General features: G+C 37.0%; 8 protein-coding genes across 24 annotated transcripts in view; 4 read left to right on the forward strand and 4 right to left on the reverse strand.

The window, feature by feature from the left end:
• Positions 1-8,363: 8,363 nt before the first annotated feature.
• On the reverse strand, positions 8,364-22,125 carry LOC108728638 (probable E3 ubiquitin-protein ligase makorin-1). 5 transcript variants are annotated; one of them, XM_018457332.1, is made up of 7 exons: positions 21,976-22,125; positions 21,166-21,788; positions 20,574-20,846; positions 19,455-19,788; positions 18,601-18,923; positions 18,375-18,534; positions 8,364-8,513 (listed from the first exon to the last, which is right to left on the reverse strand). In XM_018457332.1, the coding sequence occupies exons 2-7, from the start codon at positions 21,198-21,200 to the stop codon at positions 8,370-8,372; spliced, it is 1,269 nt and encodes a 422-aa protein (XP_018312834.1). In that variant the 5' UTR covers positions 21,201-21,788; positions 21,976-22,125; the 3' UTR covers positions 8,364-8,369. The 5 variants fall into 5 exon arrangements, with proteins under 5 accessions (XP_018312834.1, XP_018312833.1, XP_018312832.1 ...); XM_018457331.1 differs by having other exon boundaries at positions 21,166-21,831; XM_018457330.1 differs by having other exon boundaries at positions 21,166-21,860.
• A 1,685-nt stretch (positions 22,126-23,810) lies between these two features.
• woc (zinc finger protein without children) lies at positions 23,811-32,665 on the forward strand. Of its 5 annotated transcripts, XM_018457341.1 has the most exons (13): positions 23,811-24,076; positions 24,396-27,212; positions 27,297-27,653; positions 27,959-28,187; positions 28,272-28,776; positions 29,663-29,880; positions 29,983-30,218; positions 30,304-30,490; positions 31,470-31,595; positions 31,674-31,795; positions 31,902-32,052; positions 32,151-32,250; positions 32,354-32,665. In XM_018457341.1, the coding sequence occupies exons 2-13, from the start codon at positions 24,426-24,428 to the stop codon at positions 32,526-32,528; spliced, it is 5,193 nt and encodes a 1,730-aa protein (XP_018312843.1). In that variant the 5' UTR covers positions 23,811-24,076; positions 24,396-24,425; the 3' UTR covers positions 32,529-32,665. The 5 variants fall into 5 exon arrangements, with proteins under 5 accessions (XP_018312843.1, XP_018312839.1, XP_018312840.1 ...); XM_018457337.1 differs by having other exon boundaries at positions 27,959-28,776; XM_018457338.1 differs by having other exon boundaries at positions 27,959-28,776; positions 32,154-32,250.
• Positions 32,666-33,598: 933 nt separating this feature from the next.
• On the reverse strand, positions 33,599-35,538 carry mRpL19 (mitochondrial ribosomal protein L19). Its single transcript, XM_018457066.1, has 4 exons — positions 35,375-35,538; positions 34,454-34,889; positions 33,924-34,202; positions 33,599-33,841 (listed from the first exon to the last, which is right to left on the reverse strand). The coding sequence occupies exons 1-4, from the start codon at positions 35,433-35,435 to the stop codon at positions 33,712-33,714; spliced, it is 906 nt and encodes a 301-aa protein (XP_018312568.1). The 5' UTR covers positions 35,436-35,538; the 3' UTR covers positions 33,599-33,711.
• Positions 35,539-37,824: 2,286 nt separating this feature from the next.
• Positions 37,825-40,385, forward strand: ncm (pre-mRNA-splicing factor nucampholin). The gene has a single exon (XM_018457257.1). The coding sequence runs from the start codon at positions 38,042-38,044 to the stop codon at positions 40,292-40,294; it is 2,253 nt and encodes a 750-aa protein (XP_018312759.1). The 5' UTR covers positions 37,825-38,041; the 3' UTR covers positions 40,295-40,385.
• Positions 40,386-45,637: 5,252 nt separating this feature from the next.
• LOC108728609 (ski oncogene) lies at positions 45,638-49,403 on the forward strand. The gene is made up of 3 exons (XM_018457258.1): positions 45,638-46,773; positions 46,913-47,136; positions 47,211-49,403. Exons 1-3 carry the CDS (start codon positions 45,661-45,663, stop codon positions 48,112-48,114), a joined length of 2,241 nt encoding a protein of 746 aa, XP_018312760.1. The 5' UTR covers positions 45,638-45,660; the 3' UTR covers positions 48,115-49,403.
• An 8,837-nt stretch (positions 49,404-58,240) lies between these two features.
• On the forward strand, positions 58,241-61,415 carry LOC108728662 (Dachs ligand with SH3s). 2 transcript variants are annotated; one of them, XM_018457380.1, is made up of 5 exons: positions 58,241-58,384; positions 58,975-59,207; positions 59,482-59,850; positions 60,372-60,666; positions 60,837-61,415. In XM_018457380.1, the coding sequence occupies exons 1-5, from the start codon at positions 58,336-58,338 to the stop codon at positions 61,097-61,099; spliced, it is 1,209 nt and encodes a 402-aa protein (XP_018312882.1). In that variant the 5' UTR covers positions 58,241-58,335; the 3' UTR covers positions 61,100-61,415. The 2 variants fall into 2 exon arrangements, with proteins under 2 accessions (XP_018312882.1, XP_018312883.1); XM_018457381.1 differs by having other exon boundaries at positions 60,399-60,666.
• A 55-nt stretch (positions 61,416-61,470) lies between these two features.
• LOC108728661 (uncharacterized) lies at positions 61,471-65,537 on the reverse strand. 8 transcript variants are annotated; one of them, XM_018457376.1, is made up of 6 exons: positions 65,084-65,537; positions 64,276-64,476; positions 63,461-63,815; positions 62,247-62,817; positions 61,760-61,985; positions 61,471-61,675 (listed from the first exon to the last, which is right to left on the reverse strand). In XM_018457376.1, exons 2-6 carry the CDS (start codon positions 64,342-64,344, stop codon positions 61,487-61,489), a joined length of 1,410 nt encoding a protein of 469 aa, XP_018312878.1. In that variant the 5' UTR covers positions 64,345-64,476; positions 65,084-65,537; the 3' UTR covers positions 61,471-61,486. The 8 variants fall into 8 exon arrangements, with proteins under 8 accessions (XP_018312878.1, XP_018312880.1, XP_018312876.1 ...); XM_018457378.1 differs by lacking the exon at positions 65,084-65,537 and adding an exon at positions 64,891-65,077 and having other exon boundaries at positions 64,276-64,442; XM_018457374.1 differs by lacking the exon at positions 65,084-65,537 and adding an exon at positions 64,891-65,077.
• A 47-nt stretch (positions 65,538-65,584) lies between these two features.
• LOC108728467 (SH3 domain-binding protein 5 homolog) overlaps positions 65,585-70,753 on the reverse strand; it is a 7,084-nt gene continuing 1,915 nt past the window's right edge. Inside the window, exons 3-7 of the mRNA XM_018457023.1 lie at positions 70,433-70,570; positions 69,598-69,759; positions 67,584-67,881; positions 67,346-67,509; positions 65,585-67,268 (exon numbers count right to left, since the gene is read on the reverse strand). Coding sequence (XP_018312525.1) covers positions 66,084-67,268; positions 67,346-67,509; positions 67,584-67,881; positions 69,598-69,759; positions 70,433-70,570 — 1,947 coding nt within the window. The 3' untranslated portion in view covers positions 65,585-66,083. The remainder of the gene's footprint in view (positions 67,269-67,345; positions 67,510-67,583; positions 67,882-69,597; positions 69,760-70,432; positions 70,571-70,753) is intronic.

Consider the following 70,753-nt stretch of genomic DNA (forward strand, 5'->3'; position numbering starts at 1 on the left):
AAAAAGCAAAGTCTATATATATATATATATATATATAATAAAGATTTCCAAATCTTATCAAGATAAAATTGGCATTGCCCCTCATTACACATTCTCTTAACTTTTGTTAAGTGGAATCTCACTCTAAAGATTGAAAATTGAGTCAGTCTTGAAAAAGCGTGACTTAATTTTCAATCTTTAAGAATGAGATTTCACTCTAAAAGTTTTAGAGAGTAAATTTTGCTTTTTAGATGGAAACAGATTTGTGAAACAGGATACATATTATGAAATAACTAACTATATATTTATATTGTTATATTTAAATTGGTACATTGTCATTTCATATCAATGCAACTCGACGCAAAATAAATAACATCACTTGGATAACGCTTTATAAATCTCGCTTTCCCGGATATTCGGATATCGTTACTAATACTAAAAATATACAGCTTCTTACGATTATCCGGCGTTGCAATGGCAATCGACATCACCGACATTATGATCGCTGTAAGTTTTTACTTTCAAATCACTTTTTACGGATAAAAAAAATTACAAAAAACTTACAAAACGATTTCGTTACAGCTTTACGACAAATAAACTTTGCTTTTTAAATGCAAACAAAATCGAAAACAAGAGATATATATTAATACTGTTACATTGTCATTTCATATCAATACAACGCGACATAAAATAAATATATAACTGAGATTGTACTCTACATTGCACGAATATTCGAATATTATTATACGATTACAAAAGATACGGCCACTTACAGAGTTATCTGGCACACCACGTTGCAATTGCAGTCGGCGTTCCCAATATTTCCGACGTTCGCTTTTGCCTGCAAGTTATTTTTTTACAGATAAAATCGTAAAAATCCTCGCGGAATGATTTTGATACAACTTTACACTAGAAATTACCGGCGTTAAATGACGACTGTTGCATGAAGTATCGCATGCGATGCATCGTCAGCTTTTGCATATCCGCGACCGCGCTCGACAACTTTTACGATTTAGAGTTCGCTGAAATAAGATATGTTCTTACAACTTATTACATTTAATACTGCATTGCTTGATATTAATGCAATGTGGCGCAGAACATCGCGTCGGAGCTCAGATTGTATTATCACGGCTGTATTCAGGGAGACGCTATTAGCGCTATTTGTGTTATTCAATCTTCATCGTCCATTAGACGTGAGAAAAGGATAGATGACACAAATAGCGCTGATAACGCACTTCTCGAATGCAGCCCACATTGCGCAGCTTGGACTGTATTACATCGCTTTGTTCGAAAATCGTTGCGAACGCTAAAAAGGCGCGGCTATACTCACGATTATCATATTACAGTTCAGCTAATCGGTGTCCCGGATACAGCCGGCATTCGTTTTTACCTGCAAGTCACTTATTTACGGGTAAAAACTTGAAAAATGCGCAGTGCGATTTCGGTGCGACTTGACGCTAGAGATTCACGGCGCGTAATGGCGGCTATCGCGCGAAGTAACGTTCGCGTGCTATGCGTCGCCAACTTCTCTCGGTACGCGCGCCCGCGTTCAAAAATCGGGGCGTTTAGAGCGCATTTTCTAGATGCGCTCGAAATGAAATATCGACTCATATACAAAACACACTTTTATCGATAAATGCGCGCATTTATATAGCTTATATTACATATGCTGCTCTCTAAATTCTTTGAAGTGAAATCTCACTCTAAAGATCGAAATCTCAAAATATTATAATAGCTTAAAAATTGAAAATTTTATCACTCTTTTTCACTATTTAGAGTGAAATTTAACTCTTGAAGATTGAAAATTTTACCACTCTTTTCCAAAAATACTTTTTAAATTTTTTAGTCCAGTCTTGAAAAAAAGTGGCTTAATTTTTAATTTTTAAGAGTAAGATTTCATTCTTTAGAGTGACAATTCACTCTAAAAATTTTGGAGAACACACTGAGAAAAAATTCTAGTTGAAAATAAACGAATCAGAAGATTCTGACATGAATCAGAATTATCTCAACTAAAATTGTAATAGATTTAACCAGAAAATTCTGATGGTCTATTTTCAACCAGAATTAATGCAACCAGGCTCTCTTTCCAGTGTATAAAATCTTAGAAATAAATGCCCGCATTTATCGATAAAAGCACGTTCTAAGTACGGGCTGTCCACGTAGTGCAACAACGCCTGCAAAGCGCTCAGAAAGCGCTTATGCAAGTGACATAAGCGCTTTGCAGACGCTCCTGTGCTACGTAGGATTTATTGTAACTCATTACATTTAATATCACTATTGCCATTATTATGCTAATATTACCACTTAACATGAACGCGCGCTGTGAAATCGGCATCGTATAGTTTAGGTCGTGCCATGTATCGCGCTGTTTGAAGAATCTTCGAATACCTTCAAGAATCCTGAAAAGACGCAGCTACTTACGTTAATCTCAGCGTACCGCGTTGCAATCTACACTTCCGATATTCGTTTTCATCCGCGATACATTTTCTTATGAATAAAATTACGGAACGACTTTCCTACGTTTTGGCGCCTAAAGACGCGCGGCGCGAAATAGTGGTTATCGCGTGAAGTATTGTACGCGTGCCTTGCAACGACGTTGCCAACTTTAATTCGTACGTCTGCGTCCGCATTCCGAAAGCTTTAGGTCGCTATTACATTTGTGCGTTTTTGTCGTACGACAAATTTTTTGAAGTCTGTTGATTAGCTATAGGATAGAGAGATCCAAAGACCTCTCTGTCTTGCACATAGTTGTCGTACAACAAAAATGCACAAATAAAATAGCACCCTTACCGTTTAGAGCTCGTTTTCTAGACACGCTCGAAATAAGATATTTATTGCAAAACTACGTTTAATACTACTATTGTTATTATTGTACTAATATTGCCACTGGATATATCACAAATGCGATGCGGCAAAATTGACATCGTATTGCGCTGTTTGAAGATTGGAATACTTTTAACCCGCAATCTGAATCTTTTTTGTCCATTCCAAATTTTTTTTATTGTTCTACATGGAAAGAACGATTTTGCTAAAGTACTTTAAAATTTACCTAGATCTAAAAATAATTCTGTTTGACATCAAAATAGTTATGTAAGAAACTCGAATGTAATAAGCAATGCTGCAAAAAGTTTGTACATTCTAGTAACCAGTTTGAGCATCTTACATAATTATTTTGACGGTCTTTCAAAATTATTTTCAGATCTGTACCTAGCGAAATTTTTAGATATTTATGTAAAATCGTTCTTTTCGTGTAGACTATCAAATGATCTGAAAAAATTCAGAGTTACTTTTCAACATCTCTGTTATCGAATAGTTTTTTTAACTGGAATGTTAAAACCTTTACTAACAGCTCTCCTTTATTTCACAGAAATCTGAGAGTGAAATTTTACTTGTGCCAAGAAAGATCCGAATTGCAGACAGAGGATTAAAAATCTTGAAAATACACTGAAAAAAATTTTGTTTATTTTTGGTCCAATGAATGATCGTTAATCAATGTCCGACTTAACGTAGTTAATTCATTGATACAATAACTGGATTCATTTATACAACTATATATTCATTCTTGCAATGAATTCTAGTAATAGTTTTATAATCTAAATCATTATGAGCATTCATTGGACTAATTTTCATTATTTTTTCATAATTAAATGAATATTTTATTGTATTTACGTACAGTTTTGGTTCAGTGTACGCAGCTACTTACGATAATCTTAACATACCGCATTGAGATCTACATTTCTAATATTGGCTTGCACTCGCGACGCATTTTCTTATAAGTAAAATTACGGAGCAACTTGGCTACGATTTGGCGCCTAAAAAATTCATGGCGCGAAATGGTGGCTGTCGCTTGAAGTATCACTTGCGCGCGTTTAATTTCCGAAACCCATCATATAAAATATCATAGGTATTCATAGTCGATTCTTATATTTAAGACCATCTTAGAAGTATCATCTTAAGATGTTATAAGCCAATCAAAGATCGGTGTTCACAGCCGGACGGTATATTTAAGATTGTCTTAAATACAGCCTTAAAATGTCATAAATAAGCCAATCACAGAGCAGTATTCATAGTCCCTTTTTATTTTAAGAATGTGTTAAGTAATATCTTAAGATGCCAATACAGCCCTCTGAATGGCTTATGACATCTTAAGACTATACTTAAGACAGTCTCAAATATAAGAATTGACTATGAATACCGGCCACAGAATCGTATTAGCGTCTTAAGACATTTAAGATCTTAAAATAAGAATGGACTATGAATATCGGCCAATATTTTTCAGACATGATGCGGTCCACTTGGCGCTTCGAATACTTCGGAGCATTTGATTGACCAATCAGAAGAAAGAATTTCACCAATCAAAAATGCTTCGAAATATTTGTTGTATCAAGTGAAGTCTGAAACAGAGTATTTGTAACTTATCACATAGATTATTACATGTATTATTAATCATCTGTTATCAATATGACGCGAAATGGACATTCGCAGCTTAGATCACATCACCGATGAGACATTATTAATAACCTGCGCATACATTTTCTTAATTAATTACAAATTAATTAATGTGACCGCTGGGAGCCTGAATGTACTAGATTATATATACATATACAGACATTGCACACTGTTTAAAACATCTGACATAAATATTTGAATAATTAACGTATAATGCAGTATTAATGATCACGCAGTAATCATGATGATTTATAATTATCCAGATGTTTCGCAGATAAGCGCAAAAATATTACATGTATCTCTGCGAAGCTACATTCGTTTTCATAGTTTTCACTCACATGGATGATCGGCCATGGATGAGAGCTATGAAACACAGCTTTAAATATAGATGTATGTACGATATTCTTGCGTCCGACGTACGTACAGATATCTATGAAACATCTAAATAACGATGAATCGTAAACTTATTCTTGTATTATAAATTAATCGTTCAAATATCGATAGTCACACATACTGTCGTGAGATCAGATCTTTAATTACTGTCTCGTCGGTGATCGTATATTCTACATCACGCTACTCAAATATAAATACTGAAAACATGCGGCTATTTATAATAATCTGACGTAATAGTCGCAATTCTCAGCCGCAAGTTATAAAAAAAATTACGAAAAGTTACGTGGAGTGATTGCGATGCGTTTCGCCCTAATTGGCCGTCGCAACGCATAATGGCAGCTATCGCATGACGTATCGTTCGATTGCGATTCGCACGTCACGGCAAACATTTATATTTACATTATCGCCGTTCGCAACTCGTTACGCAGCCACATTAATTGATCGCATATCGTTTCATCTCGGTATTCTCGAGACTCGTCATTATTCGCGAACAGTAAAATCTGCGAACGAGAGTGAGCGATTTTTGTGCAATTAAAGAACGTCCGGATTAGCGCAGCGCATCTTGGCGGCGATCGATGTTCGAGTGCACATGTTGCCTACCTTTGCCGTGAGTCGCGTATCGTTATCTGAAATTTCCAAAAATACATTATTAGCTCTTATGACACAGGTTGGCTACGTTTAGCAAAGAAAACTGATCAGTAAGCGTTCAGTGATTCTTTAATTATTAGGTACATCCAGAAGCACAACCGTTCACTGAGCGCTCAGTGAGCCTTTTCATCTGATATTCATTGGAATATTTCGTTAGATCCTATTAGGAATGTGATTTAGTTTTGAGGGTTTTGCAAGAGATGACACTAATGTTGTCGAAGACCTTCGACAATCACAGCTATTATTTCTTAATGCTTTAATATTACTCCATGATATTTAGTCGTTTACTAACAATGGACGCAGTAAACATCGTGTTTATACCATTTAAAAAATCGAGCTTCCTAAAGAGCATTTTCGACATGCGTTGCTTTTGTTTTTTAATCAGAAGAAAACGGTGGCTAAAGGTCATAGAATTCTAATAGAAATTTATGGTGATGTTGCTCCATCAATTAAGACATGTGAATATTGATTCTGTCGATTCAAATGTGATGATTTCAACGTTAATGACAAAAGCATTCTGGAAAATACAGATTTGCGAGCATTATTGGATGAAAATCTAGCTGCACAATCAACTTCAGAACTTGCCAGAGAATTAAATGTTGATCGTACAACAGTTATTAAATGTTTATATGATATGTTGTTTAAATAAATTAGTTTTTGAGAAAAAAATCTCAAAATTAAATCACACTCCTAATAAAATATAGACTAATCAGAAAGAGCTCACTGAGCGCTCAGTGGAGCGGTAGTGCTTCTGGATGCACCCATTAAAAGATCACGAAGCGCTTACTGATCAGTTTTCTCTAGAATGTCAGAATTTTTTGCAGCATTGCTCATTATGCTTTCGATTCCTACATAATTATTTTGATGGTCCAACAAAATTATTTGTAGATCTGTATCTAAATTTTTAGATACTCTAGCAAAACCGTCCTTTCCATGTAAATCTAGATAATAATAAATATATAAATCTATAATAGATAGTAATATATATATATAATATATAAATTATTTTCAAATCTGTATCTAGTTAAATTTCTAGATACTTCAGTAAAATTGTTTTTTTCCATTTCATTCGTGTATATATTCATAATTTATGCATCAAACGTCGTTAATACATAATTATAACGGTGATTCCAAAATATATTAACTTCGGATGTAAGTTACGCAAATTTAATCTTGAGCGATAACATTCGTCAGCAACATTCTCATGGCTGTACCCCATTTGACTTTATCGCCAGCACTTCTTTTCTTTTATCTTTCCCGTCGATCGGCCAAAAGAGCTTTCAACTCGAAAACGCGGTGAATCAACACCGAGTCGATGGGTCACGGACCGAGAGAAAGAGGATTCCTCGATATATTAGACATCGGCTACCGGCGCAGCGATCGACCATTTTGATGCACGGCAGCGCTTCTTTGCTTGCGAAACAAACAGAGGCAATTTAGAGATCCTCCGCGGAGCTGGATAGACTCGACAGAGAGACCGATTCTATATTCTCTCGTCCGCCTGTGTCTTTTTCTTTTCTCTTTCTCTTCTACTTGGCTCCATCCGACCTGATCTCCTTCACCCTCCGCTCCCGTTCTTTACGTTTTCTTCACGTCCAGATCTCTGAGATTCCTCCCATTAACCCACTACTGTCCGGATTTACTTCTCGCATTTTTAAAGAAATTCGCAAAGGAGAGAAAAACGTTTCCTAAATATCTCGCGACCGTCGTGAATTAACGTTTATCTAATCAGATTCGAGTTAATCGCGTACGCGAACAGGAATTTTCAATAATTCCGCATGCCGTGGAAACGAGAAAACAGCAGCACAAGTACGCTGCACAGAAACGTGATACTACAAAAATTAATGAATTATTGCGTCTCCTCTTCCTTTTAAAAAAATAATTACTGTAAAAGAAGCACCGGCTCGAAGTGACTTCTCTTCACTGTATACTGTTAAATTTATCATGTTAAATTATACCCAATTTGAGTTCTCTTTTTAATCGTTTCTACAAATCGCCACTATTTCTACTCAATATATCATTAATTTAACTAGAACAATTCAATTAAACAATTTAACTCAGGAAAATGTATTAAATTTAACAAAAATTTAATTTATTATTTACTGAGTGTATAAAATGGATGTTATTTACCTTGAAACTAACTATAGAAATGGATTGATTTATATTTTAACATACATGGAAGTTAAAAAAAATCTTGTTTAACTCAAGAAAATAATTATCATTGTTCTTTTGATGTTTAACGATGAAAGACAAGTGTTTAATATTTATGACTATAATTGCATGGTAAAATAATTATGATGAGGAGCTTCATTTTTATATTTTTATTATTGCTATTATGATGATCCTAATAAGCAAGAATTATTTTGACACATTTCAGCAGTATTGCAGCAACGTTGTAAATATATAGTCGGTAAAAAAGTGATTATAATTATAATCGTTATGTGTTATGCCAACTATATATATTTTTTAGTATATAAAATTATAAACATAATTATTAACATTTTGACATGTAAACACCATCTTAAATATAATTAATTATAGTAATCATTTTCGGTGCCAACATTATAGCAGTAATAACTATACAAATAAAGCTTCTCACCCTAATTATTTTACCATGCAATTATAGTGACAAACATCAAACACGTTTCTCTCATACGCGTGCGTTCATTATTCCCTCGGCACCACCTATATTTTTTCACGAGAAATTTAAACACTATTTTACCGCACGTTTAAGTTCGTGCCAGCTTGTACCTCGAAACTCGAATCCGTGCGAACGCTCTCCGATTTTTTTTCTTTTCCACGTGGTCGTCTCTCGTTCGCGGTTTCTAAAAGTAACATAAAAATACATGGACGACCATTTAATTAGACTTCTGGTCGCCCGTACCCACCTTCGCTCGTAATTACATTCGTCGACCATCGTCGTAGTCGCCGTCATCCAGTCTCTCTTGGAAGCCATGGATAAATAATCTGGTCACGCGAATCCATGCGTACCGCAAGAATACCAGGGCGCCTATTATCCAGAACATCAAGATCCACAGCACGCGCTGCAACGAGATTTTAAAAGCCAAATTAAGACATGGTGTCCAAGACCGAAATTGTACCAATAAGATTCGTACGCGCGCGTACATATATGACGAACGACGTGAAAGATAAACGTGACAATGAGATTCGAGCCGACTATTCGATTTATTTCAAATTTCATTCAATTTTCCATCATTCGCTGTAGGATTCCGATAGATTTGTCAGATTTCAATAAACATATTAGACTTGAGTATAATTTAAACGATCGGACCGCTCGGAATTTAATTGCGCGATATCGAACGTGAGTGGTAATATTTTTTTATTGCATATCCGGTATTGCGAAATTTATACTCCGGTTTAATCGAAACCCCGTAAAACATCTGAAAGGTTATACACAATGGAACGTGTAATTCAGCGATTGCTTTACAATGTCAAAGCCTGTGGGGAGAGGGGGTGAAGAGTGGGGGGGGGGGGTTTCGTTTAAACTGATCGGCCGACATTCTATATCGCGTCGAATAGGTGCGATATTTCATTTTGTAAACGCGGTGCGGAACCACATTTCCTGATTACGCGTAATGGCGTGCGATCCGTACATGGCGTGAAACATTCGCGGTCGCTGCCCCACTCGATTCGCGGCAACGATTTGGGCAAAGAGATTCGGGGGCAGAGACCGCCTGTCGTTCCCTCGTAGAAATATGCGCGTAATACGTGTTGCCCGAATATCATCCGTGCCGCCTGCAGCGGTGGAGAGACGCACAAAGGAGACCAACGAATCGTATACACCCACAAAAGGGAGAAGCCCGCGTCTTGCGACTCAAAGCGATCCCGCGCGATATTCGCGTGGCGGTCGTGCGTCGCCGGATACATATGTAGGGACAATTTCGGCGAATTTATATGCTAATTCGCCGTGCTCGTCGAGATTAACTTGCTGTTCTAGTTAACCATCGCGAATCCGAGAGCTCGGCCAAGCCTCCCCCTCCTGCCCCTTTCCTGGCTACCGCGCGACGACAAAGTCGCGCCTCGCAAACGAGTGACGTAAACACGACAATCGCCGTGGTGCTCGTCCCACGAAATTCCACTCCGTCAATTGGACAAATCCGATCTCCGGATGTCCCTTTTGCTGGCATTCGTCCCTTTCTGTTCAGACTTTCGATCCACGGAGATTCGCATACCATTCACAATTAGGGAAGCCGACTTGAATGCTACAGGAATTTTCCCTTTCTTTCCTCTTTTTTCAGAGAGAATGTTAAACAAACGTTACGCATATTAAAGAGGTCGAAAGTACAGGCGTATCTCGGATAAATTTTGATAAAGTCGATAAAAACATCAATAACACACTAATCAAGTTCGAATAATTCATAAAATAGCGCCATAAATACACTCGAAAATAATCACCTGAAGTGATTTTCACATCCCCATTAATAAAAAACAAAACTCAATTGGGTTTTTTTTTCCCCTCCGAAAATTCATATTATATATTTTTTTCATTTCTTTCCTTGTTTAAAAAAATATTGAAAAAATCTATTGTGTACTTTCTAAATTTTTAGAATAAATCTCACTCTGAAGAGAATCTCACTCTTAAAGATTAAAAATTAAGCTTCTCTTTTTCAAAACTGACTCATTTTTCACTCTTCAGCGTTTTAGACAGTATAAAGATTTTTCAATATTTTTTTTAAACAAGGAAAGAATTGAAAAAATTTTTATTTTCATTCCAAAGAATTTATAAAGTACACATAATAATCTAAAATACTAATAAGTCATAAAAACTTCAACAATGTACAATATGTAATTAATAATATCGACTTTTAATTGAGGCGTAAAAAAATACCTCAGGTAATCGTTTACAAAAAAAAACCAGATAATTATTCCTGGTTTGAAAGGAAAGCATAAACAGAAAGCGAGTGACTCTCTCACTCGGCGAAGCAATTAATCATAATTCTACGACAATTATATGAACAATCGACGTTAATCTCTCGTTAATTTTGCAGCGTTAGTAAAAGCATCGCGATCTACGTGGCGCAGCGTGAATGATCTATATTACACGATAAAAAAGCGACAGATAGGAAAAGAACGTTATTGCTTCAACGTGTTTCTCGTCAAACGATATTAACGATAAAAAACTTATTTCCAATAAGTTTTTGTAGACACGCTAAACATTTTAACGAAGAAAACGTGTAATTCAAAATATTACCGTGGAGAATTAACAAGAGGTGCTCGTCCCGGCTTTCCATTCCATCGCCTTTTTGCAAAAGAAAGATCTTCTCGGTCTCGTCTACATTATCTTCGCGTGTACGTAAGCCTCGCAATATAATTTATTTACGCATGAAAAAAATTATTATTTCCAGAGAAAATAATGCAACAAAGCGAAAACATAAACTTTTTAAGTACACACATTGGGTCATTCGTGTCCTGCGCACCTCTTTTCTTTGAAATAAGAGTACTTGGCTAAATAGTGCAGGTCTTTGTTCTTTCCTTTTTCTTTAATACCCAACTTCACAAACACTTTTTAAAGATTAAAATATAGAATATATATAAGGTGATGAATTTCAAACATGGTACAATTCTGAATAAAATAAGATCTGAATTCAATTTCTGAGGTTTGATTTTTTCCTGTTTGATACTCCCACACAATGAGAGGATTATCAAACTTAAACATCGAAAATTGAATTCAAATTTTATTTTATTCAAAATTATACTTTAATATATATATATAATATATAATATATATATTCGAAATTATACCACTTTACCCTATTAAGAATCAATTAATAATTTTTGTGAATTTGTAAGAGTGATTATAAAAATTAATAGGACACGAACAACAATTGTGTAGCAAAGAACTGAAAAATCATCGTATGTATTAAGAGTTCAATGCATCTCGACATAGAATCATAAAGAATTAAAGAAAGAAAGAAAGGCTTCTTTCTTTAATTCTTTGCAATCCTATATTAAGTTAAACTCGACATAATGCGTTGTGGTAGCCTGTTGCTATCGGCTAATCGGCTATATTTTCAAATATTAAAAAATAAATAATAATAAGAAACTTATTTTTCCGACAAGAAAAATAAATAATAAAATTCATTCATATTAGGTCAGCCGATTATAAAGTTGAAGACGAGATCTAGTTTTGTTCATTCGCGAGAAATAGTTTGATCAGCAAAGAATTATAAGTGTACGATCGTGAAATTTTGTTTATCGGCGGATACTGACATTTTCGCATTCTCGCTATTCAGATCTCTCGATAGGCTTAATACATTTTACGTTCACAAATATATTTGTCATTTCGCGCGACAAATTATCTCTGAAAATAAACTCATGATCGAAGCTCTCAACCAAGTTCGCCGCTGCTACAATACCGCAGTCACCATCTATCGTCTATTTTCGGACAAGGCTTGAAGATTCCATAACATCCGTCGATATCGCAGAGAAAAGTCGAATGTTCCTGATGATAAAACGTGCGATGAGGCATCAACGATAGTGCCTCGGCATTATGCAATAATTTTACGCGGTATGACATGTTTAAATTTTTAACAGCAATCTAATTTCGAAAACGAACAATACAAAAGCAAGCTCGCCGCGTAAAGAAAGATTCGCAAAAAAATCGATCGAGAAACTCGACGACTTTTATCAGTCTATGTAATTTTAGAGGAATAAAATACCCCTTTTAAATATATATTTTTAAAAAATAGATAAATGTCGCACGAAATCATTTCTCGAGAATCGTTCGACGCGTCGCCGCAGCGGAGGAATGAAGGGACGGCCGAAGGAGAATGCGAAATACACATGAAAACACCTGAACCTCGGTCTCGTTGAGACTTACAGCGTCGATTTTATTAGTCTACATCCAATAACAAAAATAGATCATGTGACAAACGAAATTGAAGGCGGGATCGCTCGTTCCCGCCTCGTTGGGCTCTACGTACATACGTAATATCCACTTGCGATTAAAACCTTCTCCCATATCAGCGTTCGAAACACAAGAGAATTATCCTCTTACGTACAGGAATAAAGGGAAAACTCATCAATTACACAATGATATAACGGCGTTACAGGCGACAGTTTCATATTAGTTACGAGTTACATGATCGGGCCGATGATTTTCCGACGCAAATTCCGACGAATAATTTCTAACACAACGTTATATATATATATATACACATATATATATATATACATCTTTTATCACTAATCCTATTTTATCAAAAGCTAACGGACACGTGAAACCGACAGATTGGCGAACCGACAGCGGGAGAAATATGCACGGAAAAAGATTTTTGCTGAAGCAGCTAAAAATTTAGCTAAATACAGATTTGAAAATATTAAGTTATCCAAAAATTTCGTGGATTGTTCAGTAAATGACGTTCAGAAACCCAGAAATTCTACGAGAGTAATTATAAAATTATTCAATAGAAACATATTGTTAAACAAAATGGTCGACGTATTAAAATTATTTTTTGCTAAAAAAATTTTTCATTCGAATTTTGCTTGAAAATTCACACGAACTTTGTGGACAATCCGACAATATTGTTGGAGCAAAATAATTAATACAGCATGTATCATTTCAGCAATATTACAGTAATATTGGAAATGATACTGTGCTGTATGAATGTAAAGGATGTTCGAGATGGTTAAAAATGTCAAAAGTTTTTGCACATTATTCATCATGCTTGAACGTCCTACATAATTGTTTCGACAGTCCAACAAAATTATTTTCAGATATATCTAGCTAAAGTTTCAGATACTTCAAGTGTTCTTTTCGTATGCTGATGTAGATAATGTGCAAATAAGACAGTTCGCCAAAAATTCCCGCATTTTGTATAGACACTCTGATATACGCCAAAATTTGTTTTACATATAATCGACATATGAATTACTCGATCACATCCCTCCTTCTCTCCCTTGTCCCCCTAGGAAGCAATTGTTCTTGTATCTATTAGAGAAGCAAGTGTTTTTTTTATCATAAGTTTCGCAAGCGATCGTATACAATATTTTATGGTTTATTCGCTCTCGAAAATTAACACGTTTTTCACATATATCCGACGTGCTTTAATTAGACGTCATCGTTGAACACATTCGGATAATTTTGCAATTATATTTTGCCTGCGATACAATGCAAAACAAACGTGACACACAGCGACAGCTTCGCAACCGCATTATTAAGAAAAGTACAAAAAAGGAAACAACTCCTAGGCAGAGGTAGAGAGAGAAAACTCATTCTTTCTTATTAATAGAATTAACTTCCTTAATTAATAGAATTATTTTTCCTACACGGAAAGAATTTTTTCTTAAAATTTACCCTGAAAATGTGGTAGTTGTGGTACAATACAATATTTTAAAGATTTTTACCATACACTACAGTAAAATTACATACAGTAAAATTAATCGAACTTGTAAATATATCTTATTGTAGTTTTTTTTATTAGTGAAAGATTTACATAAAATTCTTCGAAATACAATGTTGTCCCACGACTACCATATTTTCAGGATAAATTTTAAAAGAAAATTCTTTCCGTGTACAATTGCTTTTTTTACGTGTAAAAAGGATGGTATAAGATAATGCGAACGTTCGCAATTTGTTTCGCATTATGCAGTGAAAACACAGTTTGCTTCATCTACGTATTATTTATTGGCTAAAAAAACATTCACAATAATCTAAGATCTATTAAAGACGTAAGAAACAAGCTGTGGCACAACAATGTTTTCAACGTCGATTTTACCTTTTCATGGTGGTGCGCTACCTAACAAATATAAGATTTTTAATCGTATATCTTATTATATTCGCTTTATAGAGCCTTTATTACATAACGTAGTTCGACGCGACAAGTTACAAAAATATAAGGTTTAATTACGTATAGAAATTTAGCGTGATATCAACAAATTACCTCCCTTAAAAAAGAAAAGACTTAAGTATAATTCTGCTTTCTTAACTCGCAAGACTCTTTGAGCGTTTCCGACACACACGATAAAATACACGTTTAACACGCTGAATAAAAATAAATAATACGCTGAAAAATAAAATGGTATAATCGGCATAATAATGTTATTCCTAAAGAACCGCACTCCGTAAGAGCCGAAAGAAAAAAACAGAAAGATTATTAGAGACGCTCGAGCTCAACTTATGTAAATGAATTACGTAACGATCTGTAAAGCGTATTTAGGTTGTTAAAGGGAAAAAGAATACTTGTCACTACGCAATACAGTATTCAATGCAGGTACGTTTAGTACGATTAATTCACATTAATGCACACTTGCGGTAGAATCTTGGCGATTGAATTCTGCACGCAGAGACATAACGCACGCGGTTGTTCCGTAAATTCTATATAATTTCTAAACTAGTTTAATGAAACCATCCTGAGAATAGGATTGAAGTTATTAAGAATATCGTTCTAACGTTCGCTATCTCGTTCGAATAATAATCTGAATGAATCAGTAAATCGGCCATCCCTTACTCTCTTCGCGTTGACAAAAAAAAATCATACAGTGGAACCTCGATTTTAGAATCACTATGTACTATGTATTATGTACGCGAGTGAACTCCAAAGTTAACTCCGAAAATGCATCGCCAAAATCAAGGCAAACTGCGCTGAACGCTGTTGAACGACTTGATAGACATCAACTGCTAATTTTATATCCTTTCGCGTTTCATGCATTTAGAGCATAATAATGTAGTAAATGCATTGCGCTTAGCTCAAGATAAATAAAAATGGTAGTGACAACAAATACGTACAACGATCAACGCAATTAACTTCCCTTCTACAACGGCGATATGTATACTGGTACTAAACGTGCTAACATTAAAGACGTTTCCATCGTAAATTCATTATCATTCACAAAATTATTACCGACTTAAGAATTCTCAATCGACTCACCGATCGTACATTCCGCTATCTTACAATCCAATATCGCTTAAGCGTTTTACTTTTGTTTCCCTCATTGGGAAATTTGTGATTGTTAAAGAAAGTAGCTCGAAAAATAGCCGCTCGAAACGCACAGCGTATCATAGAAAGTTACTATTATACATTACCGGTAACAATATAAAGCGTTTTATTCTAACAATTGTTGATAAAATTAACAATATAGAAATTCTATGGGAAATATATAAACGATATTCTCATGGCATAGCGAAAGTTCGAGCCGATAAAACGCTTTATCGAGGCGGATTAAGAAACTGACCTTATAATAGCGCAATGAATGATATATTACTCTATAATCACATAGCTTTTGAAAGGCAGTACCGACGGCTCTCTGCTGTAAAAGCTGGTCACTTCCTATCATGAATACGAATCAGATTGTAAGTGCGAGCAGGAACTATATGTAGAACAATGTAATTATTTGTCATAAATATATTGCGAAAAGATCATTCATAGCGAAAGGTTAAAAAAAAATGACATCACACAGAATATTCAATGCTAGAGGATGAATATCGTATCTCTTTGGTGTATTATATTTTTACGTATGTACCATCTCGTCAGTTTTACACAAAAGAATTCTATGCCCTTCAAAGCGTAATTATCATGGTTCTATATCGAGAGAACGGTTGTCGGAACGAGTTGCTATTATTAGTAAATCGATAAAATGTAAAAACGATCGACGATGATTCCCAGCATGGCTCTGTCGTGGGTCCAACTCCGTCGTGCGTACTTCTACTGTTCTTTTTTTTTTTAAATCTCCAGTCTACAAATGCACATTTCTCACAAAGCTTCTTTTTATTACATTTGTTGTTATTCGTCCCGCATATATGCTATCCATAGTCTCTTCTCTTTCTCACACATTTTTTTTCATATTCGTACTTCCCATTCGCACATTTACGCACACGTACACAAATACCGCACATCAATACGCTCGCATCCTTACACATGCATCACATTCACTTTGCACTCAAAGAAATACCCATTACTCACGAGTAACGCTAAACAACTGTATAATAATTTAAAGAAATGTATTGTGTATATATATATATGTATAAAGATTCGCGGAGCCATAGCAAGAGGTAGGACGACAGTTGTAGATCGTACCTTCGATATGAACTAGTGATAAATTGAACTAACAATGCACACTGATCACACAAGTAATAAATCGTTGTCCAGTTCTTCTATTTTACATGTGAATAGTAAGTGTTATGAATCTTCGACGTGTTAATTAAATCTGTTTTGTAATTGCAATAATGGGTTTATAGTTAAAGATTTTATTATTAAATGCAACGTGCATTTCATAGCACTGCTGCTGCGTCAGAATTATATTTATGAACATGACACACATAACTGATTTTATTTATTCATCATATCAAGCGCAATATTATATTGCAATCACAAAACATGCCCACTGTATATATAGATATTTATTACAAATACAAATAAAGCCTAGTAAAATCGATTTAAACGGTAATTTGCATTGTTGAAAATTTTGTTTAAATTCCATGTTAGCACATTCTCCATAGTTTTTACATGTTGATTAAGTACGCACAATAATGTAACATTTGATGACGAATGTTTATTGAAATTACAAAATAGAGTAAATCTAATCTATTCGCTTTAAATGAAAAAAAGCCTTAATAAAAAAAAGCTACAATATTAAACTACCCTTTAACTATTTTGATATACTTTTCTGCTTACGAAAAAGAGCAAAAAATAATGACTTTTTATTTCACTGATGATAATCAACTAAAATTCTGGTTATGCATTGACTTACTTATTCTACAATTCGATTTAATGTATAGACGTATTCCAGATCATGCATTGTGATATAGTTCAATAATAATTAGTATCGGGAAAAACGGATATATTACTCTACGAGGAAACGAACATCGGAAAAATATCGATCTATTCACTGATAAAATTTGGACCACTGAATTAATAGTGCTGGAACAATCAGTTAGTAGAGCATTGGTCAAGTTACACAAAAGTGACTTCAAAGTTACGATGCATATTCAAGGAAATTTTTACTGTCCATATTTCCTGCCTTTTATTTTTTTTTTGTGCTCGATTATGTACCGCAAAAATTATTGAAATTGTGGATCTCGTAATTATTTATACACAAGTATACAGTTGCCATTAAAATAGTAAAGAACACATTCTTTTTGTAGACAATATTTAAAAGATTATTTCTATGATGTTGAAAATAATAGTCATTAAAATATCACTTTATATTTATTCTATTAAAGTGTTAATTTTTCTATTGTTGCGCGGGTAGACATTTTAACAACTATTACCATCTTATGTAGAAATAAAAAAACTTGTAAATATTATCTATCAAAGAAAAAAAAAGCGTTTTAACTATTTTGACGGTAAACAACTAAACAGCTTTTTTTTAATATAAATTATCATTTTAGGAAAGTGCGTATGTTTTTCTTGTTTTCTGTTTTTTCTTCTACGTAACTAGAACGTCTTCGAATTATAATAATTCAAATTATTTGCTAAGTATCTATTAATTTTCTTAGTCGCTAAAGCCGCGCATAAGTGATAAAGGAAGTAGGTATCGACATAGAGCAACAGAGTAGCATGATAACAGTGGTATCAAGGCAGTTTTGTGTCGGTCGACTAGTTTTGCTCGTCTACTCGAACGACAGTTCATAATCGGACCAATCGGAATCGTCGGAATCTGAGAAGAAAGGGATATCTTCTAAATCGAGATACATCCAACGATCGTCCCTTTCATCGAAGAAATCCCACAAGATTAGTTGCTGTAAATAGTGCAAAACCGCTCTCTCACGTTCTGCGTATATTTATACTACAGTATATAAAGTATATAAAGTATGTAAACGGATGTAGCTCGACTGTGTTCGATACGGAGAATTCTAAATCGCTTGTTCCGACGATATTTTAAATGAAACGCATTTATCCGTAATCAAAACAAATATACTTTTGTAAATTGTAAACAATACTTACGTGCAAGATGTCGATATCGGTGTCAGTGGTGTTGCGCCTCTGTCGAACCGGTGGACCCACGTCTTTCTTAGTTCCGTCCGGAAGTGCATGGAGATAGAAACATTTATTACCGAACGGACACTTTCCACGACCTTTGTTGAAATACTTGCAATCCTTAGTACTGTAAGAGAAAAGACAAATTGTTAGAACATGGTGAAATAAAGATAGATTATCGCTCATCTCGTACCTCAAGGCGCCTTTATAATCTCTTATTAATTTTTCTTTCTCCTCCTTTGTGTCCACCCAGTACATACTAGGGCAGACGAAGTCTGAGGGGATGCGGCATTCTGGGCATGCTCTTATGATTTTGTTGTCGAACTGTTTGGCTTGGCGCCACTTTCTGATGCAAGTTAGGCAGAAGCAGTGATTACAATTCGGCAATATACCAAATCTCTGTTCTCGCGAGGACTTTTCCATTATTGTCTCGAAACAGACGCCGCAAGATTTTTCTTTGCTGCGTTGAATGGCAAAGGATAATTCCATATCTGCTTCGTGTTGCTTCACGCATGCCTGTATAAAAAGTTAAAATATCATTCTCTAGCAAATATTCGATATATAATAAACTTAATAAATATTTAATATACAAAAATATAAAAAGTGAAAATATCATTCTTTAGCAAATATTCGCGCGCGATGTATAATAAACTTAATAAATATTAAGTTATCGAAATATAGTTAGATCCTACACATAATGGAAGAAATATTAAAAACAAAAGTAAATATTAAATATTAGAAATGAAAAAAAATTGGAAATAGAGATTAATGCATAACGTAATGCACAATGGATACAAATAAAATAAAGACAAATTTGTATATCTTATATCTTATTTGTATCCATTGTGCATTACGTTTCTATATCTAATAATATTTAATATTTATTTTTTTCCTAATTATCCGTCGTACGCAGTCTTAAAAATTTAATAATAATCGTTTAATTTGCTCTCAATATCTATCTCACGCAAAAAATAGACATACAGAATACAACCCATAAAATATTTAATTCAATATAATTAGTAAGATAACAACGAAGTAAGAACTTACATTGTTATGTTTCTTCCTCAATTCTTCATTGTGTGGATGAAGGACCGCGCGGCTACAAAATTCGCAAATGTCACCGTGTAGATATGTGCAATTTGAATTTCTACAGATTCCAGTTGCTTCTGCATAAGGACACAGAGGTTCTAAGGAGGGGCTCGAAGCTTGACCAGTTGGATTAACAGCTTGAGCATACGAGACTGGCATCGACGTGCTTGGAGATGTTCCTGAAGTAGATGACATTCCATCTATAGAGGATGATCCAGCGATCGGAGATCCAGTCGTAGGTATAAACTCAGGTGCCTTGACCCATTCTTCAGCAGTACGTTTTTCAGCTTTTCTGCAATTACACAAATCATTACATGTATGATTTAACTAGTGTACATATACCGGATGTTTTTCAGATCACCCGTCACACCCTTTTATCTTTGCAGGATAAGGTCCAATCAAAAAGTGTTCAGACAAAAGTTGTAAGCCATAGCCAAACTTTATTCCCTATTCCGTAACTCTTAACGACAATGTCAGTATCGTTACATTGGCTGCGTTTAACAGAGAAAACTGTTCAATGATTCTTTAACATAATTAGTTCTGCCTTTAATTCTTCACTAGATCTAAGTGTAAGAATCAATTTCGTATTAAACTCACTGAGCATTCAATGACCATTTTTTTTTTGCTGAACGTAGCCGATGTCGTTGCATAACTTTTTTAAACCGGGTAAAATCTGTGCAACAATATAATGATTCTATATTGTTGTTAAGGTCCAGTTTTTCATTTCCTGGTTAACTTGTAGTTAGACTTAACCTGACGCTAATGTAAAAATTATATTTTTCTATCTATGGTTAATGTATAATCACTAAACTGATGATTTTGATCAACTATAGTGAATAACTATTAAAGTTACTAGTACAAAATCATTAATTTAGTGATTAATTATAACTAGAAAAAAATCAATTTTTACATTATCATTGAATTAAGTGAGGTTGAGTTAAGTCTAGATTACATGTTAACCAGAGAATGAAAAACCTGGCCTAAAAGTTACAAAATAAAGGGATTCTGTTGTAGAGTTTCTAGATTTAGAATTGAATGCACAAACAGGATTTATGAAATTCAAAAAAAATATCTTACTTATTTCTCGACGAGTTTGATGTATGATGACCCGAGGCTGCGTTCTCCGTTGCATCTATCTGCATGGCGTTGCTATCTGTGGTACCTGAACTGTGGCGGAAACGACACTGACTGCCGAATTTACACATTCCCTGTTTGAAGAAGCGACAAGTGACAATATAAGCAGAGCTATGGGTTGATGTTGCCTCGTTGATACTTGCATCATTTCTATTCCCTTGCACATGTCGATACCGGCAGTTGTTCCCCTCGCGGCAAGTGCCATTCTTGAAGTATCTAGAACAAAACATGTCGTTATTCGTTATGGTAAAAAAGCACAGGACAAAAATCATCGACGAGACACGTGTTCGCGAAAAATGCCCGTCGCGTTTGAAATCGTCGTGATCGCCGTAACGACAAGAGAGACGGATATCCGCCTAGTGTCAATATTTATATTATTGTGTTCGAGTGGCTCGATCGAACGTTGCTATTCCCTAACGCGACTAACCTCTCCATCTCGGTTTACGTAAATTTCAACTCGGGCGCGCAAATGTCTCCCGCGAGGAAACTCTCTGCGAAACACAAGACGCGCGAAACGCCCGTTATAGTCTCTTACCGGCAAGCGATATTCTGCGTCCAATTGTCGGCCATTTTCTCGTTTCTCTTCCGCCGTAACGATGATCGACGACGCGTCGTTCCTTGAAATGCCTTGGATGATGAGTCGAGCGCGCGTTCACTGTTAACTGTATGAAGAAGGAAGGAGAAAGAGAGAAGAAGGAAGAAGAAGAAGAGAGGGAGGGAGGGAGGAGAGAGAAAGAGATAGAGAAAATGCTTGCTTTCGGGCAGACCGACCGGAGCTCCGGTTCCTGCGATCGCGAGTGCCGCCTCGACGACAACAGCCAACCGGAGAGCAGCCTCCTGGTGCAACACAACCTCCTGGTGCAGGAAGCACGCTCGATTCTTCGTGCCACGCAATAAACACACTCCTGCGGATGCGATGTGTGCGTCGTGGAGTACGCGCGCGCGCACGTATCCGTCCGTCCTTCCTGCTCGCCCTCTCCAACTCGCTCCGCTCGCGCTCGTTAAAACGCGTGTCACCGCGCGGCGTAAACGTCACGCACTACCTTGCGCCTCGACCCGAGTGTCGCTCAAGTGTTGCTCCTCTTTCTTCACCACGGCCGTCGCGACATTAAATCCTCCTTTTCCGAACCGTGTGAGCACGCTCCAACTGTTTTGTCTCTGCCGGCGGTTGATGCGATCCTCCTTACTAACTCCTTCGTCGCTAACAAGTAGAATCCTTGGACACTTATTCTATAACACGATTAATTCGGTAGAAGCGACACGTTGTCGAGTTAATCGAGCGACACACTGAGCGGATCGCCAAGCACTGTCGTTCCCTTCCCGTTCCGACGAAGCGATTACCCACCTGACTGGCTCACAACAACCCGCACCTCTCCTCAAACCCAAGATCTTCTCATCGCACTCCAGTAGTCCAATACGAATCTCGTGCTTGAGAATCTTCCGAAACGAATCGTTCGAGTTGCTGGAAATAAGAGACGCGCACGATATCCACTGTGGTACTCGCGTGCACTCGCGTGCGAACACTTGAGTACTCACGCGCGGTCATTGAACTCGGCCGAGCCGCCCTGTTTGCTTATCGGCACACTTGCGTTCCACGTATTCCATAAATCGCAAACGGAACGTACATGCGCGTTTTCTCGTCGCCGCTGTCGAACCTGGAGGTCTCAAAAGAGTGATTATTTCGCGAAAGAAACTCTGGTCGCTGATGGTTTCGGAATTCGATTCCGCGGAAACGCCGTGAAGTTAGGCGCACGCTGTGAATTAATCGTCCAATGACAGCATCAGATTCCGTCCCCACGGTGGCTTCTTTTCACGGTGATTCGCTCGCTTGAATTATCTTCGAAACGGTAAATAAATCGGGATCGCTGGATTTTATTTTAAAAATCGCGCGCTTGGCACGATTGCTTTCGGACGGCGATAAATAACATATATTCTGTAAATATTCATATATTTTGTAATATTCTGTATTTTTGTAGATATTTTTTGTAAATCTTTGTCTTTGAAATTTATGATATTTTCTTCAAAATACATGGGATCTGGAAATGCAGAAGAGAGAGGAATTTAGAAAATCGGCGGAACATTCGATAATTCGCATGTATTCAAAGACAAAGGGCTCCGTTTTTGGTTGAGTTTTCCTTTCAGTTTGGCATTTTTTCGTTTATTATTATTATTCCGCGAAAATAGAGTTGTCATTCACCTAACATCAGAAATATCAACGTTTCTTACTAAAAAAATTGGAATAAATTACTATGAAAATAAAGAAAGTGATGATAAAACAAAAAAATATTTATCAATAAATATTCATCAATATAAAAGACATAAGTATTAAAAAATAAAAAAATTTCATTAGCTTATCTTTTACATGAAAAATATGTAATTAATTTAAAACATAGTAACGCTTCCAAGCCTGGGTATTTTTACATTTAAAATGTAATTCTAATCTATTATATATAAAATGCTAAATGTAAAATACTTAAAAAAATGTATATTAAAATGTACGAGTATATAGGGGGAAAACCATTCTGTATTTGAAAACTATTTAAAATATCTATTTACCCATTTTACATATAAAGTAGGATTCGAAAAACATTTTAAATACATTTTTTTAAGTATTTTATATTTGGCATTTTAAATGATTACCCAGCCCTGAATGCTTCTAACAGACTCTAATACTAACAATAAAAATCTGGAATTTTTCAAAGAATATTCAACAAGAATAAATGCTTTCCATTTGCTGGATTCACCCTGCATCCGATTTTCGTCGTACGACGCTCACGACGCTCTCCATCCAATCAGAAAACAGGATTCCGATATTACGAAGCAAAATTCATCGGAATCCTGTTTTCTGATTGGTTGCAGTGTGAATCTAGCAATTTAGTAACACAACTCGACACAAACATCGAATCATTCTTTCTTGGAGTTCTGGATCATTCTTTCAGTGAGTAAGAAAGATAGAACGACACTTGTATTAATTTTTGTTCAAAGTTGGAAAGTACCCTTAACCGTAATACATATCACATATTTCGACTTGGATATTTCATATCCATTACGTTTATAATTACGTATTTAATACATTATATTTGATATGAAATGAAACGCAATGTAAATGCAATATCGCGTCGTTCAATTCAAAATTTTAAACGATTCGCGCGATTTGGAGACAGGGGTGTGAAAACGTGAAGTTAGCAGGGGTTCACAGCGTCGTTGCACAGATTGCGCGTCACTTCGCCGTGTTCCCCGGCTAGCGGAGCAGTAGACGGTCATTTGTGAACATTTGCTAATGGATACGCGGTATCGTTTGATACGTGATTTGTTCGCGGCATTTCGTCCCATTGAAGCCTAAACTGGCTTGAGCTCGACGATATCGAATCGACGACTGACTACTTTGACAGTATCAAATAGGAGAAACGTGACAGCGCGAGCGGGACTTTCGCCTAACCTATACAGTATGCCTATAAACGATGTTGATGTCGGCTCGTATCTAGATATTATCTCTTTTTATTTCTTTGCCCGTTTCGAGGTTTATTTTATCCTCTACTATATTCAAGGCACTGCTCGTTTTTGTTAAACATATTTTCAAGAATCCATCACTGTATCGTATGTTCTTTTTGACAAAGAATATAATAAATATGATAAGAATGTATTAAAAATAATATTTATCTTGTGTGTAGTTAATCACATTGTTAAATTTCTAGATGATATAAATAAGCATCTTGTTATAAAGTTGCAAATATTTTATTAATAAAGTTTATCATGCATTTCTAGATATCCTCACTGGACGAGCCAAAAGTGATAATGGATTCCACCGACGATCCAGTATCTTCAGAGGATATTGGTATTGTATTTCAACCAGAAACTGTGAGTAACTCTGAGAATAAAGGTGATACTGAAAGCTGTATTGAAAAAGTTGTAGAAAATAAGGAATCTGAACAATCACAGTTTGATAAAGATATTTTAGAAGTGCTTGATGAAACAAAAAAACTAATTAAAGAAACTACAATAGCCTATGAGAAAAACTCATATATATCAAACGTGGAAGCGAATGATTCTAATACATGTTTAGAAATCACTGAGGAATACAATACAGAAATTGAAGCAGCAGTTAAAGTAACATTATCTGAAGACAGTAGTGAGGTTGAAATGATCAAAGAGAATAATGCAATCGAAACAACTGAAGAAAATAATACAGTCGAAACAACCGAAGAAAATAACACAGTCGAAACAACCGAAGAGAATAACGCAGTCGAGACAACCGAAGAGAATAACGCAATCGAAACAACCGAAGAGAATAATGCAGTCGAAACAACTGAAGAGAATGGCGCAATCGAAACAACCGAAGAGAATGGCGCAGTCGAAACAACTGAAGAGAATGGCGCAGTCGAAATAACCGAAGAGAATAACGCAGTCGAGACAACCGAAGAGAGTAACGCAGTCGAGACAACCGAAGAGAGTAACGCAGTCGAGACAACCGAAGAGAGTAACGCAGTCGAAACAACTGAAGAGAGTAACGCAGTCAAAACAGCCGAAGAGAATAACGCAGTTGTAACAACCGAAAAGAATAACGCAGTTAAGACAACCGAAGAGAGTAACGTAGTCGAAACAACCGAAGAAAATAACGCAATCGAAACAATTGAAAAGAGTAACGCAATCGAAACAATCGAAAAGAGTAATGCAGTCGAACCGATAGAAGAAAGTAACGTAGTTGAAACAATCGAAGAAACTAATGCAGTTGAAACAATGGAAGAGAATAACACAGAAACAACTGAAGAGAATGTTGCAATTGAAAGTTTCTGTAAAGAAAACGAAGCGATTCATGTAGTTGCGGAAACGACAGAACTAGATATATCCAATTTAACCGATATATGTGACCCAGAGATTTCATTAGCTCTCAATGACTCTTGCAAAGTTCAAAATGATACTGTAAATGATAATAGGAAATCTGCTAATGATGTTGCAGACGAATCTGAAACATCGTCTAAAGAAAATACTAAAGATTGTGATATCCCAGATGAATCAAGTAATAATGCTGATGACGTGCAAGTGTTACAGACTGAAGCTGTATTGGAGAAAAAAGTGGAATCGGAATCTTCAGACAGTAATCTAGAAAATTCTGAAAAGGATGTGTCCGAAAAGAACATTGAGCCCGAAAACACAGAGTTTATACAATTCCCTCATGACAAACAGGACGATTCTCAGATTGAGGGCCAGTCTATGGACGCGGAGGATCCATTTGGCGGTGACAATCTTACATCTGAAAACGTGGAACAGGCGGAAACCGACAGTCTCGAGAACGGGCTCAGTTTTAAAAAGATATATGAACAAGGCAATAATTTGCAGGACGCGGTAAATGCTAGAAATAATGACTGTAATGAGAAACTTAGTGCCGATTCTGCGTTAAATGATCCAAAGGATACTGATGATGCTATCGATAAAGATATGGATAATATTGCTGAAACATCAAATAATGTACAAACTACCATTGATACTCTCGAAAATATTTCAATGGACATTGATCTTCCGGGCACTAGTACGTCAGAAACCGGAGCGGGAAATATGTCCTCTACGAAATCACACGATGGACAAGATGGGCAGGCGAAAAAAAATATCGAAGAAATTACACCGATGGAAACAGACGAGGAGCAGACCGATGTATTACCAGGACAAGATGACGAATTATGTATCATTCCAGATAGCATGAAAGTAATAATACCAAATAAGTCTGGTAAAACAATAGACGACGATCAAAGCGAATCTGTAGTTCCTAAAGATTCGGAATGCGAGGAAACAACACAGAAAAGTAGCAAAACTAATTCCGAGCCTCAAAAAGATATTTCACAAAATGAATTAGTAACTTCAAATGAAAATGAAGCAGAAAGTACCGTAAAGCAAAAAGCAACTGTTCCAGATAAGTCAGCAACAAAAAATTTAATTCCAGCAACGGATGTTATTAATATTGATGATGAAAAAACTTCAGAAGTGGAAGAGATTGGTAGTAAAGAGACATGTAAGCAATGTGGTGAAGAAAGAGCATGCAAAATTCAGGTGAAATTTGGTACAGACAATTATCTTGTATGTTCGAAAACGTGTAAGGCATTATTTAAAGCAGCTAATAGTAAAGTAATCAATATACTAACCGAAGACACCAGCTCTAAACGAGAGAAGCGTTGTGCGTCTTGCTTATTAAATATAGATGCAAAGGACGAGCGAAATCTTTCCTGGGAAACAATGGAGTTCTGTAATGAGGAATGTTTAGGAAAGTTCCAAAGAAAGTATGGAAGCTTCTGTAAAAATTGTAACGGTACAGTTCAAGCCGTGAGTTTAGGGAAATACTGTGTGAGATTTGGATGTGACGTAAGGCAGTTTTGTTGCTCGACATGTTTAGAGGAATTCAAAAAGGGTTTAAAAGTGTGTAGTTACTGTCAGAAAGACATAAGTTTTAGCACAGACGGTTTTCTTGCACCAGTAGGAGAGAAAGGGCAGTTTAAAGACTTTTGTACCCAGGACTGTATGGAAAAATATTCGAAATTGAATTCTACGGAGCCACCAGCTACAGAGAAAAAGCCATGCAGTGTCTGTAAGGAGGTAAAATAATTTTTCTGCTCTTCATTCGCTAAATTTATTATAGATAATTTTTTAAATATCATGTAATTTTTTTCTTTTTCATAGGAAAAGCTTGTACACTGCGAAGTTCAAATATACAATAGTACTCCAGTAGCTATATGTAGCGAACCTTGCTTTGCTGCATTTAAGTTTGTGAAACAAGTCAAACCTGAACAATGCTCTACCTGCAAAAAATTTTTTGAATTACCTAATAAACAACATTTTATTGTGTTTTATGAGAATGAACCTCATACGTTTTGTAACAAGACGTGTTTAAATATATTTATCATAACAAATAGGAAGATAGTTCCATGTAATTGGTGCAAAGTAAAGAAATATAACTTTGATATGATTAAAAAGGAATTGTCAAAAACGGGACAAACCCTGATGATGTGCAGCTTAAATTGTTTAACGTTATATCAGGTATTTTATTACTTAAAATAAAGCTGGCTTCAGACAACATGGTCACTGTATACATTTGGTCACTGTCATAGTCAAGTAATAAACGTTGGTCTCCTACGATGTGTTTTAAAAAAAACTATAATACTTTTATGTCTTCCAATGTCAACATTGGCAATATACGATTCTAATGGACCACATTTATTTATAGGACAGAGCCAATGTCACATAAGCCAATGTTTACACACATTAACCATATCGTCTGGAATTGATTTTGATAACAACGTATTATTAGATAAGAATAGTATAATTAAAAAATTTGTTTATAGGTTTCCATCAATGCAGTATCTGCAAAACGAATTAACTGTGATTTATGTAAAGAGTATTCTTTAGCGCATTATCATTTGACAATGTCGGATGCGACAATACGTAATTTTTGTTCGTACAATTGCGTCATGAATTTTCAAGCACAATACACTAAGTCCCCTATAACTATACCGTCGAGCGATGATCCCGTGCCTACAGGCTTGCCCAAAAGGACTACATTACCACAGAGAAGTACGAATCAAATTATTTCCAACGAGATACAAAATAAGAAAACCATGCCCGTTATTTCTTCCGTAACGAGCTTAGCTACAATAGGGAATGGACCAGCAAGTCCGACGCCGCAGCAAAATAGTGTGGTAATGCCTGCGAACGCGAGTCAAACAACACAGATGGTATGCAAGAAACAAGTGATTACCAGGCCACCTAGTCCAGTGAAAGTGCATAACAAGAGTACGCAGTGCAAGCCTATAGTACATACAAAAGGGGTTTATGTGCGTCCTCATCCTTGCACAAAGGCGACACAAACGACGGAAAACGTTCAACAGGTGGTCATACCCATACCAGTTCCAATTTATGTTCCGTTTCCAATGCATATGTATAGTATGCCTTTCCCAGTTCCAATGCCTTTTCCTCTACCCATTCCTGTTCCCTTATTCATACCTACTACGAGAAACAGTGCTAAGGGAATTATGAAAGATATGAAGAAAATACAAGAAAAAATACCAGCAGATCCGTACGAAGCCGAACTCCTTATGATGGCCGAAATGGTAGCTACCGAAAAAAAGGCCAACGACAGTGATTCGGATTCAGTAGACGATAGGTAAACAATAATATTGTTTACAGATTGGAGATTAGAATATTAGAATGGCTCAACTAATTAAAATTTAAATCAAAGATAAGAAAGAGCAATGAGCCATGTTAGTTGTTCTTGCATTGCATTAATATATTGTTTAATTTGTCTTATCTACATCAGTTAACAGGCTGCAAAGTTATACAATTAAACTCGTTTCATGAATTCAAAACAATTTTCGTCAATTTTTAAAATAAACTTAAAATTCATGGTCTCAGGCTAGGAGCGTGTAATTTAATTCACGTGAAACGAATAAAGAAATGAATAAAGAAAAAACTATTTTTTATGTAATGCAAGAACTGTCGCAATGCCCTTTCTTATCTTTCATGTAAAGTTTAGATTATTTGAATGCAGAACTATCTACAATATTTAATAGCAATATGATGTTTAATTCTGCACAGAATAAATTTAGAATAGAAGGAAATGCATTAATATTTCACAAGATAATATTAACCCTAGCTATATATACACTGGGATCCCAGAAACCTCAGAACAATTTGCTAAATCGAGATTGTTTTGCATTTTTTAACTTTTCTTTTTCTTTCAACCTATATATCTCGAAGCTTCTTAATTCTATCGACTTTTACACATGGATTTGTTCCTTAATCAATTCTCCATCGATTGAAAAAAAAATTAATTGAAATATGTCCATTTTTACGGAAGTTATGACAACAAATATGGATGGGGTCCTACGAACTCAAGTGTGTATATCAAGGGTAGAAAAAGAGTGTGTATAGCTAGGGTTAAGTTGATAATCCGTCTGGCAACCAAAGATACAAAATTATTATATTCATTTGCTTCTTAAAAATTTTATTTCTATTTATCTCACGCATCAAAAGCAAATATTTCTGTTTAGGGAAGATGACACAGCTGATCAAGACAATTTACATAGTGATGGTTTCAGTCCAGAAGCAGTTGATTCCAATAACGCCTTTGGAGACGACATGTTACAAATGGCGTTAAAAATGGCCACGGGAGAAATAGATGAGCCAGCAGTCGATTTGGAAGCTGCCTTGACGCCGAATACGATTACAGCTACGCAGGCACCACCAGAAAACGCTTTGGACAACGATGGTATGTAATGTATCTTAAAAATGAATTAACATGATATATTAATAATCATGTTTTATCATTTACTGTTAAAATTAACATTTTTTTAACTCATACGTTTTTCAGTACAATCGGAACGACTAATGGTTACCTCTAGAGGAAGAAAACGTGTTGTTCCATACAAACCTCGATCAACACCAGCCAAACGGATGAGACGTGTCTCTGGTACAAATGATATGCCATTGATGCCACCGCCGGAATCACAGCCACCTCCGCAGCCACGCATTATGGAACCAATAGAAAAACCTGATGCTAATATGGCGTTAAAATATACATTTGGTGTAAATGCATGGAGACAATGGGTTCGTAATTGTTTCTTATTTATATGCACGATAACGAGACAGAAATATTACTATGGATTTTACTAGGTATTTTAAAAATATACAGGTTGTGGGAAAGAATGCCGAATTAGAAAAACAAATTACAACGACGAGAAAGATAAAGTTGTTCAAGACAGATCTCTTACAACTTACTGCGGACGAGTTAAATTATTCACTATGCCTCTTTGTGAAGGAAGTGAGAAAACCGAATGGTGCAGAATATGCTCCCGATACAATATATTATCTTTGCTTAGGTAAATCAACTTTTGAATAATACAAGAATCAGCAATTACAAATATACCAGATAGAATAGAGCTAAGTTAGTCCATCATTTTTAACCTTAAAGTAATCAAGAAACACGGTAGTGTCTCGCGCCAAGTATATGCGTCCGTACTGGGCGCAGAAGACACTACAGTGTATCTTTACCTGACCCGACGAGTTGACCGGGTAAACTATGTTCATATCTAAATAACGCGTAGGCAAACGAAATTTTTAAGGTGAATAAGGTTCAATCGATAGCACGGGGTCCCATTATGTAATAAAAGTATCTTTATTTTTTTTTTTATAAATTTAAGGCAACAAACAATATCTTTTTGCAGTAATGTACTTGTAACCAGGGAATGGAAGTAACTCGTTACTTGTAACGAAGTTACGGTTACAAGTTACTTTTTTGGTAACTTTACTGGTAACTGCGTTACCTTTTTTTATAACGGTAATGTAGTTACATTTTTTTGGTAACGGTAACGAATTTTACAATTACTTTTATCGTTTACATACGACTGGACACGGTTTGATTGAACACGAGTCACTCATAGCGCTTGAAACTAAAAAGCCCCTAGGCATCCGTCCGCTATAATTGGTGATTGTCGATTTTAAAAAAGATTTTAAAAAACGAAAAATTACTTTCTCAAGTAACGATAATTAACGAGTTACTTTAAAAAATCGGTAGAAATGATAACTAGTAACCTAGTTACTCTTTCTACTCGGTAACGAGTATAACTGTAACTTGTTACTTTTAAAAAGTAACTTTCCATTCTCTGCTTATAACTACCTTGAACAATCATGATTGCTTCTTGAAAGTACAAGTATGACCTCTAAATGTTCAGTATACGCTACTCAGAAACATGGACAATATCGTGAGAAATGGATGAAATAGCCCCGCTCTACCCTATTTTTTTCGTAAACCTTGGTTTTAGTGTTATTCAATATATTTTTTTCATGTACTCGTTCTAGGAATACAGCAATATCTATTTGAAAATCACAGGATTGATAACATATTCACGGATCCGTACTATGAGAAATTTACAGATTGCCTAAACGAGGTAGCGAAAAAGTTCTCTGTACTGTACAATGATGCACGTAAGTGTTTTGCTGTCCGTAATTGCATATTTTTATTTTCATTTTGTCTTTTCGAACACCATGTTGTCCGTTTTGCAGAATACATCGTGACCAGGGTAGAAGAGGAACATTTATGGGAATGTAAACAATTGGGTGCCCATTCTCCACACGTTCTGTTAAGCACGCTCATGTTTTTTAATACGAAACATTTTAATCTTGTGGTAAGTCCACCATGAGATTGGTTAATAAATCATATAACTCGTTATTGTAATATTTTGTTACAGTATTAATAAATATTTCTCGAATGCTTGTCCATATCTTTTTTAGACGGTAGAAGAGCATATGCAACTTTCCTTTTCTCATATTATGAAGCATTGGAAGCGCAATCCAGCAGCTCAACCCCCCACGGCAGTGGCAGGAAAAGTTCCTGGCTCAAGAAACGTTCTTCTGAGATTTTATCCGCCACAATCAGCTCTTGGTTAGTTATAATATATTCACATATATACCATAAAAATTTTAGTTAATGCTGATTTATATTTGTACAAATTATTTATTATTTCTTACTTCTTTTTAAAGAAGCTAATTCACGGAAAAAGAAGGTATATGAACAACAAGAAAATGAGGAGAATGCATTGAAATGCCCTGTTAAGTTATACGAATTCTACTTGTCGAAATGGTACGTATACATATTATGACTGAACAAACAAAAACATTAAATTTAATTTATTGCGTAAATTTGGATTACTATGTTACACTATCTTGCATTTGAAATATTTCAGTCCTGAAAGCGTTAAGACGAGAAATGATGTCTTCTATCTATTGCCAGAACGCAGTTGTGTTCCGGATAGTCCGGTATGGTACTCGACATCGCCCCTTGCGAAGGAACAACTCATCAAAATGTTATATCGTATTAAAATGGTTAAAGAAATTAATGTAGCTTTACTAACGAGTTAATTTAATCTATTAAAAAATGATCTCTTATATATTGTTAAGGTAGAGTAAGTAAAAAAAAAGCAAAAGAAGGAAGACTTATCTATTTTAACACTTTGACACTATCCAAAAATCGGAGTTAACTCCGAACTCTGCAGTATATATATTTCGTTAAACAATATTGTATGTTTATTGTAAAAATGAAATCTCTTAAATATTTTTCGTGAGCACGTATCAATATTTAACTTGTATTCTTACAGATACAGAAGAACATTTTTCTTAACATGCATGTATAATGAGACGTTGCTTGTGCTTACCAAGCACAAGATGTTAGGTTTTTGCCAAGATTTTTGCCTTTTGAAATGTATGTACGCAGAGTGTTAAAATGGTGCAGAAGAACGATGATTATAAATCGGACAGTGCGATATAGAAATATAGGATTAATTGAGTTTTCTAATTTCTATTGTATATTTTTCACTTCCCAATAAAAATTAACTCATCGATGATTAAAAACTTTACGAAATTATGAATTATATATTATATATATGTATATATATGTATGCATATTATTTAAACTTTATATTCACTAAATGTAAGTATTTCTGCAGAAAATCTATTTATCTTTTTTTACCTTATAGTTAATACTAAAAATCTTTATTTAAAAATTTAATAATTAATATATATTAAGTGAAAATAGACCTATAAGCTTAAACACATGAGTGAAAAACATATTCAATCAAGGCAATCTTTCGTGCCTAATAATATTTCTTATGATTTTATATAATTTCCAGATCAAGCTATTGTTTATTTGTCGATTTGAAACAGTCCTAAACTGAAGCAAGAATAGTAATATCACAAATTAAATTGATAAACAATTTAATATTATTGTTGCAAGTAATGATTTGATGTTAATAAGCATCTTAACCGAAATAATTGACGTACAGTTAACTTGATCTGGAAATTGTATAAATTTACAAGAAATATTAGACATGAAGAATCTACTTAATCAAATATGGAGTTTTTCACTCATGTGAATTCAATAATTGTATAAAATCCTAATTTTGTCTATGACACTGAATTATGATACTGAATTATGATAATGGAGCGGATATCATTACAAAGATACAGAATTGTAATAAAAAACAAATACATTTATTTCATTTTAATTCCTTATATAGATTGAAAAATGCTGTACATAATCAAAAATTCACCCAGTTTTTTGCGGACGTACGAAAGCACGCTTGTGTTTTTGTCTATGTCTAGTAATTTCCACTTCGTGTAATTTTGTATGCACTTCATTAAATATTTCATTTTGATCCTCTTCGGGGATAGTTTCCCTAAATAAAAAGATATAAATTAGAACGAATCTTAAAAAAATGTAAAGTATTATAAAAAGATAAATGTGTCCTGTTTTCTTACCGGTATTTTTTCATTAAATCGTACTTTTCCCAAGGTGTTGCTGCAGCTTTAGCTTTTCTAATGCGTCTCTCAGGAAGCTGTAATTCTGTTATACCTTTCAACTCTTGACGCTCCCATTTCTCTAACCATGGACGAGGATTAAGCTGCACTTTGATCTCATTCACAGGTACCGATGCACCTTCTAGCAGATACTCTGGTTCCATGTCGAAAGGGAAGGTACTATATTCTGCTGGTGCGTCCCGTAGGTATCGTAGATGTGAATCCAATCTTCTTTCAAGCCTAAGTATGTATTATGAATAGAATCGAAAAAAACACTTCAGAGCAATTTATGTAAATGACTGTGTATAAAAAAAGAAACAGCTTTGCACACACAAATGTTGTGATTTTTAAATATGATTAGTTCTTAATTAATCTTATGATTAGTCCCTAATTCTTCATTGGATTTGAATGTATAACCAATTATGTCAAAGAATCTTACAACAGTTGCAAAGTTGTCTGTTCTGCTGAATGCAGCCAATAATTATATTTACCTAAGACATTCTATCTTCTGTATTGCAGGATCATATAACTCGTAGATTACTTCGATTCCTTGGTTATTAACCATGTTTCTCAGCACACATGTAGCTCTCAAGCCAGATCCTTTCCTCTCGATGCATATGCCAACAAACTTATTAACCTTTCCAGGAGCGTGTGGTTCAGAATAAGTTACAGCTAGTACAGAACCAACATAGAACTCAGGTATCGCTACATGTGTGCGTCTTGCCAGCATATCCATGCGCTCCAGTTTTTCTCGGAGTAAGTTACGATACTTTGGATCTGGATCTGGTAAAAATTCTGGATAAATGAATCGATACCTATTAGGTATCGCTTTCCTCTGTTCAATGTTTTGTTTTGCTTTCTTATTATTTTGTGATTCTTGTACTGAATCTTGAGTGATCATGGAGGAGTTTCCTCTAACTGCATAGCCTAAAAAAACAACTTTGTATAGCCTTAATAATTGAAACTCTTATACATGTGACAAGGACAAAGTCGTGTTTTGATATTGTTATATAACAACCAAAATCTTCAACATCACAAAAATTTTAGAGAAGGTAAAAAGAAATGAAAAAATTTAGAAATAAATGAATGGCACAAAGTAAAAAATATTTTTTTAATTGTGAAAATTTATCTCAAATGTGTTTATTCTCATTTTAATCATAGTGATATCCCCATTATAATAAATCTTTTAAATAATCTTTTAAAACGATAAAATAAAAAATTAAAACTTTAGAAAAATGTAAGGTTTCACTTTTGTGAATGTTGTTGTTGCCGGTATCTAACAAAAAAATTATGTTGTGCGTTGAAACATGTATCTAATATAATTTAACAAATTTGTCTCGTTATTGTGCAGCAAATTGAGAAAGATTGAAAAAGCACAGGATAGAATGTGATCAAAATCTAACATAACCTACGTATTATTTTCGCTGCTTGCAGTCCATAACCGCGAGAGAAAATCCTTGATATCACAACCATTGTTTTAATCTTCTATTATTATTCTCGTACATTCAGTTAGACACGCACAAATCTTTCTTTCTCTTTTAAAAAAAATAATTATTTTTATGAAGTCCGGTGTTTAATTCTAATCATTCTAATCCTCTATTTGCTTCCATTAAAGTCACTAAATTTCTTAAAGTACCGCAATTGATTTCAGAAATAGATCTGTTCGCGTTACTTGAAATCCCTAAAAATTTTTGAACTTAAAATGAGATAGATATATATTTGGACGTTGAAAGGAAAGAAAGCGAAGATGCTGAGTGCAAAAAGTGCATGCAACAGACCTAATGTTGCGTCTGCCATAAAATGGCCGAAGTGCACAGAGTACACAATTTCAAGCATGGTGATTGGTGGTTCATCTTTTAAACTGTACTTACATGTCCCTTCGTGCACTTTCATACACTAAACTTCTACATACAAATAAATCCGTATTAAACTAAAGAACACATAAATTAAGTATTCATACATATTTTTTAATTTATGAATAAATTAATTACAATTAAAAAACATTGATTTACATACTTGACGGCTTCATTTTCCTAAATAAAGTACATATATACAAATGCATAAATTCGAAATGGCCGCGTTTTGCGTCAAAATGAATGCGAGTTTGCGGTACTTTAGAAATTTAGTGACTTTAGCTTCTATTACAGTGAAGCGCAGAATTTGACGGCATATTCGAGAAATTCGTATAATCTGTCGGTATTGCAGAACATTCGTGACCGATTAATAGGAATTCTCATGAAAGTTAAAGTTATTAGAAAAACATATTTTGCAAGAAGTAAATAAAATGAAACTAAGCCGCTAGTTCAAATGTTTAAATTTAGGGGCTAAATTGACGATATTAGATAAACGTATAATAGAGACTCTCTAATAAGAGTCGCCACACTTTTTTACATACCAGAGTATTGATTGTGTATAAAATAAAATTATAAATATTTCAGTAAACTTTTGTTCACTTTTGTAATTTTAACTTTGTATCAAGATACATGGCACGATAAAATCTTTAAATTTTTTAAATAATTTTTGTAAGAAAAAGATGTTAAACTAAACAATTCTTCTCGCATGCATTATTTCGACACGTAATGTAAAGAAATTCATTTGTTAAAATTGTTATCTTTAAAATATCTAATTTTAATTATATTGTTGAAATTTAAAAGTAATATATGAGAAAAAAAAATTTAGATATACAAATACAGGGCGGGAATTCTTGAAACACGGCAGATCAATCAACGCGTGACTTTCTCATGTCGTGCTCTTATTAGAGAGTCTCTGTTTTTATCATATAATAAGAACTCTTACATATCAAATAAATAAATAACACAGCTGATAAGATCACTTGGATCAATATTATAAGTACGAGTATTTGGCATAAAGTTGTCATATTGATTTAGGTCCTATGCATAATGGAAATAATATTAAGAACAGGAATTATTATTAAATATTTATTAAAGAAATGAAAAAATTAGGAATAGAGACATAATATATGTCTTATTTTTATTTGTCTATTGTGCGTTATGTTTATAATCTCTATTTCTAAATTTTATTTTATTTTTCTAATATTTAAGAAGTAGGAGATACGGTACGTGAAGACAATTATAATGCAATGCACAATTACAGATCTCCGTAGCTTCATAAAACATAAGTACAAAAGTCTCATTACAAAATAATATTGCTTTTATGAGATAAAATATAGTTGAAGTCCATTATATTATTTGCACTGTGAGTAAAGAGCAGATAATTTTTTATTTATTATAACATAACTTTGTTATAATATTTTCATTATAAGATTTTTACAAGTGAAATTATAAGATTCAGATCTGTAAAGACTCTCACACAGCTTCATAAGAAATAAGCTGAAAGAATAAAAATATGATAAAGTATATAATTAATTTCAATATTTAACATTTTATTTAAGTATATTATTGCTAATTGTATATAATTAATTTTAAAACTTACTTGAAAATAAAAATCTTTTATCTCAATATAATCTTTTTAAGTCTCCCTCTTTATAATTCTAAGATTTCAATATTTGAAATATTCAATATGTGAAATTCAAAGAAACAGTCATTATTTATTACAAGTTAAAATTTTATTTCATTTCTTATTGTTATTTTCATGTTTTGAAATTACTGTTGTGTTATAATATTTTATCTGAAAATAGTGATTTTCGAGTTATTAGCGACACTTGTTTTACTTAATTCTATCGATCAATAATTTAAAAAAAATCGAAATTTAAAATCGAAATTGGCGCGAATTAATGCAATGACCGGAGCGACATGTTCTGATCGCGTACATTTAGAAAAGTAACTAGAATATGTGGTTATCAGTGGTTATTGCGGGTTATGGACATTATGGTTATGTTTTCCGAGCGCCTGTCGCCTAGAAAGATTTGAGTGATCCAAAGTGAAACGAGTGAATTCCTTCATCATACCTCTGTAAATTATATTTTACGGTGCAATTAAAAGTATGTAATATGCAGTATATAATCAAATAATTATTACATGTACAGAATAACCTAATTGCGAGTTGGAAATTCGCGGAGCTACCGCGGCGGAGACAATTTGAGGTTATACGAATTCAAGATGAAGAGATCGCATTCACGAAGGGACGAGGACGAGAACGAGGAACGTTCTCGTAAGCGCAGAGACCGCAAACTTGACGACTCCAAAGAGTTAAAACATAACGGCGATCACAGGAGTTCCAGGCACCACGATGATCATAGTTCCAGACGCAATGACGAGCACAGAAGTTCCAAGCGGGACGACAGCTACCGCGGTTCCAAGCGCGATGACGATCATCGGAGCTTTCGACGCGACGATCACAGAGATCGTAGGTACAACGACGATCACGGTGATCTTAGGGATATCGACGGCGAAGCAGGCGGGAAGCGGAAATCGCTGCGGGAGGAGATTGGCAACAGGTACTACGGAGAACCGGATAAAGCGCGGGAGAACCCGGAGGACGCCAAGCAGAAGCGGACGGTAGATCTTCTGACCTCGAAGACGGGAGGCGCGTACATCCCACCTGCCAAATTACGTATGCTCCAAGCAGAGATCACTGACAAGTCGGGAGCCGCTTACCAACGTATTGCCTGGGAAGCGTTGAAGAAATCCATTCACGGATACATCAATAAAGTGAACACCAGCAACATCGGGATCATAACGCGGGAGCTGTTGCACGAGAACATTGTTCGAGGTAGAGGTCTGTTGGCACGTTCTATTATCCAAGCACAAGCTGCGTCTCCAACATTTACTCCAGTTTACGCGGCACTGACATCTATAATCAATTCCAAGTTTCCTAACATAGGCGAGCTGGTGCTGAAGCGGCTCGTTCTGCAATTCAAACGTGGATTCAAAAGGAACGATAAACCTTTGTGCATTTCTTCAGGAACTTTTATAGCGCATTTGGTTAACCAACGTGTGGCTTATGAGATTATTGCTTTGGAAATCTTGACTCTACTGCTGGAGACGCCAACCGACGATTCCGTCGAAGTGGCCATAGCGTTTTTAAAGGAATGCGGCATGAAACTGACAGAGGTTTCGCGAAGGGGTATCGAGGCTATCTTTGAAATGTTGAGGAACATCCTGCACGAGGGACAATTGGACAAGCGAGTCCAGTATATGATAGAAGTTATGTTCCAGATCAGAAAGGATGGATTTAAGGATCACGAGGCTGTACCCGAAGAACTGGATCTCGTGGAGGAGGAACATCAAATCACCCATTTAATAAGATTGGACGACGAGATGGAAGCACAAGATATATTAAATGTGTTTAAGTTTGACACCGACTATCTTGCCTCCGAAGAAAAGTACAAGCAATTGTGTAAAGAAATTCTTGGTTCGGACGTTAGTGACTCGGAAGGCGACGACGAAGATGGTGAAGAGGAAAGCTCGGACAACGATAGTAGCACGGAACAGACCGAGGGAAAAGAAGTGATTCTCGATAATACGGAAACAAATCTGACCGCACTTCGACGGACTATATATCTGACTATACACTCTTCGCTCGATTTCGAGGAGTGTGCGCATAAATTAATGAAAATGCAATTGAAACCTGGACAGGAGATCGAGCTGTGTCATATGTTTTTGGACTGTTGCGCAGAAATGCGGACATACGAAAAGTTCTTCGGTCTTCTGGCCGGTCGGTTTTGCGCCATTAATAAAATATATGTAACGCCGTTCGAGCAGATTTTTAAAGATTCTTACCACACGATACATCGCCTCGATACGAACAAGCTGCGGAACGTATCGAAATTCTTCGCGCATTTACTGTTTACAGATTCCATATCGTGGAGCGTACTTTCGTGCATAAAACTGAACGAGGAAGACACCACGAGTTCCAACAGAATATTTATCAAGATCTTGTTTCAGGAGCTCTCCGAGTACATGGGTCTGGCGAAGCTGAACGAACGGGTTAAGGACTTAACGTTGCAGGAGGTGTTCGAAGGACTGTTCCCCAGAGATGATCCGAAGAACACGCGTTTCGCGATCAACTTCTTTACATCGATCGGCTTGGGTGGTTTGACGGACGATTTGAGAGAACATTTAAAGTCCCATCCGAAGCCAGTTGTTGTGCCGACATTAATTACCAAGGAAGAAGAACCCTCGAGCTCCGACGAGTCTAGCAGTTCGTCATCCAGCTCCAGCTCGTCTAGTTCGACGACAACCGATTCATCATCGTCAGAGGATGAAGTTCCGGCGAAGAAGAAGAAGAAAAAGAAAGTGCTGCATAAACGAAAAGAAAATAAATCGAAATCGGGAGACAAAAAGGAAGAGAAGACTAAGAAAGTGCTCAGCAAAAAGAAGAAGGGCAAAGCTTCGAAAAAGGACAAATAAAACAGAGATAGAAATTAAATAATATTAAAATAATAGACATATAATACCTATAATAATAGATATATAGATAATACCTTTTTGTAAGTTGTACGATAAAGCTGTTCTGTACAAATTATATTTTATGATTTACATTTGACTAAGTTTTTAAAATTCCGAGCGAGCAGGAATAATAAATGGAAATACAATATTTATTCTACTTTGCATACTATTTATTATTCGATAAACATATGTTAGTATCGTAGATCAGCATTCGTCTTATCATTTAATTACATTCTATGTTTTAACATTTCCAGAAGACGACGAAGAGCGCCTCTGCGTTTCTAAATAATATTCTTGGAATTTAGCTAACGATCTTTCCCATTTTCACAACTCGTTAAGAACGGAGTGAAACGCGTCATCGTTATCGTCAACACCGGAGCCTCGTGCCGTCCCTGACAATGAACACAAGATGGCAACGATAGCAAAGAGCGCGCACGCCGCGGCCGCGCCTCCACGTCGTCGCTTGTGGATGCGTGTGCAGCATGCCGCCGCCGTGCGAGTGTGTGCGTAACGCGCGGGGAGGTACGCAGGCTATTTTGACGGGAAGGTCACATGACTAGACGGCTGTCGGCCGTCCGATTCACACAGACGCGTGCCGCCGACCGCGCGTCGTAACCGAGCTATGCGCTCAGCGCGTTGCGGCCTACGTCGCATTGCACGTGTGTATGGATTGGTACACACGCGTATGACGCGCACACACCTGCTCTCGGTCGACGCGGCGAGGGGACCGCAAGGCGGCGCAGGGATGTGTGGCCAGGACCGTGAGATGAACGGAGACAAGAGAAATTCGTATATCGTGGGTCCTTTGATAAAAGAGTAAAACTATTCTTCTATAATTTTGTCTCTGCTTTCTCTTACTGTGCATCATATTTTTAGATGTCAGGATGTCGTGGCTTCGATGAAACTCCTTGGTTTATTGTGTCCTGAAAGTTCATACATCATCCTTATCTGCTTTCTATTCTTACATCCTTGTCTGGACTGAGTGGAGTCTGAAAGACAATAAATCACAATACTGTATTATCCCGAGTGCTCCGAGCAGACTTCTTCCTTCTAAATGCCAGATCCACAAGTTATAGCTGTAGAAACAAAGCATAAGGAATTAAAACGCTTTCAGGAACCAAGATGCACCTAAGATTGTAAGGAGCTCCGGTAATTCGAAAATATAATAGAATAGAGTAATACGAGCATTTTACATGGATTCTGCATGACAAATGCAGTGACATGAGACTGTTGATTTCTTGCTCCGGCACTGTTCGCGACAGGCGCGGTGGTGCGCAGTAGGTGGCCGGTTGTCGCGAGAAGGGGGAAGAAAAGGGAGGAGTGGCCGACGTCGTCGTCGTCGCCGCGGCGGCGGCGACGACGACGGCCGCGATGCTCGTAGAGGGGAACGAGACAGGCATGCGGAGTTTACGGTGATTCTTTACCACCGAGCGGACGCGTGCGCGCGACCGAGCGGAGCTCGCAGTACATACACCGAGGCATGCGTGCAGAAACGCGCGCGTGCACGTAATGGGTGGCTGAAAAGTCATAGCGTTTTTCATTGGCAGAACTAGTGCGCATTCGGTGCACTTTAAAGCCGTTGTACACAAATCGACATAAAGATGTATGTTTAATAAAAATATAGAAACGAATTAAATCGCGAAATATTCAATATATTTTATTGTGCTATTTGATAAAATACACATTGGACATTTTATCAATTAAGATATCTCACTTTTACATTTAGATTAGAATAGTGTACCACAGCTGTAATATGCACTGAATGCGCACTTAATTCTGCCAATTAAAAACATTACGGCTTGTTCTTTTTAGCTGAATTTTTACACCAGTTCATCTTTCTTTTTTTCTTTCCTCCCGAAGAGAAAAGGAAAGAAAGATGAACTGGTGCAAAAGTTCAGCCAAAAAGAACAGGCCTGTTACTAAAACATAGGATTCTAAAGAGAGGATTTAAAAACGAAGAGAAACTCCGAAATAATTCTTTTCTCATAAATGATCGGAGATGAACTATATTCCCATATAGCGCGGATCTCCAAGGGACGTCCAGAGAATATTTCTATGTCCTCTGAACGTCCTAAGGACATCTTTCTAGGACGTCTTTCGGATAAATGTGTTGTGTGGGTTGGTTTCTAGAGAAACTGCGAAGATTTAAAAGTAAAGAGAAACCTCGAAAGGGGGGGAGATTTGTAAGCGACCGAAAACTGCTATATTCTCATATAGCAGATCTCCAATGTTCTAAAAACGTCCAAAGAACGTCTCTATATTCTTTAAATGTTATAAGGATATTCCTAGGATGTCTCTTGGATAAAGTGTGCTGTATAGGTTGATCTATTAGATGATCCTTATTCCTCCACTTAATCTTAATACTATTTTAAATTAAATTTGACGCTTAACTGTTAAGGCATTTAACTAAGGCCCGATTGCACCAACGACTGTTATTTTGACCTTAGAGATTTTTAAGCGAAACTTAAAAATCTCTTTTTTTAAAGCCAATAGAGAAACAGAAAGGGAGAAAGTTTTAAGCCACGCTTAAAATTAAAGTAACGTTCGTGCAATCGGGCCTAAGACATTTAACTTTGATTGCGTTCATCAGAAAAAGTAACTTTACAACAGTTACAAGATTCTTTAAAATAAAAATTATAGTTTTTATATGGCTCCAAGAATAAATTAAATAAAAGTACAATGCCTATATGAGTCTTCGCTGTTGTTGGTGGATAAATAATATATTTATAAGACGAGAGAGATAAGATTCTGAACATAAATATAAATTTATTATATTGAAGAATCTTGACAGTTGCAAAGCAACTTTTTTGCTAAATGCAAAAAGCTGTTGAATCAAAAAGACGCAAAGAAATTTGGAAAGAGGTATCACGCTGTAGGCAAACACCAGTGCGTAAAGTCCTTATTTTCTCGTCACGCGGTACATAGAGCCGGTTGAAAACTCACACTGAGAGAGCGCGACGACGTGCATGTGTACGCGCACATGCGCACGCACACAGACGGGAAGCGAGAGAGAATGTATGTGTGTCTGTGGGTGCATGAGAGGAGACAGTCTCGCTCTCTCAAGGGCTCCGCCGACTCTCGCCTCGTGTTTACGCGGTCGCGCGCGCATGTGTACAGGCGCGGACATCGCCAGAAGAGACAGACAGACAGATAGACAGAGAGGGAGTGAGAGAGAGAGGAGAGAGAGGAGGAAGAGCAAAAAAGCGAGAAGGAGAAGGGCCCCTCCACTCGCGCGTGAGAGCAAAAAGACTTCGCGGAGCGGGAGCGAGAGAGAGGAACGAGAGAGGAGCATCTACACGGTCGTCGTCCACGAAAGCGCGGCGGGCGAGGAGGTGCGTGCGTGAAAAAAAAACGTATGTATATATCGCTGAGTCTGCCGTTGTCTCGTTAGCGTCTGTGCATAGAACGAGAGAAACAGAGAGAGTGGTGGGAGTGAGAGGAAAAGACAGAAAAATATTCGCGTCGCAGCTCGTGCGTGCGCTCTCGCATCAGCGGATGGTCCATCGGTGTTTCCACGTCGCCCGGGATTGGAATCATCGTTGCGATCGGCCTCTCTCGCGGCGCGGTAAGAAATATGCGTGCTCCGGTCGCCGCGAGTGACCGCTACCCGTCGTCGTCTTGTCCACGGTCATACGGTGCGTGCTCCGCCGCCACCACCACCACCACCACCACCACCACCGCCGTCGCCGTCGTCGTCGCAATCGATACGCCATTGCGTCGCGACGTGCCGACGAGTAAATCGCTCGTCTGACGATGCCAGCCGTGCTGGTGGTCGTGCTCCAGTGATGCGATAATATTTTCGCCGGACGTATCATCGCTGACATCCTCGTTGTTGTTGGCGCGCGTGGCGGCGCGGCGTCCCGATAGCGATCGTCGGCGACGCCAGTAGCGACAGCGACGACGACGAGGAGGAGGAAGAGGAGAAGAAGAAGAACGAGGTGGTGGAGGAGGAAGTTCGTGTTGGCGCGCTCGGCGGGGAATGTCGTCGACGAGGACGCGGACGCTGATAACATGCACTGTCCGCGACACCAGTGCGCCGTGCTCGATTGACGGACGGAAAGAGATGATAAATAGCAAACGCTCGCGTGTACAGTGAGCAACGTGCGACGATATAGTTGGACGTGAAAATAAATAGACAGCATATATATATATATATGTGTGTGTGTGAGTGTGTGTATATATATAAATCATGTGCCATTTCTCGTTGTCCGTAGATTGCGTTCGATAAGACTGTAAGACTCGGCTATGGATCGTTGGCCCGTCGTGTATCCGTGACCGTGCTGCTTTCGTCGCGCATCGACTTCGCGGCTGCGAGAGAACGTCGCGTTGAAAACCGCCGTAGGAGGAGGAGGAGGTGCTGGTAGAGGACAAGAAGAAGAAGAAAAAGAAGAAGAAGAAGAAGAAGAAGAAGAAGACTGCGACAACGAGGTGAAGGAGGAAGAGGGCAGTAGCAGAGAACAAGAGGGGAGTTCGCGACAGAATCGGAGGGAACTCGCTCGCGGAGAGAAGACTCTCGTTCGGAGGACGGCGCTCGCTGCGTACGATCTCCGCGAAAGCACGCGCGAAGAAGAAGGAGAAAGAGAGAGAGAGAGAGAGAGAGAGAGAATCGCAGACAAAGAGAACGAGCGACAGCGGCTTTATCATGTTGTACGTGGAAGTGGTGGCAACGCGGGATCGCGGGTCGCGGCGGTAGTCGCATCGTTGTCTTCATCGGCGACGCGTAATGCAGCGGCGGGAGGGGCGGACATAGGGAGGAAGGAAGGACGCGCGAACGGGTTATACGCGTGTAACTCGGCCTCTCGTGCCGGACGAGAGCGGAGCGACAGAGTGCGTGCGTGCGCGGCGAGAGAGAGAGAGAGAAAAGAGCGACCGAGCAAGGCCTCGTAGAGCGCGGGTTAGAAAACCCCGTTCCAAGAGGATGGACTCGTGTCTGTCTCACGGCACAACACGCGAGGAATGCAGTGGAGACCGCGCTACTACGATGACCACCACGATGACAACGACGACGACGACGACGACAACGATGACAACGATGACGCGCTGGGCCCGAGTAACATGGAAATGGAATCGCGAGGAAGCCGAGTTGTCGCGCCAGTTGTGCTAGTGCCCGGTCCCGCTGCTCCGTCATTCGCGACATAAATAAACTCGTGGACGGTCAAAGTATAATATATTATGTACATCAGTTGCATGTATATAAAGCGATAACGAGTGCACTGAGATTCACCGCTGTTAAGTGCATATATTGAAGTGGCGGTGATTGTGCTTGTGCTCCGAACCTTGGTTGTCTTTTTCCTCCGGGGGACACGCTTGTTGAATACGCGTGCACAATGGAGACCCTATTGCCAGGCAGCACCGCCGCTGGCCAGTCGTACAGTCCGCAGTTGAAGACCGTCCTCAAGACCTATCAGCTGTCAGCCATCAAGAGCCTACAGGGTCCCAGCTCGGCTCTGCTGGGCATGGATTGTAAAGCCCTGCTGCACGAACAACAGTCGTGCTTCTCGCCACCCGCTGTCAGTCGTTTGGTAGCCAACTGTGGCCTGGAATCGTCCGTGGAATCGCAACCGTCAAAGGACATAGTCGAGAAGGAGATTCGCGAGACGTCGAGACGCACGTTAACGCCCGTCCCGAAGGCACCCCGCTCGTTGGAGGACTCGGACGAGGATCGTCCCGCGGTGGTGGATCGTCCGAAGATCGTGTGCGAGAAGCGCGAGCTCGAGTTTCAGATACCGATACTCACAGCACCTGATCAGAGTTGCTCCGAGAGATGCGAGACGATCCTCGAGGGCGAGAGGATCTCGTGCTTCGTAGTGGGCGGCGAGAGAAGATTATGCCTGCCGCAGATACTGAACACGGTGCTGCAGGACTTCTCCCTGCAGCAGATCAATCAGGTGTGCGACGAGCTGCAGATTTACTGTTCACGCTGCACCCGGGATCAGCTCGAGGAGCTCAAGCATTCCGGCATCCTGCCGCGCAACGCGCCGTCCTGTGGTCTCATCACCCAGACCGACGCCGAAAGGCTCGTTAGTGCTTTGCTGTTACGGACAGAATCCTGCGATCCTTCCCAGATCGGCCCAGCACAGGATTGTCTCGATAAGAAAACGTGTAAGAACGAGGAGGAGGAGGAGGCGATTGTTAAGTTCAAAGTGTACCACGAATGTTTTGGCAAGTGCAAGGGTATCTTCGATGCGAAACTGTTCGAGACGGACGATTCAGTGTGCATTGAGTGTCTGGAGTGTGGCTATCAATTCTCTCCTCAACGCTTTGTGAGACACGCTCACAGATCTCTGGAGAATCGCACCTGCCACTGGGGTTTCGATTCCGCCAACTGGCGGTCGTATCTTTTGCTCTCTCGTGATCAGCAACACTACAACAAATCGCTCATTCTTTTTCGGGAGCTGAAAGAGAGGCATCTTGTGCTAAATTCCAAGCGAAAGCTAGAGGTATTGTCACTTAAGTTTTTCTTTAAAAATAAGAATTTAATTTTAACGTTAAAAACGCGTATACTAAAATAGTACATAAAATTAAGTCACTTAATCTTAATGTATCTAAAAAGTATACAAGTTCAAATATTTGTTTTAGCTGAGACATGAGCACGAAAGATTGGTCAAACGCACAAAAAAGGAAATAGGAAAGGATGATTGCGCTGGAATCTACAATGGCAATGGACTGGCAATGTATCATCCTGTATCCCAAATTGCCACTGATTCGTACTTGCAGATGCAATGGGCGGTTTTCGAGCTCGCTGCCAGAGGTGCAGCCTTTCAGTCTTGGAATACTACGAACAATTGCAAGCACAGGGACAAGTAAGTATTGTTTACGTATATTTTGTTAGTGTCACAGAGGCGATAGTTGAGATGAGGATCGCCTTTGTCAACAGTTCATCGTTGGTGCCTGCATATCTCAGTCGAGGTCCACCTGTCCTGCAACATCCGGAGCGAGTGATTCCGCTTTCGGAGTGTGAGCGTTTCGAGCCGCATTTCCAACCTAATGTGGCGCTGGCGCCTATACCGGCACCCGCACAGATAGGTCAGATACCACCACCCTCGTCTGTTCATCAGCAACGACGGCATCATCACGAGCATCGCCGTCACAGTCACCACTCCTCGAGTCCCACGTGTGAGAAACAGGAGCTGTTGTCCGTCAACATTAAAACGGAGAAAACGTCGCCGAGTCAAGCGCCGGCGATCGATTCTTATCCTCTGTACTACGTTTCCGACGAAAATCAGAAGGAGGCGGCGCCGCCTCCAAAAGACAGGAAGGAGAAGGAAGGTGAGGAAGAAGAGAGCAGTGCAGCGGTGACGTCATCCACTGTGAGCGTAGAACCTACACCACTGGCGGCTTCTTCTGAGGTCGGTACTTCCTCGCCGTCGGAAAGCGATTCCGACACGGACTGCACCGCGGCGACGGATCTCGAGGAGCGGCTGAGGGTACTGGATGTGCCACAGGACGTGATAGAGCTGGCACGTCGCGTGGCGTTGGAGAACGCGCAGCTGCGACGTCATCGGCGATCGGACGCTCGCGAAATCTCCAAGTTACGCAGTCAGTTACACATGCAGAAATCACAACAACAGCAACAATCCCCTGTCGTCGCCGTCAACGATGAGAGTGATCAGGACAAGAAGGAGGACGCAACGGCAACAACGGCGACAGCACCGCGTTCCAGCGCAGCTGACAGTACCGAGGGTGACAACGAGGAGAACGACGCTACGAGTTTACCATCGAACAATAAAGAGTCTGAGCCCGTCACCGTGCTGACGACTAATAACGAGTCAGATCAGTGATTAGGATAACGCGGAAGTTATTTAACACACACACACCCACAACTGCTCAGCGATTACCGCGACGACGCTCATCCGTTGGCCGAATAAGCGTGCACTGAGTTTAGTACATTAGGTACATATATACATATATACATATATTTACGATTCTAAACTAAACGATAAACTGTCTAGATTTATGTGATACGCGACAAGCCTTTAAACGTTATCGCAGATAATTCGGAGTTTTTACTAGATAAGTAAAACACGTGCTGCATCCAACTCAAAACATCGGGCTGATAGAGTCCTCGCGCTTTATATTCGTGTCTCGCGAAATTCGAACCGACCGACCGATCACTGTCAGCGAAGATAGCTTGCCTTCCATGTTTGTCGATAGCTACACGCGATACGTCCACTTCCTGTCTGCATTTTAGCGTCACGCGGATAACGAAAAATGATAACGCGTCTTTTTTCGAAATGAATTTCGGTTTTTCGAGTCTATGGAGCCGCGAAGACAAACGTATTGCTCCGTTAACAATTCGTCTCCTAGGCGGTGTTACCGGATTTTGAAAGAGTGATACTCCCGGTGGGAGATGTGGCAAACCGATGCCACGAGTTGGACAGCCACGTCAAGTATACTTTCAGGTCGATTTTTTTTATTAAAATCGAATGTAAATATTGTATTATATCGACAGAGGGATGTAGATTTAATGGATTATACCGCGCCAATAAAACGATTACATCTAATGGGTATTACGATGAAACACATTTCGTATATATTAAATATATACGTGATATAAAGCAAGATTTTTACTATATAATTTTGATCCTTGAATATATGAGTAATAAGAAAGAATGCATAAGCATGTGAGAGATAGAAAGCGACTTCTAGTGCGAATGAATTTAGATTGCTTCCCATTCACATCTTGGTAGTCATGCTCGCATAATGTAAATATATTGTGGCATCATAGGTGTATGTTTATAATTAATTACAGTATCATGACGAAATAATTGTTAAAGTACAAAAAACCTAGGTGCTATATTGTTATTCTAGGTATGCTGTAAGCATAAACCTGGGTGTGTTCCAACAGCTCGTATTACATTGTAATGCCCAGAACGTTATATACACGTTCTAAAAAACCGAATCGCTACTATTAAAATCTTGTGATTAACGCATATAAGTGGGATCTGCTTTTTTATTTAATGAAAAAGCTCGGTCCAAGCCTAATCACGTCAATAAGAAAAGGGGGGAAGAAAAAAATTTGCGTTCTTGAAAATTATTTATTTGGTACATATACAGTAGGACCATAACTCGAATCAATTGTTGATAACAAATATTATAACGTATTCGATTTCTTGAATTTCCAATCGTTTACATGATTATCGAATCGTTTAATTTATTGATGACAAAAGAGAGAGAAGTGATTTCTACATAATTTAAAAAAGATTACTTATGGATCGTCAACGATCGTATAGTCATGCTGTTTTCTTTTTTTTCAAAATTATTCTAAATATTTTTTTAAAAATGTATATGCTTCTTTTTCGAAATCGCATCTAAAAATTAACGAAAATTTTATTGATCGTATTGTATATGTGTAGACACGTACTGTATATAATTTCTGTTAACTACAATGTTTTGTTATTAATATATGATATTTTTTTACGAAGATTCGCAGCTGGGGAATCCATCTCTTTAATATATATATATATATAAATATATATTATATTTATTTTGTACATATATTATTGTTGATACATATCATTTTAATTGTATTTAATATATATGTATATATATGAAATGGTCCTACTGTGAGAGAGAGCGAGAGGGAGGGGGGAGAGAGAGAGAGAGAATGAGAATGAGAGATGTGCAGAAAATGTTAGCCGTTCTGAGATAGCGTTTCCAGTTTTGTCAACATCGAAAAATTATCTAAAGAGAAAATATCTTAGGCGAAGAGAGGAAGATGCTATCAGTTTTGGCCACGATTTCCGTGTATCTCTCAAATTTTTAGCAGAGACCGAGTGTTAAATTATATTAGACATAACTTGTCTATATTACAGACTTTTCATTTCCATATAGATTCGAGTCGATTGTTGGGATTGACGAAACAGAAAAAAGAAAGAAAACACAGATTATTTTTTCTGCATGAGAATACTCCATATACGAGAATGCCCGTGTATCAAATTATACGCCACAATATAAAGGGAGAAATAGATTTTTTTAATATATTCATATGAAGTATATATATACATATACACATATATATATATATATATATACATACATATGGAAGCATGATCAAGCAAGATATTATATGCACGTGTAAAGAAGATGTAGATACAGAAAAGAAATACATATATACGAGAGACATATATACGCAAAAGGATAAGTTTTTATTACGGACTCTGTTGTCATTTATTAATTACACGTACAATCGAGAAATGCGTGATAGAAATGTTTACCTTTTACCCCTCATTTTTTGTTTCCTTTCGCTATACTACCCTTTATTTCGACGTCTGAATATTTTTACGTCGAAATATACATGACGGGGTTCCCAGTGACACATGATATAACAATCTTCGTTTTAAATTAAACTATCACTTGCATGTATTTGTAAAAGAGGATGCACACGAGCGAGCGATCAACGAAGATAAACTTTCTCTGTTAAAGTTTCAAAGATGTTCATCATAGAGAATGCAAACAGAACGGTTTGTTAACGTTTGGCCTCGTGTTCGGATTGATTAAAGTAAGACGGCACATCAAAGAAGATTCCGAAGAAATTTATCCTCACATTTTCTCTGCTCGTTTATTGTTCGTTCGCTCGGACCATACTCACTTTAAAGGTGTAATCTTGATTTTGTACTGACTGAAGTTTTTTTTTTCCGAAATGTACCTGCGTTACATATGCAAGAAATTTACACGGGGGATTGTATAATAGGCACGTCTGTGCATACACATCTCCGCGGTCAGCGATATGATAGTTACGACAACGTAAACCGTATACACTTGCATTATATTTCCATTATGTAGCAAAACATGATGATTATTAAATATACATGATTGTGTATCGAAAATATACACGCGTATATATACACGTGCCGAGACTGCTTCGAAGATCTCTTATCATACATACACTTGTCTTTTCTCTTTATCTCTTTTTCTCTTGTTTTTTTAAATACAGCTACAGTGCCAGTAATTCTTGCATCAGGAGGGGAAACGCAGAGAGAAATCGATATTTCCACGCTTCATAGAAAAGAGAAAGAGAGAAAGAAAAGGAAATGAACTCACCGCGCGGATACTCGATTCCGGTGTATTTGGACGGAGTAAATGTTAGATTTTCAAAGCAATCTGTTTTAATATAAAGCTGAACGATGTATGAGGTAATCGACGATGTAGAATAGAACACATTCATTATGATATACATATATAAATATATGCCCTATGTAACATTCGGTCAATATACATAAGATACGTTACATTGTGTGTAATGTTACAGTAAGGTAAGAGCATCCCACCTAAGGTATAAAAGAATGTAATAGTCTATGTTTTTCATACACGTATATACATACACACACTCAGTTTATCGTAGAGTTACCTAGGATGTAAAAAAAAGTAAAAGATAATTCGTAATATCTAAATAATTACATAATACAGCTCGGTTTCGAATAACGTTTCAAGTCAGTGTATAAACAAAAATGAGAAAAAGACGAATTTCAGTTTCGACGAATCGTGTAAACTGCCATGACCTAAAAAAAAAAATGTATTTCACTTTTACAGGGACGATGTATTTTCATTTTTTCGTGACGGAAATATATTGATAAATTATTAAAAAGAATGAAGAGTACATATGATGCCCGATTCCACCACGGAGAAGGGAAGACAGAGGATATATTAATTAATTGGATCACGTCATGCGTGCGATAGTCGAGAAGTTGTGTCCGTGCTTGTATAATATAATTATGACACACAAACACGCGTACGTTGTGTGTGTCGAAACACTGCTGACACTCGTTGAACTAGCGAGCTCCCGGGTGCAGACGTCGGAAGTGGTTTTTTATCGTGCGCTTCGCTAATATTATCTCTGTTGTTATTATATGTTTAGTCTGACTTTTCGAAACACAAATTGTAAGTGCTAGGCTGATACGACCTACACGTGTGCGTGCGTTGTGCGTACCTCGCTGGTATCCAAGACAACATCATGTTCAAAATATGGGCATAAGACGTCTTGAAGACGTCTTAAAGATTTCTTCAAAGCATCATATTATAAGTCCGCAAACACAATAGAGTAGTAAGCCTTAAGAAATTGATCAATTACAATCGAATGTGAGAAGAATAATCGACTATGAGTGGTCAATTCCTTAAGGCTTAAAGCTTACTACTCTATTGTGTTTGCGGACTAAAAGACGTCTTTCTCAAAGCAACCTTTAAGACGTCTTTAAGACATTTTATCTCCAAATTTTGGACCTAATGTTATCTGGACATCTATCTCGTTGGATAGTTTTTCGATTAGAAAAACCTCATCTCCCGAATGCAATCGTCGAAATATCACACGGATTTTCATCCAATCTGGGCGCCGATGACGCACGTGTTATCAGTGATATCATTATCGTCGAATGTAACAGCATATACATGTACACCCGCGCCCTACGTATAATACATACATGTACCGTGTCATTCTATTTTTGACTTATTGGCGAAAACAAGAGAATCATAAAAGCGAGATCGCGCGCATCCCGTTCGATACGGAAAACGTGTGCACGCACACGCGTACGCGCACGCCGAGGAGGAAAATAAGCTATTTGAATAGATGATAAGGCGTATATGAGCGTTTATGCGATAACAAAATAAACGGGCTGTTGCGGATATCGTTGTGTAGCGTGAAGACGAGGACTTTGCTCCGCGACGCGCCGTCGTATCTAAACTGCAACTTAGCGGAAATTCCAATAGCAATCGACAAATAGTGACCTATAATCGGCGATATAATCTGTAATGTCGCGTAATGCGCAACGACCCGAAATCTCTGCATTCTGCGTTCTGCTCGAAAAGCAATCCTATATCTGCGCGAGCTCATTACAATTACCCAGACTTCACAAATGTCCGAGAGACGCTGCGAGAACGTTCTCTCGAAAAATTTTTTCAAATGTCGGAATGTTAGATATTCTCCAAACGTTTTTGGGGATCTTTGAGACAGCGTTCAAGCATTTCGTGGGCGTTTCAAATTTTTTAAGACGCCGTTTAGATTTAGGTATCCTAAATTTTTTTAGATATCGTTTAGATACTGTCTTTCGGGCGTTTAAAAATTTTCGGCGCCTTTTTAGACATCTTTTAGATATTCTTTATTAGAGAAACGTCTTAAATTTTGGAGACGTTGATTAGACACTTTGTAGACATTCGAAATTTTTGATGTTGTTTAGCCATCTTTTTATGACGTCGTCTAGACAATTTTTGTGTCGTTTGGGTACGAGACGCTATTGTCTGATATTGTTATCGGGAATTTATTTAATGATAGAAATAGCGAAAATTATTTAATAATGCGTTGAGAACGCGTCGCGCGAGCTCCAAGAGGAAAGAAGGAAAGCTAATAGTATATGCAATACTGCATATACTTTTTGTATATGCAGTATAGTTTATATTATCAATTTATATATAATATACAATTATATATATATATATATAATTCATATGTAACATATATAGTTATATATTATATGTAATTATATAATATATTATATACATATATATATAAATATTATATATAATTCGTATATAATTTTATATATATGTATATATATGCTTTTATTTATTTCGTCGATCCGCAAAGAACTATGTCGAGCATTAGAGTAAAAGAATATCTCGCGACTGTGCGCTAGGATTTATAATTCTTAAGAACTCCAACGTGTCATTGAACTACACACAACAAAGTGCAATACGAAAGTACAAAGTCTGACCTCCTGTTCTCTCAAATTTTGTAAATCCCCTCCCACGGAGAGGGAGAGAGAAGAAGAAGAAGAAACGAAGAGAAATCGATCGATCGCTCCTCTTTAAGTGTTCTACTCCCTCGCGATTACAAGAATCGCGATGGCATCTAATAAATTAGCGACGATGAGCGCTCCGGCTCTCTTTCGCGGCTCATACGTGATCTTATCCACCGTGATCGTATCTGCACTGCGATAAATTTACCCCGATAATACAGTGGAACTCCATTTTATAAGAGCTCGGCCCGCTCATTCTCGAAGTTTCATCTTCGCCGTGGATATGTAGTTGCGCTGTATTATTTTAAAAAAATAGGGACGATTTTGTACCGAATCGATTTTGTACCTATTTCACAGCCATACATATACACACTTTACACATACACACGCGTACAGACATACATATACAGAATAGTCCTTAAGTAAAGAGATTTTAAAAGACTTTAATGGATAATTCCTCGCATTAATTCAAGATAAAAACTTTATATGTCCGAGAAATGATTTAATTTAAATTTTAAAAGTTACACAGGATGTTGAAATTGAAGGAAAAAAATTGTGTTTTCAAAACCACTCGGTATTATTTTGATGAAACATTGTGTATGTATCAAGGGCATTAAAATAACTCGAGTATTTTTCGAAATTTTTCCTTCAATTTTGATACCTTGTTTGTTTGAAACTAAACTGTTTTAGACGTATGAAGTTTTTGTCTAGAATTAAAATGAGAAATGACTCCTTAAAATCTTTTAGAATACTTAAGGACCACCCTGTATACATATGAACACAATACAAATGATCCTTCGTTAGAATCTCGTGATTTCTGTACGCCTGAAGCATACAAGTAGTATATATAGAAGCATTTCTACGGTCTCATATTAACCCAAGTTAACGTTAATGGTACCTAAGTAGTCGATTCGCAAATTTAATGACTAAATATTCGGCACAATTACGACATAACTGTACATATATATACGAATATTTTCCAGAAAGAGATGAAAAACCAAGTAATACCCGCAATTGTTAAGCATATAAGTCAGAAGAGCTCTGTTATATAGGCAAGAACGAATATACCACCGTCGTTTATATTAATTGAATACAATAAAAGCAAGTTTCGAGCAAGATCTGCATACGTCTCACTCTATCGTTTACCACAATTCTCTCCGTATTACATTTTAGTTCAATGAAAACGAAACTCGGATTTTTCTTATGTATTATTTAGTAGAACAGTGAATATTTTTTGTCATCAAACAAAAAACTTATTTGAAGGAAGATAATTACTGGGTAATTATTATTTTCTATTTATTATATCTTTTATTTCTTTTTATTAAACATTTATATATTCTTTATTTAATTGTTATATTGAAATAAAGAAATGCTTCATATATTAGGTCTGTTTGCGTTACTTGAAATTCTTAAAGATTTTTTATCTTAAAATGAGATAGATATATATTTAGACGTTGAAAAGAAAGAAAGCGAAGAGATGCTGAGTACAAAAAGTGCATGCAACGCGAACAGACCTGCGGCTTTAAAAAGGACGATTTTTATATCAGAATCATCTTTTCTGTAAAATCCTTATTTGTTATTTGTATTATATAATTATTTTATTTCGAATTATATCCTTTAAAGTATTTGTATTTATAAAAATTTTCTCTTTATTTATACCAATCAAGGAAGAAATTAGGCAAGAGCGGGCAAGAGTTGAAGACACGCCAGACTAAAGGCACTAGATATGTAGGTATTCCTATCCGCCATTTTGGTTCTACTTGATTGTCATAGTACGAATAGTACGATTAGTGACAAAGGTAAATGTTAATTAAGAAGAGCCCGCTCACCTCAAATTTTGATAAAAATACACTGAATCGATGCATTTTCGCATAAAAATAAATATTTAACAAAAAAAAGATGCCGCTCTGCTCCGCAAACAAAAATATTAATCCTTAAAGTGGAAGACTATTCGAGTTGGAAAATCAGTTATAACAGTGGTTCACTATGCCTTAAAAACATAAATTCTCTGCTAAAGTAGTGAATTTGTATTTTAAAAGCAGTAAATTTGTGTTTTTAACGCAATGAACCACTGCTGTGACAGATTTTCTAACCCAAATAGTCGTCCACTGTAAGGATTAATATTTCGATTCGTAGGACAGAGTGACACTTTTTTCTTGTCAAATCTTTATTTTTACGCGAAAACGCATCGATTCAGCGTATTTTTATCAAAATTTGGGCTCTTCTTAACATATACCTTTGTCACTAATCGTACTTTCAATCACGTGGAATCAAGATGGCGAATGAGAATACCTACATATCTAGTGCCCTTAGTCAGACATGTGGCTCTCAACAAAGATGCCGTTTCAGTTCCGTTGATAGAATGAAGAGGGCATAGATATACGACGCAAGTGCGAGCATACAAGGTCCTCTCGATGCCGTCCAAAAATCGTCGAAGCTATCAGGAAAACAGAAGTGGCTAGGAGGTTACGAAAGGTGACACGATTCAAATCTCCCGCCCTCTAGGGAATTATAATTCAGAAGAGGTGAAGTGAGCTACGAATTCGAATTTTGAGATTTAAGTTGGAGAACGTGAGGCGCGAAATTTGAATTGGATTTTGGTTCTGCCACCTCTCATAACCTCCTCGCACAACATATTTTCCTGATAACTCCGATTTTTCAAAGCTCCAGACTTCGGAACTGTCACTTCGGAGACACGTGTCAACAATCTCCCTCGCCTAACCTCTTTGTTTTATTATTTGGAAAAGAGAGAGAGAGAGAGAGAGAGAGAGATAAGGTAAATTTACATAAATGGAGATATTTTAAAACATAATTAACAATGAAAAGACATCAAGATAGGTTTTTAGACAGCATTACTGCTGATGTCTCGTTCATTGATTGCATATCTTCCGTTTTATACTATTGCTGTAAGTATGTCTTAATTCGTTTTTATTTGTTATACATCAATAAATTAAGTTATTACATTATTATTATTATTGTAACATATCGTATATCTATCTGTTTACATACTATATAAATCGCTTTTTGGTTCTCCGAGTAAAAATCAAATTGAAGTAATCCAGTCTACCAAAAAATATAAATGACGATGTAACGTCTGCTCGATCTGCTATAAATTTTCTCGACAGAAGGATGTAAACGCAGAATTTATGTGGTGGCTGGAATTCTATCAGAAATACAACAAATCGTGTCGACGAAGTGAAGAAAATGAAGCAGCATGATTATATTAACGGATTGAACAAAAATATAGTGGTATGCGCGTTGACAGATGCTGTCATGTACATGTTTACAAACTTCTGGGAGTTGATTATGTATTTTAAAATGAAGTAAAAATGATAAAAGTAAACAAATTTTTATAATTTCATCGATCAATACTTAATGAATTTGCTCGCTTTTGTAATTTTCACTCTGTTTCGAGATATATAATTAGCCCCTTGTTCGTAAACTAACAAAGTAAGTAAACTTTAAAGAGAGAATATTCACTTTTTATTCCAATTTTATTTGTATCTGTGTTGACAGTTCGTTTACTGGACCCAACAATAATTAATGTCTGTATTTTCGTATCAAAATATATGCAAATTAATTGTATCAGAGATAGAACAAAAGGAAAGTAAGAAAAAAGTAAAAGAAAAACTTATCGTAGTCATTCAGAAAAATATAAAGATAAGATATTTTTTTCTATAAAACAAATTATTTCCTTATTATCAGCTTATTTTTATTTTTACTAATTACATATTAATTATTATTTTCTTGTATGTATTCGCCTTTATTTTATTAATAAGGACATGTATTATATTTTTAGTATTGCGACATCTTCAACTCGTTTATTTGATGCAAGTCTTCTCAGAAAGCACGTTCAGCATCGCAGTGATCTCGTCCGAATCATGAAAATTTAACGGGAACCACGTAGCGCTCTCTACCTTCTGTGTCCAAGATTAATTCACAATCGCGACCACGAAGTCCTGGGCCCCCGAGGATCCGTGAGAACCCGACGGTGGACGAGAGGGAACGCAGAGAACGCATCCGCTCGTCGTTGCGGGAGGTGTGTCTCGGTTCCATCGCGATCGCGCGGCGGCCAGATTTCAACCTGAGACATTCTCTCTCCTCGGCACCGCATCCTTCCGCATCTCCCGTCCTCTTGGTGTAACATATACATATATATATATATATATATATACAGCCGCGGCGAGAGATCGCTCGTGCATTCCACAGGAGGCGGGTGGTCGCCGCGTTGGAGATGTGAAAGATTCCGGGCGAACTCCGCGAACGAACCGCAGAATGGCTTTCCTGTGCCCTGTACGCATACGTCGCGGAAAGAAGAAGAAATGTAAGTAAACGGCACGAGCCTGTATAGAAAAAGTGCAAGAGAGAGGAAACGAGACGGAGAGAGAGAGAGAGAGATATGTGAAGATCGAGAGGGCACGGCAAGTTTGGTCTGCAAGGGCCAGTTGTCACATTCGGCCCGATCACCTGTTGCTCGGGACCGGTTATGCAGCTTCCACCCCGTAGCCTCTGCGAAATGAGCCGGGCCGAGTTCATGCATCGATTACGCACGACTTTCGATTTTTCTCTCCGTTGGAAAATGCAAAATCATCTTCTCGTATAAACGTCACGTTTTAAAGTGGATTATTTAATTGTTACTGTCGCTTTTTCGAAGTGTGTCTTGTAGAAGCAACGTTTATCGTAAAATGATTTTTGTATTGTATCTTGTAAGCATACGTCAAAATGATTCTTCTTGTAATTTTGGGAATTCCTCTTTCTTTCAGAAATAATTTTGTTATTATTAAAAAATATGTATATACGTATATATTTATATATTGTATGAAATTGTAAAATTCTTAAAAATATTGATTTTATTTTTTTTGTAATTCTATGTAAATTCATTCACATTTATGATGAATTTTCAATTCCAAATAGCCGGAACACACAACTTTAATTTGGAGAAAGACTGTGGGACAGGTGGCAGTGGGCTTGGCCTGGGTACCAGAGTGCCATTACCCCCAGGTCGGATAACTGGAAGCGCTAGTATTGAAACCCTTGTAAGAGTTGGTATTGAAAAAGAGAATGGACTTTCTCCGGACAGTAAAATGGTTATTGTGCATGACTTTACTCCCTGCGTGGACGATGAGCTTCAAGTCAAAAGAGGCCAGGTTAGCGACTGATTACATTGTTCTTCGACAGATCTATGTATTACAAGCGGCATGCTATTTATATTTCATATACAGCAATTTCTAATACATATAATCTGCATGTCTACTCTCTTTTTATCTCAATTTCATTTTAATTTGTCAAGTTCTCATTGTTTTTATTTGAATCTTTTTTATTTCCTATTTTGCTTGCAAAAAATTATACAAAACAAACATTACGAAATTATATATTCATTAAAAAAAAGATAACACTAATATAGGAATCTTTATGTTTCAGGTAGTAAATGTGCTTTACAGAGAAAACGATTGGGTATACGTAATAGCAGCGGACACGCGTATGGAAGGCTTTGTGCCACACTCGTATTGCGCACCATACACGTCGCAGCTGGCGGAATTGACGTTGGCCAATCTGAACAACGTGAAGAAGAAGTTGCCGCGGTCCAATGAGAATGACTGCGATCTTCTTAGTGCGGGCCGCCTGCAGGAGACACAACAGACTGATACCGGATCGGCCTCGGATTGTGAGAGCTACGCACGAAATAACATTACCACCGCGGATGTTAACGTCAATCGCTCCAACATCACGCAGTCCCAGAATTCTATACAGACCATATCGTCTCAACCGGACGTACACCCCTTTTTCAAGGTACCAATTGATTAGCCGAGAATGCCATAAAAATACTTAATTCCTAATTCAATATGTTTCTGAGTCTTCACTTAACACTCCAGAGCTGATGGGTTTATTGGATCTACTCAATTATAAATCTCTCAAAAATGTCAAAGAATTCAATTTTCTTTATATTACATCTGCAAACTATTCTCTTATTAAAATATACTTAGTATTTATTCTTTTTTGTGTTATTTTTAGTCCTTAAAATTAATTAGTTCTCTTTAATTAATAAATTAAACTAACACCAATTAATTTCAAGGAATACAAATTTCTAAGAACAAAGGACATAACACTATATTGTAAACACTGTATAAATTAAATAGTTCACAGACTCAGCATCAGTAACTGTGTTACAGATTTTGGCTTCAATTTCGGAGTTAAAATTTAATTAGGATCTTTCCGATATTAAAAATTTTTAATTGGATGAATACAGTATTCTGGCAATTATGAATTAGGTACTTTGTTATGACATTCATTAATCTCGTTTGACTCATCAGCGAGAAATTCTACCGTGCGACCCGCAGGATCCATCAGCCGGAAGATACATTGTCCTTTACACCTTCGTGGCACGGGACGAAAACGATGTTAGTGTCGAGAGAGGCGAATTCGTGACTGTGTTGAATCGCGACGATCCGGATTGGTTTTGGGTGCTCCGACATTGCGATGGCAATGAGGGTTTTGTACCGTCCGGTTTCGTTTATCCTGGTCACGTTCTTCATTCTTATGCGACAGCCACTACGACGGCCACCACTGCCTCTACAAATACAGCGTCCACAGACGCTCATAGTCCAGGTCTTTATTGAACCATTACGTCATCCACCGTTAAATCATCTCTGGAAAAGTTTTCTAGAATTTATATGTCAATGATAGGAATTCAATGGAGTTTTGTAACTTTTAATAGCTAGGATTACATTTGTTATCAACTTTCCATAATTATCGATTTAACAGTGTTCATCTTGCAGGTAAAGGTACGGGAGGTGAATCGTTACAGCAAAAGGGAGTGCGAGATTTCCGGGATGAAACGACCGGTACGGAGTTAGTGGTGCTTTACGATTACAAGGCACAGGCGCCGGACGATCTATCGGTGAAACGAGCCGATTGGATATACGCGGATCTGGGAAATCAAACGGTGGACGGTTGGCTCTGGGCCTACGCGCCCAAGACCCGCAAGTACGGTTTCATTCCTAAAGCGTACGCGCGGCCCCCTGCCATGACTAGCTTATGATTCGAACTGTTAGGGAAGGAAAAAACTCGCTTGAGACTTTTTTAAATAAGTCCGCAATACTGTCTTTTGTATCGTCTTTTTATATATTGTATGTCGTGCAAGGTATGTGCAAAGAGCGAGATAATATTTTATTTAAATATATACGTCAGATTATTAGCCCGGATGATGCAAATGGAAAAATGAATTTAGCTGATTAGGTTAAAAAATGAATGATATTTTTAAGAAATAAACGAGAGATTATTGCGCGATACAAGACGCAATTTCTTCAGATCTTTCATTCACTTCGCCCAGTTTTCCTGTATAATCCCAATTTATATTAGATGGGCTTACATTTTTAAAATAGTTATTTCAGAAACAGAAACGTATGTATGTTAACAGAACACATGTTTAATGTACAATAACGTTTACATTGAGACTGGTACAGCCAGAGGTGATATGGCTGATTAATCCTTCGTGGAGAACTATACAATCACCAGCCAAGAAAACATCACGTGGACATTGGGCAACTCTCAGGGACGTCACAGGGCCTGTGTACGTGAGCGAACGAAATCCCCCGTTCTCGATGCTATCGACAGCCTATTAAACCATTCAAGTGTCATTATCTATCTTTAAGCACTGATACGTTTTCATCTTATACGCACGAATCAATATGGCGAATACCTGGATGCTACACCGAAGTCTGTCAGTCGTATCGCCGACGTCTAATCCTGCCACCCAGGCAATGATCATGTCCTTCTCACACTGGCCTTCTCCGCCGGCGTGCATCTCCTCACGACAGGTGTAATTGTGGCTGCTGTGCAGACGTGCTGCCAACACCGGCAGAGGCAATCGATTCCGATACTTAGGATTTATTTGAATGCTACCGAACAGCCTTGCTGAGGAATCTCTTATTGTTACAGAAATTTCTGCGATTAGTGGTTAAGTTAGACACATTTATAACATTAATTCCGAACATTGTACGGTTTTATCTAAGAAATTTTTCTCTCTCAATTTTAAATCAATCGTAAATAAAATTCTTATTCGATGTTTCTTTATTAAAAGAAATCACTTGTTTTAGGAAATAAGAAATAAGGGATTAGGAATATATATCGAATGCACCACCTTTATGCAATGTTTAAGTGACGGTAATCAATGGTAATATACTAACGAGAGTTTTCCGGACACCAGTAAGAGAGCTAGACATCGACTGGAGTTGCAGGAGAGAGCTCCGTAACTGACGATGAGTGTGCTCTCGGCGCCGGGTTCGACACTGAGGATGGGCACTTCGGGATGATCGAAAAGAAAATGATGAGTGAGTGCCGAGAATGCGACGTTCACCGAGCAATCTAGACGTGGGCAATGTATGGGTCTGCGGGAGCAGTCGACCAAAGAGGGACTTTTGACCTTAATCTCAGAGGGATATCGATCCACCGCGCCATTTCTCCTTGTCGTCGTTGTCATTAGATTGCAATAGCCATGCTGCTGTTGATACTGTTTCCTGCAACTTTCCACTTGTTCCTCTCGCCGCAAATTGCCTCGATCGCGATCAGCGACGTATGAGATGGTATCTGATTCGTAATCTAACGTTTCTTTATTCCCTTCACCGAATACCGCCTTATTGAAGTTGCAAGTCCACTGATTGCGATGCGGATCGTACGTTCTCGGACGTATATTGCGATCGCTGTCTCTGCCTTGGAAGAAACTCGTGTGCGATCTTCGAGGCTGAGGATGCTCCGCAACTAAAGGATATGTCTTTCATTTCATACGATATTTAATTTTTATCGAAAGCGTGACGATAATTAATCGCACATGTCAACTGATTAATTATCGTTACTTGAGTCATTATTTATTAGGGATTTATAAGTGCTTAGATTTTCTACAAATTTTTTTGGAACATTGATTTTTTTCGCCTCAGAAGAAATAAATATTGCAAGGCTATCTAATTAGAGATAAGAGCTATCTAATTAAATATAAGAGTTACTTTAATTTGTAACTAGAATATATGGGTTCTGGTAACTGTGAAACATTTTCCTAAATTTTAAATAGTATGATTTGGAATAATTTTATATTTCACAATTCTATTTTTTCAGTTTTGTTTTACTCATGTGGACTAATTGTCATACTATATTTGCAAAGAGTTCAAGTATTGCAATTTTTTGTATAGTTGAAAATTTTAAAACTTCTAGAAATAATAACAAAAAAACTTAGTGTCTCATATGTTTCTTTAGCATCACAAAAATATATCGTGTTACGAGTTAAAGAGATTATTATTACATATGTTGAATGTGTAATATGTGTTGTACAAAAAAATTTTCCGAAAATCTCAAACTCTTTTTTTAGATCCTTATATATATTAGTAGTTATGATGAATATTTTATTGACCTGATCGGATTGAAAAATTTTGTACACAACGTCGACATAACAAGTAGCCCTCGGAACAGTGTGGATTCTGTTCGGAGTTGGCGACGGTTCCACCGAGATTCGCATCGTTGATGATAACGTGACAAATCGCGCACTGTTCAATCTGCGCAGTTTCCTGCTCATTTTCATTCGCCTCTTCTTGGTTTGTATCTACTTTCTGAATTTTTGCATCTTCTTCCTCGCTCCGATCTTCGTCAATTTCCCGTTCTTCTTCTTCTGTCTCGTCCTCCGTAGCCTCGCTAGAGAATTCCTTCCTTTTTTGCATTCTGTTTTCGTTATCTGAATGCTTTTGAACGAGATGGTGATAATTTAATCCCTACAATGCGAGTTATGGAGACAAATAAATAGATATATTTCTCTTTATTTAAATGACAAGTCCAGCGTTAATTTAGCAAAATTGCGGAGAATATTCGGGCAAATCAAATCATTATAATTTCAAAAAAATTTAGTGTATTGGTTTATCGCAAATGAATTTACAGCAAAATAATTATTAATATTCTAACTGTATATTTACCATACAATTATCGGTAAATAATATTTATAGTAATTAAATTTCGCAAAGAATAGACGGTCTTTTTACAAAATTTACTCCTGTTAAAGGAACTATGCTCGTGATTATGATTGATGAGAAAAAAATATACCAGATTGCGTTTACGAAAGTTATGTAAAAAAATTAAGGATGTATAATCTTTTTTATCGAGTAAATTTTGTGATAAGCGAGTGCGATTTGCGCTCGCTTTGTTGTCCGCAGTCTCGTGCATACAGATATCACATGCCTTGCGATGATTATTTGTCACACGGCCGTCGGCTTTGGCGGCTTTATAATCGACCCTCTCGTTGTCCATTTCTTCTCAAAGCTTCGTCGACAGTTCTTATCACCGTATTGATAACCTTTCGTCGATGACGTGTGTCTCCGTAATCGGCCGATTTTCGCCACGAGCGCCTAACATAACATGCGAGATTGCAATTTCCGGTGTCTGAAACTCAACTTGCATATGTCATGCAAAACATATTTATGAATGCACTTTTTTTTATCTTTAATAAAATTATTGATAATTTCATGTTTAATGATGTACATATCATCATCACATTTCTCTTGGCGACTTCGTTATTTTTTACGTTACATATCTCTGTAACTGAACGTTTTGCTTAAAATTTATCAATTGAGACTAATTGAAAAAATATAACTATACTCACACAAGACTAATTCATCGTAAATATTACCTTTGCTCGCTATTTTATTTTTAGATAACTTATCTACTTGAGTTTGCTAATTGACTAAAATTAAGCAAGCAATTTATCATTAAGCATTGCATGTGTCATTATTGCATTAAACATACTGATTATACACCTTCCACAAGAAATGACAGACTGCTTATCGACGAGCTTACCCAGATCCAAAGAACTAATTTTCTCTCCTTAGCAATTATATTTCTACGGAATTTAAAGAAGAAATATTGTAGAGCAAGACGAATCTTTTGAATTTCCGAAGTGATTCGTGACACAATAAATTATTTGACAACCGATTGAACTTCAATTGACAAGCGTTCTCGATTCGCTGTAATTTAGTCTAAGAGAATTTACACTCGTTAGAGCCAGAAAATGCTCGATACGCCACGGTATTTAGATTAGATGTATAAGGCCATCTTGACGTCTCTCGGAACAAAGAAGAAACAGGTCGCAACGATATCAGCGTAATATCGTTGCAAGAAAATTCGACACCCGATTCATCGTGCTTTCCTCTCGCAGGTCTTAAAATCGTTCCAAACTTAATTTATATAGCAGTCTGTTTTTACATTGGCAAAACGATACACGATATAAAGCCATTGACCTTTAGCTCGTTATACAATCGATGCGCTCTGTCTCGATATCTATCTGTTTGTGCGGAATATGTCCAATATATAGATATTTGTTATCTATGATACTGCTATACTCTGAATTTATGAATTAAAAGCAAGCCGGTAATCGTTGAAGCTTTTACATTACGCTAATAGAAAAGCGTATCTCGCAAAATAAAGTTAATTTTTTTATACTAAATACGACAATAATCACTGGTCGCGTAAATAAGATAGATATAAATGCTTGTTAAGAAACACGTGTTTTATTAAAAAAGCACATATTAAAAGATTAGAAAATAGTAAACGATACGATGCGTACATCGCCTGGTCGGTTTTTAATAGCAGGTATATGCCTAATTGGAACTGCATGAGCGCAGATTTATATTTAATTAATCGTGCCGATACCTCAATGATGACATTCTTAGATCGCAATGTTGTGATTACGTTTTAATTACAAATAAACTATTAATATCTAACTAATTCGCGACGATTTATATAATACATATCGTTAATTAACGTTGCAGCATATATTTAATAACCAGCTGCTGAATAATCTGCAGCAAAAACTACAGAAGTGTCTTTTGTAACGCCTCGAAAACGATTGTTGTTAAAGCTACATTGCTTCCGTAGCAACATTTCATTTCCGAGTTTTTTTTTTTTTGTGAACGACGTTAACAAATCTCTACACACGTGTTAAACGCAGAAATCATTTATCCTAAGCGATTTATTTTATCGCATTCTTGTACTTATTTTTTAACATCGTCCGTTTTTATCTCCGGACAATCGTTGACCAGCTTATGTCTCACGTTCGCTAATCTTTCCGCGCTGATCGTCTGTATATTACTCAGATGAGAATTTTCCAGGAGCGTCTTCAAGTTTTGTTTACCGCTCAAATTGATCATGCTGTTACTCTTGCCTCTAAACGCCGATAACGCAGACGTTTGTCTGAAGAGCGATAATAACGGTAACTCTTTAATACTGGTGGTTTTGTTCGCAAACCTCTTGGAAATTAAACCTTTGTCGAGCTGGTCCGCACTCCCAGTATCCAAGGATCTGGCAGACGACAATAATAAATTCTTTAGTTTTATCGGACTGGAATTGGCACTGCTTGGCGCACTTTTTTGCAAATTAGAGCTAGATCGTGACTGCAACAATGCGACATCACTATGCGAGCTCTTCGAATGCTGGCTGACAACGGGAGCCGCTGCGACGTGATGTCTCGGTAAACTAGATTCCTTAGGCAGGAACTCGATATTAGAAACTTGCGCGACATGTAAATTCGTAAGTTGTATGTGGCTCTTATTGACTAAAGTATCGTTTGTATTATTACAGCTATCTCTTTCAGATTCTTTATTCATAACATTGGCATTATAAGGGATATTAATCTCCCAGCTGCTCTGAGTTTTTCTATCCTTAATATTGAATTGAGAGATTTTGTTTGGCACGTATTTCGATATATTTGCGCTTCCCGCTGAACCGGTGATCTCGAAATTAGACGTACCTCTATTTACTGGACTATTGTTCAACGATTTTGAAGTATTGCTATTCGCCAACGTTGATGTACCGCGTAACGCTGTCGTTGAATCGATTGTCGAGCATGATTTTAGCAAGTGCGGTCTATCACTAAATCTGCCCCTTTCGATAGTCCCCGGACTTTCAATTAATCTTGTAAATTGATTTGAAGTACGCGTAGACAGTTCAGATAAGGGATTGTAGCACGTCCCGTTCACGGTGACTTCAACTGTATCCTGCAGTTCGGAAGAACTTTGTGAGTCGCGCTCCTTAATGCGCAACGAATTCTCGATCGACAAACGATTTAATTTTTCCATACTGGTTTGCAATTCGAGCTCCCATTGCGTGAATTTGCTCTCACTACCGTCAACGGATCTTTTGTCAAGATGTTCCATGTCGTTCTTCGTTAAACAAGGTTTCTGTAAATTATAGATAAATGATAGACATCGACATTTAAATGCTTCATACAAGATTTATCATTACATATATTACTGACCTCGATATCATGTAGTTTTTCGTTGTTCTCGTTTTTGTTATATCTAATGGGAGATATTTTACGACTGCCAGAATCGTTGAACTCGCTCTTATACTTTTGGTGCGTGTCTGAACTAATGAGCTCGGCACCGACGCCAGGTTCTCGCGGTCCATTAGCCACAATATCTAGAATATAAATGTAATGTTTATAAAAAAAGAAATAGTTGTTTTATATATCGTTAAAATATATTTCTCCTTACCATAATCTCTTCGTTGCTGATGAATCTGATTACTAATTTCTTCCAACGTTCGGAGACTTGTTGCGTAATTACGTTTGGCTTCCTTAACAGCTTGTTGCAGGAACTCCACTCTCTCCTTCTGCGTAGCCAACATCTGGTCGCACTGGGTCTTCATCTCAAAGTACGGCCTCGCTTTTACTATTGCATGTCGATGCTTTTCCTCTAATTGCAGTAGCTTCTTCTCGGCATCGTGGAACAACATCGCCTTTCTGTGATGTTCTCGACCACACTCCGCTTTTTGATTCTCCGCGTCCATGACCTTCAACAAAAAGTATCAATTTATATTGTTTGTTATATTAAATTTTTGTTATATTAAATTGTCATATTAAATTTATGTTAAATTTTTTTATTAGAAATCAATTATTGAATTAATTAACATGGGGCAGACAGGAATAGATAAATTACACGGTGGATACAAATTTTGCAGACAAAACACTATAAGAAAATCCTGTTAGTACTACGTGAGGGGAGATGGAATGTCAAAGGGTTTGCCAAGATTAATTCGATTTTTTTATTTATGAAGCTTCAAAGTTGAGTACAAAATGAATGAAAAATTGACTTATTTTTGTCTACATTATCGAATTTTTTGAAAAAACTATTATCTTGATTACATCACCGAAACGCGCATTTAGAAATATAAATAATTCTAAAAATTATTAGTTGCTATAGGATCTTCGATTTTATCATCTTTGTCACATATTTTATGACTATATCTGCAAATATCGCTTAGCAATGCATCTAATTTTTTTCTTTTATAGCAAGCTTCCATTGGTATAGGTACTTGATGAAAGCACTTGCGCCATGTTTATCCCATTCTGATGCATGTTCTTTATCAAAGTAATCAAGATGGTGATGAAGGGAGTGTATTTTTAGATTCATATAAACACCTATTCTCTCGAATGCTCTCAATATACCAGCTATGAAAGCTTGATAATTTGCTGACCGATTCTAGAAAGTTATCGATTATTTGCTTTCATAGCATTATTGTAAAAAATTGCCTTAAAATTCAGACAAAATCTAAAGTTTTATTAGTCACATTGTCTAACTTTTAGCCATAGTTGTATCAATTTCTAGCTACATTTCTCCGAATTTCTAGCTGCAATGTAGTTGTCTGAATATTTCTGATCTCAATGCTTGAATATTCAGACATTGTCTGAACATTTTGATACTAAAATTAGAAATATTCATAGACAGTTAGAAAAACTCCAGACAGTTAGAACAACTAGTTAGAAATTCAGATAATGTAACTATATATAAGAAAACTTCAGCTTTTGCCTGAATTTTAAGCAATTTTTTTACAGTGATCCCAAGATTGCATTCAAGAGAATAGGTATTCGTATGAACCTAAAAATACACTTTCTACACTATCACTTGATTATTTTGAAAAGCAACTTGCATCAGAATCGGACGAACACTCCTTTCATTACCATCTTGATTACTTTGATAAAGAACATGCATCAGAATGGGATAAACATGGCATGAGTGCTTTCATGAAGTACCCATGCCAATGAAAGTTTGCTATAAAAGAAAAAAATTAGATGCATTGCTAAGCGATATTTGCAGGTAGTCATAAAATATGTGACAAAGATGATAAAATCGAAGATCCTACAGCAACTAATGATTTTTAGAATTATTTCTAAATGCGTGCTTCGGTGATGTAATCAAGATAATAGTTTTCTCAAAAAATTTGATAATGTAGACAAGAATAAAAGTCAATTTTTCATTCATTTTGTACTCAACTTTGAAGCTTCATAAATAAAAAATCGAACTAATCTTGGCAAACCCTTTGACATTCCATCTCTCCTCACCTAATACTAACAGAATTTTCTTACAATGCTTTGTCCGCAACAAGTTTTTTCAAAATTATTCCACAGTGTTATAATATCAGAATATTTTCAATGGTTCCAAATGTTTCGCAATACTTCGAAAGGAAATTACACGGTCATTGTGCTATACGTTTTACATTTATACTTACTTTAATAGTTGCATGATTGAGCATATCCTGCCATGCCTGGTCAAAATTCCACTCATGCTGATGAGACATGAATCGCGCTTCGGCCAGAGCCACTGTTTCCTTTGCTGCTGCGTGAATTTCGCTGGCTCTTTGAAACAGCTGCGCTTGTTGTTGACACTGCACCTGTAAAGTCGTAAGAGGAAATGTCATTGATTCACTTGCGTAACACTTCAGCTAATTGTCATTTAATGCGCTTAATGCAAAACAACTAGCTTTTATAATTTGCAATATGACAAATTATTTTAAACATGAGATATTATATTCAGACAACAAAGTGATTAGAAAGTTCTTGCCATTATATATACAAATGTATAAAAATTGATTAATGACTGCACTAAAGTAAATGATAATACAGGTAAATATTATCTTATATTTATCATTATAATTTTTAGAATATACTGAGTTTATAAAACTTTATTTTAATTTCAAATGCAATCCATGTTAAACTAGCACGAGTGGAATTTCAACTGGGCATAGCAGGATATGCTCATTCATGCTATTATTAAAGCAAGCATCAGAGTAGAACGCACAACAAGCGTAACATGCTATATATTCAATAACAATTGACTTTGAGAACATTATGAAGCATTTGAGGCCATTAAAAAAACATTTATTAAATTTGCCAAATATTACCTGAATTTTCTAACATTTTATATAAACTCAGTATTATATAAACTACAGAAATCTTTTTTTTGTAGCTGAACTAGTATACACTTTCCATAGTTAAAGTAAAATATATGTTCGAAATTTGGCTAGAAAGAAAAAGAAAATTCTAGTACAGGAATAAAAAATAAACCTGAGCTTGATGAGCCAACTCCAGTGCTTCGTAATAACATCTTGCCTTCTCGATACAGCTAGTACCCAGTTTATCCGTAATTTCTTTCAGCCTCCTTGTTGTATCCGAAAGAAGTTGTCCAAAAGCAGTGTGAGCTTCCTAAAAATCAATTAAGATCAAATGAATATTGCAAATATTACATAGAGCCGGTTGTTTCACCTTTTGATAAATTTTACCTGTTAAGTAAATTTGGCAATCTGCGTATGTGATTGGTTAATCTTGTTACTTACCCAACAGATAAAATTTACCAAAAGGTGAAACAACCGAGCCACAATGTTAATT

This window comes from Mycetomoellerius zeteki, unplaced genomic scaffold, assembly GCF_001594055.1.
Source record: "Mycetomoellerius zeteki isolate Tzet28-1 unplaced genomic scaffold, Tzet1.0 scaffold62, whole genome shotgun sequence".
In the NCBI taxonomy this organism is placed as follows: Eukaryota; Metazoa; Arthropoda; class Insecta; order Hymenoptera; family Formicidae; genus Mycetomoellerius; species Mycetomoellerius zeteki.

Coding starts and splice junctions, on each gene's coding strand:
- LOC108728662 (XM_018457380.1), top strand. CDS start 58,336: ATGGCTTTCCTGTGCCCTGTACGCATACGTCGCGGAAAGAAGAAGAAA. Junction 58,385..58,974: donor TCGCGGAAAGAAGAAGAAAT/GTAAGTAAACGG, acceptor AATTCCAAATAG/CCGGAACACACAACTTTAAT. Junction 59,851..60,371: donor ACGTACACCCCTTTTTCAAG/GTACCAATTGAT, acceptor TTGACTCATCAG/CGAGAAATTCTACCGTGCGA.
- ncm (XM_018457257.1), top strand. CDS start 38,042: ATGAAGAGATCGCATTCACGAAGGGACGAGGACGAGAACGAGGAACGT.
- LOC108728638 (XM_018457332.1), bottom strand. CDS start 21,200: ATGGCCGACAATTGGACGCAGAATATCGCTTGCCG. Junction 18,535..18,600: donor GATTATAAAGGCGCCTTGAG/GTACGAGATGAG, acceptor TTTCTCTTACAG/TACTAAGGATTGCAAGTATT. Junction 8,514..18,374: donor CCGATATCGACATCTTGCAC/GTAAGTATTGTT, acceptor ATCTCGTTGCAG/CGCGTGCTGTGGATCTTGAT.
- LOC108728661 (XM_018457376.1), bottom strand. CDS start 64,344: ATGGACAACGAGAGGGTCGATTATAAAGCCGCCAAAGCCGACGGCCGT. Junction 62,818..63,460: donor AAATTTTTCAATCCGATCAG/GTCAATAAAATA, acceptor CATATCCTTTAG/TTGCGGAGCATCCTCAGCCT. Junction 61,676..61,759: donor GACTTCGGTGTAGCATCCAG/GTATTCGCCATA, acceptor ATGGTTTAATAG/GCTGTCGATAGCATCGAGAA.
- LOC108728609 (XM_018457258.1), top strand. CDS start 45,661: ATGGAGACCCTATTGCCAGGCAGCACCGCCGCTGGCCAGTCGTACAGT. Junction 46,774..46,912: donor ATTCCAAGCGAAAGCTAGAG/GTATTGTCACTT, acceptor TATTTGTTTTAG/CTGAGACATGAGCACGAAAG. Junction 47,137..47,210: donor AATTGCAAGCACAGGGACAA/GTAAGTATTGTT, acceptor CTTTGTCAACAG/TTCATCGTTGGTGCCTGCAT.
- woc (XM_018457337.1), top strand. CDS start 24,426: ATGGATTCCACCGACGATCCAGTATCTTCAGAGGATATTGGTATTGTA. Junction 32,053..32,150: donor TCCGCCACAATCAGCTCTTG/GTTAGTTATAAT, acceptor TTCTTTTTAAAG/AAGCTAATTCACGGAAAAAG. Junction 32,251..32,353: donor GAATTCTACTTGTCGAAATG/GTACGTATACAT, acceptor GAAATATTTCAG/TCCTGAAAGCGTTAAGACGA.
- mRpL19 (XM_018457066.1), bottom strand. CDS start 35,435: ATGGTTGTGATATCAAGGATTTTCTCTCGCGGTTATGGACTGCAAGCA. Junction 34,890..35,374: donor GCAAGCAGCGAAAATAATAC/GTAGGTTATGTT, acceptor TTGTTTTTTTAG/GCTATGCAGTTAGAGGAAAC. Junction 34,203..34,453: donor CAGAAGATAGAATGTCTTAG/GTAAATATAATT, acceptor ATACATACTTAG/GCTTGAAAGAAGATTGGATT.